At 34.0% G+C, this 72,089-nt stretch overlaps 1 protein-coding gene and 1 long non-coding RNA gene across 3 annotated transcripts; one reads left to right on the top strand and one right to left on the bottom strand.

Annotated features, from left to right (window-relative positions):
• The first annotated feature begins 23,624 nt into the window (after nucleotides 1-23,624).
• LOC139844097 (uncharacterized) lies at nucleotides 23,625-25,887 on the top strand. Of its 2 annotated transcripts, none has more exons than XR_011757821.1 (3): nucleotides 23,625-24,171; nucleotides 25,071-25,173; nucleotides 25,585-25,887. It is a non-coding gene; the product is annotated as an uncharacterized lncRNA (long non-coding RNA). The 2 variants fall into 2 exon arrangements; XR_011757820.1 differs by having other exon boundaries at nucleotides 25,556-25,887.
• Nucleotides 25,888-26,835: 948 nt separating this feature from the next.
• On the bottom strand, nucleotides 26,836-31,895 carry LOC139841794 (AP-2 complex subunit sigma). Its single transcript, XM_071831993.1, has 6 exons — nucleotides 31,777-31,895; nucleotides 31,560-31,658; nucleotides 31,414-31,464; nucleotides 28,411-28,584; nucleotides 27,562-27,621; nucleotides 26,836-27,113 (listed from the first exon to the last, which is right to left on the bottom strand). The coding sequence occupies exons 1-6, from the start codon at nucleotides 31,777-31,779 to the stop codon at nucleotides 27,072-27,074; spliced, it is 429 nt and encodes a 142-aa protein (XP_071688094.1). The 5' UTR covers nucleotides 31,780-31,895; the 3' UTR covers nucleotides 26,836-27,071.
• Nucleotides 31,896-72,089: the final 40,194 nt, after the last annotated feature.

Genomic DNA, 72,089 nt, shown 5'->3' with positions numbered 1-72,089 from the left:
ATGTAATGGTCGTGTGTAAACAGGATATTTTAGATTATCATTATTTGATAATCTACGTAAAGTTTTTTTAAAACCTTTATCTATGAAATAAAGGTTATGGTTTATTTTAAAAATGAATGCAGTCTTTGAAAAACGTCTCATATAGAGGTCAAAACCTCGCAACGAAATCAATTAATATGGAACGTTTTTAATCAATACGAACGGGACATTTCAGTTGGTATCCGAGCGTTGGTCTTAGAGAACCAGAATTTTGCATTAGTGTGTCTTATCGAGTTTGTTAAGATGCATTAGTGAGTCTGGACTTCGACCGTGTTTACTTGAAAAATGATTGCTTAACAAATTTTGTTGGAAACTATATATTTTTAACATGTGAATATTATGTGATATATTAATCTCTTAACGCGTTTGATATTATGTGATAGATGTCTACCTCTAGAACAATTCCCATTGACTCACCTAATAATAATGAAGAGTCAAATGTAAATTGGAATGATTCGTGGACTGATTCACAAGTTCCCGAAGAGGAACCGGAAGAAGAGTCGGAACCGGAAGAAGAATCGGAACCGGAAGAAGAATCGGAACCGGAAGAAGAATCGGAACCGGATGAAGAAATAGAACCGGTGGGGGAAATAATAAAACGGTTAAGTAAAAGAAAATCCTCAACCAACCGACCAAGGTTAATTATGGTCAATGGTGTTTCCGCCAAGGAAGCAAAATATTGGGAGGATTACCAATTCTCCGATGAATCGGATTCCGACGAGAATTCCGATGATGTTATAGAAATTACCCCAACTGGATTTAAAAAGGCAAAAGAAAATAATAAGGGAAAGGGCATAAAAATAGAGAAATCTAATTCCAACCCCGATGAACTTTATATGTATCGTCAACCCCCGAAGTCCTTAAGTTGTAACAATGACCCGGGAACCTCTAAACCACCAGGTTTTTCTAAACCAATGTGGATCACGATGGCTCGTATTAGAGGAACATCATATATCCCTAGAAACTTGGCAAAACGAACCAAAACCGAAGAAGAAGAAGAAACAAGCGAGTCCTAATAAGATAGTTGTATTCGTGTGGTGTAATATATGTAATATAGTGTGCTTATGCTTTATGATATATGTAAAAATTGCTTGTATTAATAAGTATTTTTTTTTATGAATCTAACTCTTGTCTATTTTACAGTATAAAAACACAAAATGGATAGACAACCCAATATTTTAAGAGACCTACCCGGAGACATGATTGATGAAATCTTGTCTAGAGTCGGTCAGAATTCTTCGGCATAACTATTTAAGGCGAGATCAGTTTGTAAGACATTCGAAGAACGTTCCAAGAATGCCTTGGTTTATAAAAGGCTTTCGTTCGAAAGATGGGGGATATCACATTGGGAAATCCATAAGTTACGATGTGTTTACTTTGACGCATATATTGCGGGGAACCCAAATGCTATTTTACGTGTGATGACCCGAAAATTTTTGACTTATTTAAACCAATTCTCTATACGATTTATTATTTTAACACGTTAAACAAAGTCTGTTAGATTGAGTCTCAAAATTTTAGAACTGTTACATATATACAATTACCTTTGACTACTCTCGACGATTCATGAACAATTATATGTATGTATATATATATGTACAAGTAAAAACGACTTTCCTACAGTAAAAATTACTTTGCTACAGTAAAACACAATTTGCTACAGTAAAACACTATTTGCTACAGTAAAACCGTATTTTGCTACAGTGCTACAGTAAAACACTTAGTGCTACAGTAAAACACTATTTGCTACAGTAACACACTATTTGCTACAGTAACACTATTTGATGTCGACGAACTAGCAAACAAAAACAGAAAAGGCGACCATGCGATCGCATGGCAAAAACACTGAAAACTCATGCGATCGCATGAGCTACAGTAAATCGAAAAGTACTATAAAAGGTCAGTTTTGCTCGACGAAATATTTCATAAATATATATGTACGTTATTTTATAATTATAATTATAATTATAATTTTAATTTTAAGTTTAATAATAATAAAGTATATTCGAGGGTATTTTTAATTCGGGTTTCAAACCGTTTTAAAATAAGGAAATATTGGGTATTGTTCGGGGTATTGTTCTTGAATCCAAGACCAACCATACAGTCGTCTACCATCATTACGTCTACGCAATTTGCCTACAATATTGAATCGCAATATTGAACTGTGAGTTATAGTCTCCCTTTTTAAATACTTTAAATATTTTTGGGCTGAGAATACATGCAATTTATTTTAAACGCGATAAGACACAAGTACATACTAAATTCTACACTGAGTTAAACTGAAAATCCCTTAGCTTTGGTAACTAGTAGCTGCCAGTACATAGGATATGGACTGGTGGGCGCGAATAATTGTATATGGATCCATAGGGCTTGACATCCCCGTCCGAGCTAGAGCGCTAGCCTTTCAACGGACGTATGTTATTTGAGTTTAAGACACGTTGGTTTGCGTGTATTAAAACGAATGGGGTAATTATCACTATAGCGTTAAGTTTAGTTACCAGGGTGCTCTGTTACGTAGAATCTATTGATAAACTTTTGATAAAATCTTGTGGTCTATCTTTATATATGTTTATGACTCGAGCAATTAAACCTATAACTCACCAACATCCGTGTTGACTTTTTAGCATGTTTTATTCTCAGGTCCTTAGAATGCTTCCACTGTGATGTGCTTGTTGCCTGCATGGAGTCTCTCATGCTTTGTACAAAGTTTATTGCATTCAAAATAAAACTGCACTGTGTAATAAATAATTGGACTGTGATGTCAACCTGTAAATTAAAGACTTATGTATTTTGAGGTTTTGCTTATACCTAAGCACTCGCCCACATGTTTATAACTTTCTATGTTTAGAAAGTCACTTATTTTAATGAATGCAATATTTTATCAAAACGTATCATATAGAGGTCAAAACCTCACTGTGGAATCAATGATTAACGTGCCGCGTCAATAGCGATTTTGACGGGTCGTTACAGTTGGTATCCGAGCTTGAGGTCATAGGGAACCAGAAATTACATTATTGTGTTTAACTGGTAATTGTTAGGATGCATTAGTGAGTCTGGACTATGACCATATCTGTTTTTCCTGATTTTTGCTTATTATTTGGTCAAAAACATTATATGTGATATATTTATATGCTAACGTAATTGTTGTTTCAATTATGTGATAGATGACTTCCTCTAATCCTATCATTTTGTACGACTCAGAATCGGACACTGAATCTATTCTATCCACAACTGAAAAGGGCGTTCCAATACCTATTAAAGAAGAAATTGTGTTAGCCGGGGAATCTCAACTCCCGGTAAACCCAGAGGAGGTTCCAGCTCCACCCAACTTTAGTTTTCCGGAGCCACAGTATCGTTGGCATGGACCCATGATCCCTGGAGTAAACGAGGATCGTCCATTTCTAAACAAATATGGACATTGGTCCAGATATACCGCCGACGGGCGGGTTGTGCCGATTACGCCTGGCAGATTTCGGTTCATGACCACCGGTACATATTCTTGCAGTTCGTCATCATATTCTCCTACACATGACTCAGACAGTTCGTCATCAGACGAGATCAGTAAGGAGGAGGATTTCGCTAATGAAATAAAAGAGATCACTAAGGAGAAATTCCAACTTGCTATAGATAATAAAAACAACCACAATAATAAAATGTCCTTAGTTATTAAAAAAGAACAGGACCATTCGATCTGTAACCACCCTTATTGTATAAAACCCACTGAGGTAACGGGTACCTCAAAACCCCAACTAAAAATAAAATACACTGCCAGAATGTCTGTCGGACCATGTGCACACAAACAATTGGCAGAGAGAACCAAATGGGAAGAAGTTTCTGATAGTTCTGAATGAACGACCTCGCAACCATAAATCTTCCATGCGCTATTTTATTACTTATGTGCGCTACTCTATCTTGTTATGTAAAATAAGCATATGTAAAATATCAGTATTGTATGGTATTGTATTATTTTGGTTTATTAATAATAAATGCATGGAATGATTATTTGTATTATTACTACTTCTTATTATTATTATTACATAATAATGTAGTAACTCGCTATAATTTTTCATAGTGGAATATTATTAGGATTTTAGTAGTTAATTCCTTGTACTAGCTATTATGTATGAACTTAACGGGTAGGTAATACCCTAGAAATAATTATAAAATGCTAATAAGAAGAAAAAGGCTTTTATAATAATCGGTTCATATTATTAATATGCTACGATTAACTATTGACAACTCATTTTACCTATAATATTCTATATGATTAAATTATATCTGTTGTGTTTATTGAAGAAACATGTCTCAAATGTCGGATGCTGAGTTTGAGCAACTAGTCGAGAAACGTGTGAATGAAAGAATTGCTGCAACCGAAGCAGCAAAAGCAACAGCCAAAGCAGCAGCCGTAAACACAAATTCACGAAACGGATGCTCATACAAAACTTTTCAAGGATGCAAACCACAGACGTTTAGTGGAACTGAGGGACCAGTCGGTCTAACCCGATGGTTTGAAAAGATGGAGTCCGTTTTCAAAATCAGTAATTGTGCGAACGAAGACAAGTCAAAGTATGCTTCGTGCACGTTGCAAGATGGTGCACTTACTTGGTGGAACAATTATGCTAAAGCAGAAGGAATAGATACGGCATATGATATCTCTTGGGAAGAACTGAAAAAGATGCTAATCGAGGAGTACTGTCCTCGAAACGAGATCAGAAAAATGGAATCTGAGTTACGTAATCTGAAGGTTATCGGCGCGAATCTCAATAACTATGAAAAGCGTTTCATGGAACTAGCCTTGTTGTGTCCCGAATTGGTGCCAAATGAGAAACGAAAGATAGAAATGTATATTGACGGTTTATCGATCAATATCAAAGGAAATGTTACATCGTCCAAACCGAATACGATGCAGGAAGCCATGACAATGGCACACCAACTCATGGACCAGATCACAGAGAGTTCGATTAAGGCACCAATTACCGAAGTCAAGACAACTGAAGGAAAGAGGAAATGGGAAGACTATAAGGGCAAAAGTACTCACCTGAAGAAACAAGAAACTTTTAAAGGTAAACAAGATGGGGCAACTGCAAGTCCAAACTATAAGGGACCCCATCCGTTCTGCAAAAGATGTTACACACATCATGCAGGTTATTGTCAAGTGGTCTGTGATAAGTGCAACAAGAAAGGACATGTGGCGAAAGATTGTTATGCCACCGTTTCTGAAGTAAAGACAAAACTGACCGATGTCAAGAAATGTTTTGGATGCGGGAAGTCTGGTCACTTTATAAATCAATGCCCTGATAAGGAGAAGAACAAAGAACCCGCACGTGGGAGGGCATTTAATGTTAGTGCCAGTAAAGCACGTGAGGATCCTAATCTTGTCACGGGTACGTTTACCGTTAATAATCAACTAGCTTCTATTATGTTTGATACGGGTGCTGATAGAAGTTATATGTGTAAAGACTTTAGTTTTAAACTAAAATGTGCATCATTACCTCTAGACGATAAATATACTATTGAATTAGCTAATGGTAAACTGATAAAATCCGATAAAATTTGCCATGGTTGCGAAATGAATCTCGCTGGTGAAACCTTCAAAATCGATTTGATACCCGTAGAATTAGGAAGTTTTGACGTAATCGTTGGCATGGACTGGATGTCCAAAACAAGAGCGGAAGTTGTTTGCCCTGAGAAAGCAATCCGCATCCCTCGTAAGGATGAAACGTCATTAATGATTTATGGGGAGAAGAGCAACTCAAAGCTGAACTTTATCAGCTGTATGAAGGCCCAGAAACTTATAAGAAAAGGTTGTTATGCTATTCTGGCACATGTAAAGAAGATCGATACTGAAGAAAGAAGCATTAATGACATGCCGGTTGTAAGAGAATATCCCGGAGTATTTCCAGAAGAATTACCGGGGCTACCTCCACACAGATGTTTAGAATTCCAGATTGATCTCATACCAGGAGCTGCACCTGTAGCCCGATCTCCATATAGACTTGCACCTTCAGAAATGCAAGAATTACAAGACCAGTTGCAAGAATTATCGGACCGTGGATTTATTCGTCCTAGTTTTTCACCTTGGGGTGCTCCTATTCTGTTCGTCATGAAGAAGGATGGATCTATGAGAATGTGCATAGATTACCGAGAATTAAACAAATTAACGATCAAGAATCGGTACCCATTACCGAGGATTGATGATTTGTTTGATCAATTGCAAGGATCAAGTGTTTATTCTAAGATTGATCTACGCTCCGGATATCATCAACTGAGAGTGAAGGAAGAAGATGTTCCTAAAACCGCGTTCAGAACCCGTTACGGTCACTATGAGTTTCTAGTCATGCCTTTTGGATTAACTAATGCTCCAGCAGTATTCATGGATCTAATGAATCGCATCTGTAGACCGTATTTAGACAAATTTGTCATTGTTTTTATCGACGACATATTGATTTACTCGAAGAACAAGGAAGAACATGAGCAACACTTAAGACTGGTACTGGAGATACTCAAGAAAGAAGAATTGTACGCAAAATTTTCGAAGTGTGATTTCTGGTTACAAGAAGTACAATTTTTGGGCCATGTTGTCAGTAAACATGGAATTAAAGTTGACCCCGCCAAGATCGAAGCCATTAGTAAATGGGAAACCCCGAAGACTCCAACACAAATTCGCCAATTCTTAGGTCTTGCTGGTTACTACCGAAGATTCATTCAAGATTTCTCTAGAATCGCCAAACCCTTAACTGCATTGACTCAAAAGGGAAAGAAGTATGATTGGTCCACAGAACAGGAATCCTCATTCCAGTTATTAAAGAAGAAGTTAACGTCTGCACCCATTTTGTCATTACCGGAAGGAAATGATGATTTCGTGATCTATTGTGATGCTTCACGCCAAGGTTTAGGATGTGTATTAATGCAACGCACAAAAGTCATCGCATATGCCTCACGACAACTAAAAATTCATGAAAAGAACTATACGACGCACGATTTAGAACTTGGAGCAGTAGTTTTTGCACTCAAAATATGGAGACACTATCTATATGGCACCAAGTGTACAGTGTACACCGACCATAAGAGTCTTCAGCATATTTTTTATCAAAAACAACTCAATATGAGGCAACGTCGCTGGGTAGAGTTGTTAAACGATTACGATTGTGAAATCCGTTACCACCCCGGAAAGGCTAATGTTGTAGCTGATGCCCTAAGTCGAAAAGAAAGAGTAAAACCTCTTAGGGTCCGAGCTTTGAATATTACAATTCGTACTGATCTCACAAAGCAAATTCAAGCAGCACAGTAAGAGGCTTTAAAAGAAGAAAACGAAAAAGGCGAAATAAGCAAAGGGTTAGAAAAACAACTTGAAGAAAAAGCCGATGGAACCCTGTATTTTGCTGGTAGGATATGGGTACCAAAACATGGTAACCTAAGGCAACTAGTACTGGATGAAGCACACAAAACGAGGTACTCAATTCACCCAGGAAACGGAAAAATGTACCACGATCTCAAGAAGTTTTATTGGTGGCCTAATATGAAAACAGAAATTGCTACTTATGTAAGCAAATGTTTAACGTGTGCAAAGGTCAAAGCTGAGCACCAAAAGCCATCAGGATTACTGCAACAACCAGAAATTCCGCAGTGGAAATGGGAAAGAATAACCATGGATTTCATTACGAAATTGCCAAGGACTACAAGTAGTCATGATACTATTTGGGTGATAGTTGATCGTCTAACTAAATCAGCTCACTTTCTACCAATAAAGGAGGCAGACAGTATGGAGAAATTAGCACGCCTATATTTGAAGGAAGTAGTTTCCAGGCATGGTGTACCTATCTCCATCATATCTGATCGTGACACCCGATTCACATCACGTTTCTGGCAGTCATTACAAAAAGCATTGGGAACTCGATTAGATATGAGCACCGCTTATCACCCACAGACAGATGGTCAAAGTGAAAGAACAATACAAACATTGGAAGACATGTTACGGGCATGCGTGACTGACTTCGGAACCAGTTGGGATCGACACTTACCGTTGGCAGAATTTTCATACAATAACAGCTATCATACGAACATCAACGCAGCGCCATTTGAAGCACTTTACGGTAGAAAGTGCAGATCTCCTATCTGTTGGAGTGAAGTAGGAGAAAGACAACTTACTGGACCAGAAATTATTCACGAAACCACCGAAAAGATCATTCAAATACAACAGCGATTGAAAACGGCCATGAGTCGCCAAAAGAGTTATGCTGATGTAAGAAGAAAACCGCTAGAATTTCAAGTGGGCGACAAAGTCATGTTGAAAGTGTCACCCTGGAAAGGCGTTGTACGATTCGGTAAATGAGGAAAGCTAAGTCCTAGGTACGTAGGACCCTTTGAAATCACCGAAAGAATTGGAGCAGTTGCTTATCGATTAAGGCTACCACAAGAACTTAGTAGTGTTCACGACACATTTCACGTGTCAAATTTGAAGAAATGTTTAGCTGAAGAGGATGTCGTAATTCCTCTTGACGAAATACGAATCAATGATAAACTCCATTTTATCGAAGAACCTGTTGAAATCATGGACCGTGAGGTCAAACAATTAAAACAAAGCAAAATACCGATAGTTAGGGTTCGTTGGAAAGCAAGACGAGGACCCGAGTTTACTTGGGAACGTGAAGATCAGATGAAGCAAAAGTATCCACATTTGTTCACTGATATCGCTCATGAAACAGGTACTACTCAAAATTTCGGGATGAAATTTTATTTAACGGGGAGGTACTGTGATGACCCGAAAATTTTTGACTTATTTAAACCAATTCTCTATACGATTTATTATTTTAACATGTTAAACAAAGTCTGTTAGATTGAGTCTCAAAATTTTAGAACTGTTACATATATACAATTACCTTTGACTACTCTCGACGATTCATGAACAATTATATGTATGTATATATATATATGTACAAGTAAAAACGACTTTCCTACAGTAAAAATTACTTTGCTACAGTAAAACACAATTTGCTACAGTAAAACACTATTTGCTACAGTGAAACCGTATTTTGCTACAGTAACACACTATTTGCTACAGTAACACTAATTGATGTCGACGAACTAGCAAACAAAAACAGAAAAGGCGGCCATGCGATCGCATGGCAAAAACACTGAAAACTCATGCGATCGCATGAGCTACAGTAAATCGAAAAGTACTATAAAAGGTCAGTTTTGCTCGACGAAATATTTCATAAATATATATGTACGTTATTTTATAATTATAATTATAATTATAATTTTAATTTTAAGTTTAATAATAATAAAGTATATTCGAGGGTATTTTTAATTCGGGTTTCAAACCGTTTTAAAATAAGGAAATATTGGGTATTGTTCGGGGTATTGTTCTTGAATCCAAGACCAACCATACAGTCGTCTACCATCATTACGTCTACGCAATTTGCCTACAATATTGAATCGCAATATTGAACTGTGAGTTATAGTCTCCCTTTTTAAATACTTTAAATATTTTTGGGCTGAGAATACATGCAATTTATTTTAAACGCGATAAGACACAAGTACATACTAAATTCTACACTGAGTTAAACCGAAAATCCCTTAGCTTTGGTAACTAGTAGCTGCCAGTACATAGGATATGGACTGGTGGGCGCGAATAATTGTATATGGATCCATAGGGCTTGACATCCCCGTCCGAGCTAGAGCGCTAGCCTTTCAACGGACGTATGTTATTTGAGTTTAAGACACGTTGGTTTGCGTGTATTAAAATGAATGGGGTAATTATCACTATAGCGTTAAGTTTAGTTACCAGGGTGCTCTGTTACGTAGAATCTATTGATAAACTTTTGATGAAATCTTGTGGTCTATCTTTATATATGTTTATGACTCGAGCAATTAAACCTATAACTCACCAACATCCGTGTTGACTTTTTAGCATGTTTTATTCTCAGGTCCTTAGAATGCTTCCGCTGTGATGTGCTTGTTGCCTGCATGGAGTCTCTCATGCTTTGTACAAAGTTTATTGCATTCAAAATAAAACTGCGCTGTGTAATAAATAATTGGACTGTGATGTCAACCTGTAAATTAAAGACTTATGTATTTTGGGGTTTTGCTTATACCTAAGCACTCGCCCACATGTTTATAACTTTCTATGTTTAGAAAGTCACTTATTTTAATGAATGCAATATTTTATCAAAACGTATCATATAGAGGTCAAAACCTCACTGTGGAATCAATGATTAACGTGCCGCGTCAATAGCGATTTTGACGGGTCGTTACATTACGCAATGGGTTAAGAAATTATTTTGACTCAATATATCCAAATATTGGACTTCGTGATTTAGAAAAAGCGGCTAACATGCAACATAAAGAAGCATGTTATGCTTACGGATTAGTAATGTTCGCTTCTCACCAAAGTGAGAACAAGAACATCGGGCTACAACTATTAAACAAAACGTTCCCACAAGTGACGGAGTCGGTAATTGGGGTAAGAAATGAGGTTTTTAGATTGTTACGGGACTGTTGGACATTACGTAACCCTCGTCCCTTTGACGACGTTACAACACGCTGTCTTATCAACGGCCATAACGGTTATGTTCCACAAGACCAAGGATGGGAAGTAATCCTAGTAAAACCAGAATGCATGACTTGTTTCTGGACGTATGAATTACGTGTCTTTATTGCCTTTGCTGAACGACTTGTGTACTAGCTAGAATTATCTTCACAACCATCTTGTATCAAATTTATTGTGTGCTATATTTCATGCTATACGTAAAATAAGCGGTATTGTAAGTTTGTAAAATATTGTGTAAAAGTTTGAACGCGAAATATTATTATAATCAGTTTTTCATATAGAATTGTAGTAGTTGAATTGTATATTAGCTACTAAGTATGAACTTAACGGGTAGGTACTACCCGAATTTAAACTTATAAAACGCTAATATGAAGAAAAAGCTTTTATAAATGAGTTCATATTATGCTACGAAATACTATTAACTACTCTTAATATTCTGTATGATTAACTTGTTCCATTTAACTATTTTGAAGGAAATGGCACCGACTACTCGACACACCGTGAATATGAATGAAGAGGAATTCCGTACTTTTCTAGCTTCAAACATAGCCGCAGTACAGGCTGCGCTACATACCAACAATAACCTTGGATCTAGCAGTACAGGAAATCGTGTAGGATGCACCTACAAAGAATTCACTGCCTGCAAACCTTTGGAATTTGATGGAACCGAAGGACCGATCGGATTGAAACGGTGGACCGAGAAGGTTGAATCGGTGTTTGCCATAAGTAAGTATACTGAAGAGGACAAAGTGAAGTACGCTACGCATACCTTCACAGGTTCTGCGTTAACATGGTGGAATACCTATCTAGAGCAAGTGGGACAAGATGATGCGTACGCACTACCGTGGTCAGCATTCAAGCACTTGATGAACGAGAAGTACCGTCCCAGAACCGAGGTCAATAAGCTCAAGACAGAACTTAGAGGGTTACGAACCCAAGGATTTGATATTAACACGTACGAAAGACGATTCACAGAATTGTGCCTATTGTGTCCGGGAGTATTCGAAGATGAGGAAGAGAAGATCGACGCGTTTGTGAAAGGATTACCGGAAAGAATCCAAGAAGATATAAGTTCACACGAGCCCGCCTCCATACAACAGGCATGTAGAATGGCTCACAAACTAGTGAACCAGATTGAAGAAAGAATTAAAGAACAGACTGCTGAAGAGGCCAATGTGAAGCAAGTCAAAAGAAAGTGGGAGGAAAACGGTGATAAGAATCACCAATACAACAACAACAGCAATTATAACAATAATCGCAACAACTATCCTAACAATCGCAATATCAATCGCAACTACAACAAACGGCCCAACAACAACAACAACAACAACAACAACAACAACAACAACAACAACAACAACAATAACAACAACAACAACAACAACAACAACCACCACAACAATCATCTTAACAACAATAATAACCGCAACAACAACAACAATCAGAAGCAGCTATGCCAAAGGTGTGAAAAGTATCACTCGGGGTTCTGCACCAAATTTTGCAACAAGTGTAAAAGAAATGGTCATAGCGCGGTGAAGTGTGATGTCTACAGACCAGGGGTTAACAGAACGAAAGGAACAAATGGTGTCGGAATGAGTAATGGCGGAGCAAGTAGTGTCGGAGCAAGTTATGCCAATGTAGTTTGTTATAAATGTGGAAAACCGGGCCACATTATTAGAAATTGCCCGAACCAGGAGAACACGAATGGACAAGGCCGCGGAAGAGTTTTCAATATTAATGCGGCAGAGGCACAGGAAGACCCGGAGCTTGTTACGGGTACGTTTCTTATTGACAATAAATCTGCTTACGTTTTATTTGATTCGGGTGCGGATAGAAGCTATATGAGTAGAGATTTTTGTGCTAAATTAAGTTGTCCATTGACGCCTTTGGATAGTAAATTTTTACTCGAATTAGTAAATGGTAAATTAATTTCAGCAGATAATATATGTCGGAATCGAGAAATTAAACTGGTTAGCGAAACATTTAAGATTGATTTGATACCAGTAGAGTTAGGGAGTTTTGATGTGATAATCGGTATGGACTGGTTGAAAGAAGTGAAAGCAGAGATCGTTTGTTACAAAAATGCAATTCGCATTATACGAGAAAAAGGAAAACCCTTAATGGTGTACGGAGAAAAGGGCAACACGAAGCTACATCTTATTAGTAATTTGAAGGCACAAAAACTAATAAGAAAAGGTTGCTATGCTGTTCTAGCACACGTCGAGAAAGTACAAACTGAAGAAAAGAGCATCAATGATTTCCCATTGCAAAAGAATTTCCCGATGTATTTCCGAAAGAATTACCGGGATTACCCCCACATCGATCCGTTGAATTTCAAATAGATCTTGTACCAGGAGCTGCACCAATAGCTCGTGCTCCTTACAGACTCGCACCCAGCGAGATGAAAGAACTACAAAGCCAATTACAAGAACTTTTAGAGCGTGGTTTCATTCGACCAAGCACATCACCATGGGGAGCTCCTGTTTTGTTTGTCAAGAAGAAAGATGGTACATTCAGGTTGTGTATCGACTACCGAGAGTTGAACAAACTTACCATCAAGAACCGCTACCCACTACCGAGAATCGATGACTTATTTGATCAACTACAAGGCTCGTCTGTTTATTCAAAGATTGACTTACGTTCCGGGTATCATCAAATGCGGGTGAAAGAAGATGATATTCCAAAGACTGCTTTCAGAACACGTTACGGTCATTACGAGTTTATGGTCATGCCGTTTGGTTTAACTAATGCACCAGCTGTGTTCATGGACCTTATGAACCGAGTGTGTGGACCATACCTTGACAAGTTTGTCATTGTTTTCATTGATGACATACTTATTTACTCAAAGAATGACCAAGAACACGGTGAACATTTGAGAAAGGTGTTAGAAGTATTGAGGAAGGAAGAATTGTACGCTAAGTTTTCAAAGTGTGCATTTTGGTTGGAAGAAGTTCAATTCCTCGGTCACATAGTGAACAAAGAAGGTATTAAGGTGGATCCGGCAAAGATAGAAACTGTTAAAAAGTGGGAAACCCCGAAAACTCCGAAACACATACGCCAGTTTTTAGGACTAGCTGGTTACTACAGAAGGTTCATCCAAGACTTTTCCAGAATAGCAAAACCCTTGACTGCATTAACGCATAAAGGGAAGAAATTTGAATGGAATGATGAACAAGAGAAAGCGTTTCAGTTATTGAAGAAAAAGCTAACTACGGCACCTATATTGTCATTGCCTGAAGGGAATGATGATTTTGTGATTTATTGTGAGGCATCAAAGCAAGGTCTCGGTTGTGTATTAATGCAACGAACGAAGGTGATTGCTTATGCGTCTAGACAATTGAAGATTCACGAACAAAATTATACGACGCATGATTTGGAATTAGGCGCGGTTGTTTTTGCATTAAAGACTTGGAGGCACTACTTATATGGGGTCAAAAGTATTATATATACCGACCACAAAAGTCTTCAACACATATTTAATCAGAAACAACTGAATATGAGGCAGCGTAGGTGGATTGAATTATTGAATGATTACGACTTTGAGATTCGTTACCACCCGGGGAAGGCAAATGTGGTAGCCGATGCCTTGAGCAGAAAGGACAGAGAACCCATTCGAGTAAAATCTATGAATATAATGATTCATAATAACATTACTACTCAAATAAAGGAGGCGCAACAAGGAGTTTTAAAAGAGGGAAATTTAAAGGATGAAATACCCAAAGGATCGGAGCAGCATCTTAATATTCGGGAAGACGGAACCCGGTATAGGGCTGAAAGGATTTGGGTACCAAAATTTGGAGATATGAGAGAAATGGTACTTAGAGAAGCTCATAAAACCAGATACTCAATACATCCGGGAATGGGGAAGATGTACAAGGATCTCAAGAAACATTTTTGGTGGCCGGGTATGAAAGCCGATGTTGCTAAATACGTAGGAGAATGTTTGACGTGTTCTAAGGTCAAAGCTGAGCATCAGAAACCATCAGGTCTACTTCAACAACCCGAAATCCCAGAATGGAAATGGGAAAACATTACCATGGATTTCATCACTAAATTGCCAAGGACTGCAAGTGGTTTTGATACTATTTGGGTAATAGTTGATCGTCTCACCAAATCAGCACACTTCCTGCCAATAAGAGAAGATGACAAGATGGAGAAGTTAGCACGACTGTATTTGAAGGAAGTCGTCTCCAGACATGGAATACCAATCTCTATTATCTCTGATAGGGATGGCAGATTTATTTCAAGATTCTGGCAGACATTACAGCAAGCATTAGGAACTCGTCTAGACATGAGTACTGCCTATCATCCACAAACTGATGGGCAGAGCGAAAGGACGATACAAACGCTTGAAGATATGCTACGAGCATGTGTTATTGATTTCGGAAACAGTTGGGATCGACATCTACCGTTAGCAGAATTTTCCTACAACAACAGCTACCATTCAAGCATTGAGATGGCGCCGTTTGAAGCACTTTATGGTAGAAAGTGCAGGTCTCCGATTTGTTGGAGTGAAGTGGGGGATAGACAGATTACGGGTCCGGAGATTATACAAGAAACTACCGAGAAGATCATCCAAATTCAACAACGGTTGAAAACCGCCCAAAGTCGACAAAAGAGCTACGCTGACATTAAAAGAAAAGATATAGAATTTGAAATTGGAGAGATGGTCATGCTTAAAGTTGCACCTTGAAAAGGCGTTGTTCGATTTGGTAAACGAGGGAAATTAAATCCAAGGTATATTGGACCATTCAAGATTATTGATCGTGTCGGACCAGTAGCTTACCGACTAGAGTTACCTCAACAACTCGCGGCTGTACATAACACTTTCCACGTCTTGAATTTGAAGAAATGTTTTGCTAAAGAAGATCTCACTATTCCGTTAGATGAAATCCAAATCAACGAAAAACTTCAATTCATCGAAGAACCCGTCGAAATAATGGATCGTGAGGTTAAAAGACTTAAGCAAAACAAGATACCAATTGTTAAGGTTCGATGGAATGCTCGTAGAGGACCCGAGTTCACCTGGGAGCGTGAAGATCAGATGAAGAAGAAATACCCGCATCTATTTCCAGAAGATTCGTCAACACCTTCAACAGATTAAAATTTCGGGACGAAATTTATTTAACGGGTAGGTACTGTAGTGACCCGAACTTTTCCATGTTTATATATATTAATTGAGATTGATATTTACATGATTAAATGTTTCCAACATGTTAAGCAATCAAACTTGTTAAGACTTGATTAATTGAAATATGTTTCATATAGACAATTGAACACCCAAGTTGACCGGTGATTCACGAACGTTAAAACTTGTAAAAACTATATGATGACATATATATGGATATATATATATAGTTAACATGATACTATGATAAGTAAATATATCATTAAGTATATTAACAATGAACTACATATGTAAAAACAAGACTACTAACTTAATGATTTTTAAACGAGACATATATGTAACGATTATCGTTGTAAAGACATTTAATGTATATATATCATATTAAGAGATATTCATACATGATAATATCATGATAATATAATAATTTAAAATCTCATTTGATATTATAAACATTGGGTTAACAACATTTAACAAGATCGTTAACCTAAAGGTTTCAAAACAACACTTACATGTAACGACTAACGATGACTTAACGACTCAGTTAAAATGTATATACATGTAGTGTTTTAATATGTATTTATACACTTTTGAAAGACTTCAATACACTTATCAAAATACTTCTACTTAACAAAAATGCTTACAATTACATCCTCGTTCAGTTTCATCAACAATTCTACTCGTATGAACCCGTATTCGTACTCGTACAATACACAGCTTTTAGATATATGTACTATTGGTATATACACTCCAATGATCAGATCTTAGCAGCCCATGTGATTCACCTAACACATGTGGGAACCATCATTTGGCAACTAGCATGAAATATCTCATAAAATTACAAAAATATGAGTAATCATTCATGACTTATTTACATGAAAACAAAATTACATATCCTTTATATCTAATCCATACACCAACGACCAAAAACACCTACAAACACTTTCATTCTTCAATTTTCTTCATCTAATTGATCTCTCTCAAGTTCTATCTTCAAGTTCTAAGTGTTCTTCATAAATTCCAAAAGTTCTAGTTTCATAAAATCAAGAATACTTTCAAGTTTGCTAGCTCACTTCCAATCTTGTAAGGTGATCATCCAACCTCAAGAAATCTTTGTTTCTTACAGTAGGTTATCATTCTAATACAAGGTAATAATCATATTCAAACTTTGGTTCAATTTCTATAACTATAACAATCTTATTTCAAGTGATGATCTTACTTGAACTTGTTTTCGTGTCATGATTCTGCTTCAAGAACTTCGAGCCATCCAAGGATCCATTGAAGCTAGATCCATTTTTCTCTTTTCCAGTAGGTTTATCCAAGGAACTTAAGGTAGTAATGATTTTCATAACATCATTCGATTCATACATATAAAGCTATCTTATTCGAAGGTTTAAACTTGTAATCACTAGAACATAGTTTAGTTAATTCTAAACTTGTTCGCAAACAAAAGTTAATCCTTCTAACTTGACTTTTAAAATCAACTAAACACATGTTCTATATCTATATGATATGCTAACTTAATGATTTAAAACCTGGAAACACGAAAAATACCGTAAAACCGGATTTACGCCGTCGTAGTAACACCGCGGGCTGTTTTGGGTTAGTTAATTAAAAACTATGATAAACTTTGATTTAAAAGTTGTTATTCTGAGAAAATGATTTTTATTATGAACATGAAACTATATCCAAAAATTATGGTTAAACTCAAAGTGGAAGTATGTTTTCTAAAATGGTCATCTAGACGTCGTTCTTTCGACTGAAATGACTACCTTTACAAAAATGACTTGTAACTTATTTTTCCGACCATAAACCTATACTTTTTCTGTTTAGATTCATAAAATAGAGTTCAATATGAAACCATAGCAATTTGATTCACTCAAAACGGATTTAAAATGAAGAAGTTATGGGTAAAACAAGATTGGATAATTTTTCTCATTTTAGCTACGTGAAAATTGGTAACAAATCTATTCCAACCATAACTTAATCAACTTGTATTGTATATTATGTAATCTTGAGATACCATAGACACGTATACAATGTTTCGACCTATCATGTCGACACATCTATATATATTTCGGAACAACCATAGACACTCTATATGTGAATGTTGGAGTTAGCTATACAGGGTTGAGGTTGATTCGAAAATATATATAGTTTGAGTTGTGATCAATACTGAGATACGTATACACTGGGTCGTGGATTGATTCAAGATAATATTTATCGATTTATTTCTGTACATCTAACTGTGGACAACTAGTTGTAGGTTATTAACGAGGACAGCTGACTTAATAAACTTAAAACATCAAAATATATTAAAAGTGTTGTAAATATATTTTGAACATACTTTGATATACATGTATATATTGTTATAGGTTCGTGAATCAACCAGTGGCCAAGTCTTACTTCCCGACGAAGTAAAAATCTGTGAAAGTGAGTTATAGTCCCACTTTTAAAATCTAATATTTTTGGGATGAGAATACATGCAGGTTTTATAAATGATTTACAAAATAGACACAAGTACGTGAAACTACATTCTATGGTTGAATTATCAAAATCGAATATGCCCCTTTTTATTAAGTCTGGTAATCTAAGAATTAGGGAACTGACACCCTAATTGACGCGAATCCTAAAGATAGATCTATTGGGCCTAACAAACCCCATCCAAAGTACCGGATGCTTTAGTACTTCGAAATTTATATCATATCCGAAGGGTGTCCCGGAATGATGGGGATATTCTTATATATGCATCTTGTTAATGTCGGTTACCAGGTGTTCACCATATGAATGATTTTTATCTCTATGTATGGGATGTGTATTGAAATATGAAATCTTGTGGTCTATTATTATGATTTGATATATATAGGTTAAACCTATAACTCGCCAACATTTTTGTTGACGTTTTAAGCATGTTTATTCTCAGGTGATTTCTAAGAGCTTCCGCTGTCGCATACTTAAATAAGGACGAGATTTGGAGTCCATGCTTGTATGATATTGTGTAAAAACTGCATTCAAGAAACTTATTTTGTTGTAACATATTTGTATTGTAAACCATTATGCAATGGTCGTGTGTAAACAGTATATTTTAGATTATCATTATTTGATAATCTACGTAAAGTTTTTTTAAAACCTTTATCTATGAAATAAAGGTTATGGTTTATTTTAAAAATGAATGCAGTCTTTGAAAAATGTCTCATATAGAGGTCAAAACCTCGCAACGAAATCAATTAATATGGAACGTTTTTAATCAATAAGAACGGGACATTTCAGTTGTCGGGTTTCGAGAGGTTGCGGGTTCGAGTTCGGGCAGTGACGTTTTTTTTTAGGAGCTTGTTATTCTTCAAAGGTTGTATTCTAAAAAATTATTATTATTATTATTATTATTATTATTATTATTATTATTATTATTATTATTATTATTATTACAACTAGTATTATTATTATTATTATTATTATCACTACAACTATATTATTATCATTATTATTATTACTATTATTAACATTAATATATTTATTAACAAGTATTATTAGTATTAAGAATTTTTTTTATCAAAATTAGTGTTTTTATTGTAAAAATAATACAACCTTTTATTTTTATTATTATTACTATTATTATTAAAAAATTTATATATTTTAGTATTACTATCATTTTTATTACCAATATTAACATTATTATTAGTATTATCATTATTATTATTATCATTATTATTATTATTATTATTATTATTATTATTATTATTATTATTATATATCATTATTAAATTTAATTATTAGTATTACTATCATTATTTTATATTATCATAATTATTAATTTAACAAATAAAAGATATTTATATAAAAATATAGTTATTACATATATTATAAGTATATCTAATTTACTATTTTAATATAAAAATAACGTATATAGATATATATAACATTTGAAATAATAAATACATTACTATTCTAAATAAGTAATATATTATATAATAAACTGAGTTGAAAACCATTATATGTTCATTATATGTGTTAATATATATATAAATGATATAGGTTCGTGAATCCAAGGCCAACCCTACACTTGTTCAATATCGTCATATGTATTTTTACTACAAAATACAGTATAGTGAGTTTCATTACTCCATTTTTTAAATGTTTTTGCAATATATATTTTTGGGACTGAGAATACATGCGCTTTTATAAATGTTTTACGAAATAGACACAAGTAATCGAAACTACATTATACGGTTGAATGATCGAAGCCGAATATGCCCATTTTGCTTGGTAGCCTAAGAATTAGTAAACCGACCTACTAATTGACGTGAATCATAAAGATAGATCTATTGGGCCTAACAAACCCCATCCGTTGTAGCGGATGCTTTAGTACTTCGATGTTGTTTTATCATGTTCGATGGATGTCCCGGAATGATAGGGGATATTCTTATATGCATCTTGTTAATGTCGGTTACCAGGTGTTCAATCCATATGAATGATTTTTAAACACTTGCGAGTCTATGATTATTGAATAAATGAAATCTTGTGGTCTATTAAAATTATGGAAATGATTGATTATGATAAACCTATGAACTCACTAACCTTTTGGTTGACACTTGAAAGCATGTTTATTCTCAGGTATGAAAGAAATCTTTCGCTGTGCATTTGCTCATTTTAGAGATATTACTTGGAGTCCTTCATGACATATTTCAAAAGACGTTGCATTCGAGTCGTTGAGTTCATCAAGATTATTATTAAGTCAATTATAGGTGAAATGGTATGCATGCCGTCAACTTTCGATGTAATGAAAGTTAGTCTTTTAAAAACGAATGCAATATCTGTAAAATGTATCATATAGAGGTCAAGTACCTCGCGATGTAACCAAATGTAATGTATTCGTCCAGATGGATTAGGACGGGGCACTACATCTCATAAAAGAATCAACCCTTCAATGTTACCAAAAGATGTCGAAAAAAATTATTTTTTACCAAAAAAATCAACTAACCCTTTTTTCCCCCTTTTCTTCCTCAACGATAAAGGAGACAACTTTCATAAAATGAACAACCCTTCAATTCTACCAAAAGATGTCGAAAAACATTCTTTTTTACAAAATATATCAACTAACTTAAAAAAAAAAAAAAAACGAACGCTAAAAGAAGCAACTTTCACAAAAGGAACAACCCTTCAATGTTAGATGTCAAAAAATTCTTTTTTACAAAATAGATCAAGACTTTTTTTTTTTTAACTCGCATTCAAAACGGAGCCCCCGACGCAAAACGAGGGTTCCACAACTAGTTTAAGCTATAGGCAAAAAAGTGGCTAGTAATTTAAGCATCTTTTAATATACTGAAATAACCAGCATCCTATTGTATCAAGGTTGACTTTTATTAAAAAATCAAGCCCACCATCATCATCTACTCCCGCTTGACACTTTGATGCCTAGCGAAGAGTTGTTTTTGTTTTCTTTAATTCTCATATTCCTTCTCTTTATAGCAGCAGCAGCTGCTGTCCTAACCCTTACATCATTATCCATCATTAAATATTTACTTTGATCCAACGGCTGACAAGAAGCCATGATTTCATAAGTCTCTCCATAAATCTTGTTAACACGTGGATCAATATGATTGAATAACCCAAATCTACTTCCACCGTTGGAACAGGACACTGCCACTAGATTGGGATCTACCATCCAATGTTGTTGTTGTGGTGCAAACATGGACAAGTGGAGGAACTTGAACGGCGATACAGATGAAGCGGGTGCAAAAATTTAATAAAATTTCCATTTTCAGCAGAAGTAAACACTAAAAAACACCTTATTTTTTGGTAAAGAAAAATATTTTTTAGTGTAAAATTTTTTATTCCATTAAATCTAGATGGGTCGGATACCCCCTTACGATAATACTATCTTCGGCCCCTGCATGGAACTATGCTGTTTATAACAACGTTGTTGATCAACATTTAGTTTCATAGATTTACTCCATAATTGGAAATCTTGTAATACATTTCTTGGATAATATATCTGAAATAGAATTAGAATTAATTCAATAAAAAAGGAGGGAGCAATGGAAATAGAGAATTTATAATTAAATAAAAATTTCAAATTATTTACCTGTTGTCTTTTTGCTTTTAACTCCATATTTTGAGATGTAAGCTCTTGATGACGGATTTTCATGGCTTTTATATTCTGCGTATTAACACAATTAATTAGACATAACAAGATTTCAAGAAAAATAAAATAAAATCAAAGTAAACTTAATAGGATTATTGCATACCTTTGCTAAAATCTCTCTTTCTTGTTGCATTTTATGGCATCTCTCCATTAAATCATCAGTTGCCTGTGAATAAATTGTGAGGAAACATTAAATTTTTAAGAATAAACAGTCTTGAATTTCAAAAAGATAGTAATAGTAATAATAATAATAATAATAATATAATAATAATAATAATAATAATAATAATAATAATAATAAAGAAATTCAAGACAAAAATACACAACTAATACTACAATAATAGATGATGCCTATAACAGCTGGAGCCTGTATTCTAATTACCCAAATGCTCAAAATCAAACAGAATAAATCGAATTAAATTAAATTAAATCAAAATCATATCAAACAAACAAAGAATGCCAAAAAAATATAAAAACAAATCAAGAATCCTTAAGATGTTAATCTTTGGAATATAATCAATAAAACCCATAAGTCAAATTTCAAACATTAAACCAAAATCACTATTATATTATTCATAAAAAGGGTAAAAAAATTGAAATATTACCTTTCTCTTTAATTTTTTCTTGATAGACAATCACTGTTTACATTTATCATCATCACCAACATCGCTTCCACTACCACTAGGCAAAAAACACAATGTGACAATCCGAAAATTTCCGACCAAATTTAAACTTTATCTTTATATTATTCCGACACGATAAGCAAAGTTTGTTAAGTTGAATCTCAAGGATTTTAAACTGTGTTCATACATTCATTTAACCTCGACCATATTCCGACGATTCACGAACCATTATATAAATGAATATGATTATATATATATATATATATATATATATATATATATATATATATATATATATATATATATATTATAACTTGAGAATATTAACAAAGTATTAAACGTATAATACTTTACATGAACGTATTTGTTTCAATATGTTTATCAGTAGAATTAGAATGAGAAAGGAAGATTTGTATGTGTATATAAAAATGAGAAGATAAAGGTGCATATATAGGAGAAATAATATTTAATCATTTTTTTTAAATTGCAAACGGCTATATCCGAGCTCCAATCAGTCGCTGTCACATGTACCTCCCACCCTCTCCCACCCGTTGCTTGATCCGTTGCTTGGCAACGCACGGCTCAAATTTTGGCCCATCTCACGCATCGATACACCAGAAACTTGCATTAGTTGCTTGCTACCTAAGCTGCAACGGTGTTGCCTTCATACCGGTACAATTGGTCTAAGTCTTTAAATTATCATTTAACATATAACTTTCACCAATACATAAGTTTATGCAAATAGGTTAATCAGACTTAGCTTGTGCAAACCTCAACATCAGGTTTCATGCGAAAAGCTGCTTGTACTCCAACTGGTATCACCATGCAGCTATACACAGCTTACAAAAGAGACATAATATATAGGGAAAATTATTTGAAAATGTATCGAACTTTCATCAAATTCCTATTGTATGCATCCAACTTTCAGATATTCTATTATATGCATTCAACTATTTAAATTATTCTATTGTATAGTTAACCTATTATAACATGTAAACATCCGGTCACCTCAGTTTTAAAATTACACCTTTGACCACTCAAGTTTGTCAAATATTACACCATTTATTTTTGCTAAAAATTTACTTCATTGGTCCTTTACATGTATCCTTTTTCTTTAATTTTTCACCTTCCTTAAACAAATTAAACAACTCATCAGCTGTTATCTTTATATCAAACCCAAAATCTCTACCAGTAAACACACTCAAAACTCTATCTTCAGCTTCTCAAATCAATACCATTCATAAGCTTACATCAAACCCAATAAAAACAATGATATAAAATTACCTAATTGTTACAAACACTAATCGAAATCAAACAAAATTATTGCTGTCAACAAGCATTATAGTTCCAAAAGCGAAAGAACCCTTTTTAGATCCAAAATTGAAAAGTTCCATTTTTAGATCCAAAATCGAAAAGTTCCATGTTAGATCCAAAATCGAAAAGTTCCTTGTTTAGATCGAAAATCGAAAGAAGGTTTGTAAGTGGGTCTTGATGTGGGTGTTACTATATATTAATTTTAACCATCTTCAGTTCCTTTTCCGGCAACCTGCAACTCCGGCGAGAGTAACGGTGGCGTATGGCAACAAGAGTAACGGTGGCGTACGGTGGCGGGAGTAACCAATCGAGTGATGGCGGTATGAACATGAAAACGGATCTGGTTTGTCCGCTATGTGTGTTTAGTATATGTAAGGTAATTAATCGATCTACTTGTAATGTCCTGATATATTTTAATGTTGGAATGCTTTTTTTATATTTTGTGTGTCATGTTTTTGGTGACGATTAGTACTGTAATTTTGTCAATTTATTGTATTGGTTGTAATTTGTGTTGATCAGTGTTTGTCAATTTTTGATTTTGGTTTAGAGTTTGTGATGAATAAAATGAATCTGAATTGTTCTTTAACAGATAAAGAAGACGAAGAAGTTAAGTTATAACGAAAAAATTTAACTGACATTAAGTTGAGGGACCAACCATGAGCTTTTTCTACATATTAACCGGATACCTGTTGTACAAGTTGCATAATGCATATAATAGATCAATTTAAATAGTTAAATACATACAATAGGATACCTGAAAATTGGATGCATACAATAAGAATTTGGTGAAAGTTCAATGTATTTTTAAACAATTTTCCCTAATATATGTCCTATCGACCGATCACACTCCAACCATGTCCAATAATGCCTGAAATTGAGGTGTACAAGCCTGACCGAAACCAATATTCAACATATTTCAATGCAACACAATCTATATTGAAAGTAACAAGTATTACAGCACTACTTGTAAGAATCTTGATATTTGTAACTGGTATACAGTAGGCTCCGTTTGACTCACGGAATCCAATGGAATTTCGGCGGAATTGGAATTGAATTTAGACACGACGCGCGTCTAGAACTCTAGATTCCATTCCAATTCCGCCGGAATCCCATTGGATTCCGTGAGCCAAACGGGGCCTTAAGCCTTAACGCTAATACCCCCAGATATTTTTAAAGAAAAAAGGATTATTTGACATTTCTGACCCATTCTACCGTATACTGATTGTAAGGTAGGTAAACTATTTACCTGATTTGCAGCCTGAATTGCATCTCCAGGTTTGAATATCCTTACAGTATGTAACCGGGAAAGCAGGCTTGATCAAAGCTGTTCATCTTTCTTGGTTTCCATCTGCAATCAAATCTGCAATTACGACAACAGGTAAACTTTACTGACTGTTAGAGGTGGCAAATTTAAACCTACTTACTTTAGGAGGTGTCAATTTTGCTTGTGTATAATCTCAAATGGGATTAAAGTTTTATAGCTAAAAGAAGAATGGGACAAATGGATCAAACTGGTCAAGCAAGTTCAATGTCACTTAAAGTCTATTCTTAACTCATTAAACCTCCAAAATCGTTTTTTCTCTAAACGCTTAAGATCCATAATGACTGAATATGATTTTAAATAAATTGATCAACCTTCTATTCTAAAGAATAACCAAAATTTAGATTAATTCATTTTTGCAGATCAATCTAATAACCTCTTTTGACCCATAGAATAGAATCAGTCAATCGACCCATTTCACCTTTTAACTTGTCTGCAGTTGTATAATCAAGAGACAAATTTGTGCAGACACCATGCCATACTGAGTATCAGGCAGTGCTGAGAGGAAAATATGGATTATGTTAGTGACTATGCTCATGTTTTGTTTTATTTTTTATTTTTTTGATTCTGTTAGTGCACTTTTCTTGAATATGGTATAGAGTTCTGTTAACAGTTAAAATGTAAATGTAGCATTACTTAAAATTTATCAAGTAGAAAACTACATTCAACCTTGAAATTCAGGCACATAGAGTTGAACATCCAAGCAACATACAAGTTAGTAGATACACACAATTCAGCTAAAAGTTGTTAACCTGTTTATAAAGTTATGAAAGAGACTATATACTAAATGTCAATTGGTGTCAAGCTCTTAAAACCATCAACTAATCTTTCCAACATGATGAGATTTGCCATGTCACTGAGATTAACAAGAAGGGTTTCAGGCCATGGATCAACAGCAATGAATTTGCCCGACTTGTCCATAACTTAAAGACCGCCAACACCTTCATCATTTTGATTCTTGAAGAATGGTGAGAAACCAGAATTTTTGTGTATTTGGACACCAGGGGAGCCAACACTTTCAGGCATGAAACTGTATTTGTTTATTCTGAATTGACATGGCCAATTTTTCAAATCCAATATTTTCACCTTTCACCCTTAAACTTTCAACTAATTTCTTTACGATCACTACAAAAAGCTCGTGTACTGCTTCAGCATATCTCATAATCTTTTTCCTGTTAAAAAACAAATCCATTATTGTTCGTATTGTATCTTGTTTCATACGTTTCTTTATCCGACGTCTATAATTTTTGCAATGTTGTGGTTTTTACTTCAAACATAATTTGTTATTGATTGTTTACGCTAATCTATAACAAATACACTGCTAAGTTATTAATGCGCATTTGAGTGTTGTAAGACTGTACACATGCAAGAACAACTTTTGATTAGCCTTGAATTATACAAGAACATGGGGATACCTTGAAGAATTTGAAAGATCAAGTCCTCCTTTGCTTTGTAGATTGAAGTAGATCAAGTAAAGCGGGGTTTAGCAACAGCGCGGCAACAACTTGTTGATGATTACTACGTTTTATGGGGTGTTTGGCTTTACATTTTGAAGAGATTATCTGATTAGTGCGTTACAAAACGTAAATTATCAACAAAAATGTTTGCCAAAAAGTGATTATCTGTGTTTTGCTACAGAGAGAACACAGTTTTGAAAAAGCAAGCTGACATGCTTTCTAAAACAACGTTTTGAAAATGGCAAAGCTATTTTGAGCAATGAGTGTTTGTATTCATCACTGTATACAACATTTTATTTACAATCATCAAAGGTAAAATGGTCTAATTAAATCAGTTACAATCAAGAAATGCAGAATGAAAAGATATTTATCGACTATGAATGATGGAAATAAAATAACTCATGACCAAAACGATGGTAACGATATGAGATTCAGATAAAAGACTAGAACGGAAGCCATGCTTGATTATCGAACAAATAAGCCATCAGAATCTGCATTTCACTCCAGTTTTTCCAATTCTCCCATCCTCTCAATGATTGCCTATAGATTGAAACAGCTTGTAGTATTAAAAACCTTATCATTACAGGAGACAAACATAAGAAGGTCAAGCGGGTTGGGAAATGGATTGGGCTGAGACAGGTTAACTTTTTAGTCTGGGTCAAATCAGTCCGGGTTGAAGCAGGTTGAACTGCAAACATCTGTTTTCCAATTTTTGACTTTGAAATACAAACAACTAATGGATTTCCTGTAACTACAAAAACAATATTATTGCAATGATAACCTAAATTTTTAAATCAATGATTTAGGAGGTCATGAGCAATGAAGGGATTTAGCTACATTTTTCATTGGCTAACTTAAGATAGAAAACATCCCAACTCGGCCAATTAACTGGTAAATATATAATGGGGAAAAATTGCAATTTAATAGTGCGTAGAAGAGAGTAATAATAATTATAATTATTTAATATAGAAGAAAGAACAGCAAATACCTTCTTGCTTGTTTCTTGGAACTCTCCAGCAAGAATGAACTCGTCTAATATCAGGTAAACCTTCTCATAAAATAAACCAGGTATAAGCTATAGAAATCAAACTGGAAAACATACAACAAAAGCAACAACACATATAAAGCTAAAAGTACCGATCTACGACCCCCATGGTACAAATTTATTCCCTAAAGTTTGTAAAAGGATACTATTGGGCTTACTACCAGGACAGCCTACACTCAATATGCCTCAAAATTAACTTGGGATGACGATGACCTTAGGTTCAATCACTGTTGTAAAAGTCGGCCGACAGGTCGGTTTAGGGACTAACCCGTCCCGTTTAGCCAAAAAAAGACGGTCTACGCCAAAAATTCAGGTCAAAGTCGGGCTGAGTTGGACCGAGTCGGTCAAAGTTGGTCAAATTTTTTATATTTTTTAAAATCAGATTTTGTGCCCTATATCTATGTTAATGTTTGACATATTTATGTTTATTACGTATATACATTCAAGCTTTTTATTACCAAAGGTCAGGTCAACGCCCGACTCGCCTTCGTCCCTCCGAGGTCCCGACCGACTAATCCCCAACTCGCGACTTTTACAACCCTAGGTTCAATGATATCATTTTGGATACTCTCATAATATTATGTAAAACCAAAGGTTTTCACTTTCCAATATAGTACGCATGTGGTCAACTTGGCAATTTTCATAAGATAAAGGGGGCATAATTATGCATGTCAATACGAGAACGGATAGTTTTCATTAAAATACAAACATATGTCAATAAATAAGCACCGAACCTTTTCCAATTTAAACAGGAAATAAAGAATAAAAAAATCTGCAGCAGGAACTCTGTACCTTATGAAAGTTGAAAACCAAATCTAGTTCGCATACATTACTGAAGAAGTGATCAAGTATTTCAACAAATAAGTGGATGCCCTCCAAATATGCTAGCTCATTATCGGTTATATCAACACAAAGTGAGAAAAATAGTCCAGCATATCGCCTGTAGATAACTTTGTGTGTACGGAACTGCAATCAGAAACAGATAGTCAAACTGAAATCCATAACACCTTGTGTAACCATAACAAATATGATGTCACAAAAACTTTCCGCTCATAACAAATACAAGGTCATAATCAAACTAACTACAGTTTCAAGTCTCTAGTTTTCTTGAGTCCTTTCGCAGCAACAATATCATACGGTACATATGCAGATACATAAATGTAGTCCTATACTATATTCCTACAATCTAAATGGTCAAATAATACATAAATTGATGAACGCGGGTGGGTATGCAACTACAGGAGATGAATACGTGGGTGGTTTAGTCCCCCTGGATGATCCCAAACTGATATCCAATATATATATATATATATATATATATATATATATATATATATATATATATATATATATATATATATATATAGGGGCAGGATCAATGGGGAAGTAACCAATCGGGGGGAAGCAATTTTTTTTTTTTTTCCGTTTTTTTTGGAATTTTTTTTTCCAGGCATCAAGATCACACAAAAATATGAACATTTAGAAGAGACATTTCGTGATGAATGTTATTATTTAGGCGGGAAAACGATCGACAAAAATAACATTCAAGATAATATTGTTCGTGAAGAATATGAACGTTTTTTTTTCCATGTTTTGTGAAGTAAAATTTAGCCCGATTTAGAGTTTAGGGTTTGGTGTTTTGGGAATAAACCCAAAACACCAAACCCTAAACCCTAAACTCTAAACCGTTCGTGTTAAAAACTCAATCTAAATCCTAAATCTAAACCCTAAATTTCTAAACCCTAATATCTAAACCCCAATAGCTAAAACCTCAACATACGCTCGAAAAACACGATAATTGTTATATATTACTTCTTCGAGCGTTTTCCCGCCAAAATAAAAACATTTATCACAAAGTGTCTCTACTAAATGTTCATATTTTCATCCCATCTATAATGTTCGTGAACAAAGTTTTTTCAATAAACGAAAAAAAAAAAAAAAAAAGTTTTTGCTTCCCCTCGATTGGTTACTTCCCTCTTGATCCTACCACTATATATATATATATATATATATATATATATATATATATATATATATATATATATATATATATATATATATATATATATATATATATATATAGATTTAATCAAGAGGGAAGTACTTTTTTGGGGGGAAGTAATTTTTTTTCATTTTTTGAAAAAACTTTGTTCACGAACATTATAGATTAGATGAAAATATGAACATTTAAAAAAGACACTTTGTGATGAATGTCATTATTTTGGCGGAAAAACGCTCGAAGAAAAAAATAAAAACATTCAATGCACTGAATATTTTGCTGCTGAGTTTTTTTAAAGGGTTAGATTTTAGGGTTTAGAAATTAGGGTTTATAAATTAGGGGTTATAAATTAGGGTTTAGCCATTAGGGTTTAGAAATTACGGTTTTGGGTTTAGAAATTAGGGTTTAGGGTTTAGATTGAATATTTTAACACGAACGGTTTAGAGTTTAGGGTTTAAGGTTTAGGGTTTTGGGTTGAGGGTTTACGGAGTAAACCCGAAAACCCTAAACCCTAAACTCTAAATCGGGCTAAATTCGAAAAAAAACACTTCACACAAGATGAAAACAAAACGATGTAAATAAACTCAGCAGCAAAACATTCAATGCATTAAATGTTTTTATTTTTTTCTTCGAGCGTTTTCCCGCCAAAATAATGACATTCATCATAAAGTGTCTTTTTTAAATGTTCATATTTTCATCTAATCTATAATGTTCGTGAACAAAGTTTTTTCAAAAAACGAAAAAAAAAAAAAATAATTTGCTTCCCCCTTCCCCTAAAAAAGTGCTTCCCTCTTGATTATGACCGTGTGTATATATATATATATATATATATATATATATATATATATATATATATATATAGGAGCAGGATCAATGGGGAAGTAACCAATTGAGGGAAGCGGGGGAAGCAAATTTTTTTTTTTTTTTTTTTTGGACTTTTTTTTCCGGCATCAAGATCACACGAAAATATGAACATTTAGAAGAGACACTTCGTGATGAATGTTATTATTTAGGAGGGAAAACGATCGACAAAAATAACATTCAAGATAATATTGTTCGTGAAGAATATGAACGTTTTTTTTCTTCATGTTTTGTGAAATAAAATTTAGCCCGATTTAGAGTTTAGGGTTTAGGGTTTGGTGTTTTGGGTTTATTCCATAAACCCAAAACACCAAACCCTAAACCCTAAACTCTAAACCGTTCGTGTTAAAAACTCAATCTAAATCCTAAATCTAAACCCTAAATCTAAACCCTAAACCCTAATATCTAAACCCTATAAACCCTAATATCTAAACCCAAATACCAAAACCCCAATAGCTAAAACCTCAACATACGCTCGAAAAACACGATAATTGTTATATATTACTTCTTCGAGCGTTTTCCCGCCAAAATAAAAACATTTATCACAAAGTGTCTCTACTAAATGTTCATATTTTCATCCCATCTATAATGTTCGTGAACAAAGTTTTTTCAAAAAACAAAAAAAAAAAAAGTTTTTGCTTCCCCCCGCTTCCCCCCGATTGGTAATTTCCCTCTTGATCATACATACATACATACACTGATGACACCCAAACTATGAAATATTTCTAATATACAAGTTAAAAGATGATGATAGGTAAAAGGTAAAAGGTAGAAGGTTTTCCCTGTTCGGGCTACCCGGGAGGGCGAGTAATCCAACCTCATACTATAATGTACGCAGCCCAACAAGACCCATCCCTGGGCACCACTAAATATTCGTTCTAGACGGGATTCGAACCCGAGACCTCTTAAAAGATGATGATAGAAGGATCAATTACCTCAACAAAGTTAGTAAATTTAGGATCTCTGTTTACAACCAACCGATGAACCTAAACATACACACACAATTATACATTAGAATCACAAAAAACTTAGAATAAAAAAAATTTTACAAACAAAAAAAAAAGTAAGAATTAATTCACACCTCGTATTCAACCTTATGCTTTTCAGATTCTTCGAGAGGGATGTAGTACTTAGCTAAACGAGTCTTCCCTTGCCTGTTTTGTAGCAAAATGAATCGGATCTATACAATTTTAAATCAAAATTAAATTATATCAATAATAAATTAAACTTTATTGAAAATGATTTGAATTAGGGTTTTAGATACAGTATGTTGATCCAACAAGAGTGTGAAATATTACCATTTTCGTGCGAGTTAAGCAATACGAAGGAAAAGGATCGACGAGCTGTTTCTAATGATTCTGCAAAATAATTGAAAGAGGTTTGAAGGTTTGAAGTTTTTGACCAATTTTGACTTTACAATGGATCCGCCTCTGAAAGCTTGACTACAACGTTGAAATATTTTCGAAAAAGCCCTTGATGTTTGGTAGTTGTTCAATACAAAGTCATTTTCAATAAAATGTTTTAGGTGTTTGTTTCGTTGGTGTGTTCTTTGTTGTATCGTTTGGTTTCGTTAAGTCTCGATTTTAGTTATCGGTTAGGTTGCTTGTTTTAGCTTTTCGTTTCGAGGTTTGTCAATTTTCGTTTATATCTCTCAATTTTTAGGCCGCTTTCATTTTTCGTGAAAGTGTCGTTATAAAGTTTTTATTATTTTGGCCCACAATAAAAAGTAAAAAGAAGAAAAAAAACAATACTTAATTTCGGGTATCTGAAGTATGAAATGTGAAATGTATAATTAATTTCATGTCTCTAAAGTATGAAATTTGAGATGTATAAAACTATTTTTACTGGGGGTAAAGAGATTCGTTATTTAACTCTAGGTAGGAAAAATGTTCTATTACCTCAGGCGAGACATAAAACTTCGAGTATGCAATTCATTACTTTCATATTTTATTGTACGTTCCATGCTCATGATATGTGTCGTTGTGTATTATGGATCATTTTTTAAAAATAGGGTATGATTTTTTGATTTTTGGCGAAAAAAGCAGTATATTAAATTACAATCAACAAAATGGCGATTGTCCGAAACGATTACAGGACGTGAAGTAAGGAAAGGTGACAACATATACCATTGCCTGACAATTGAATAATGCACTCTAAACATGTTACTCGGCCGCTAAGCATTCTAAACACTTGTTTAGAATAGGGTTTGATGTCAAACACTTGTTTATGATCATTATAGTTAATTGAACTTGGTGGTTTAAAAAACGTGGTTTGAAAAGTGTGACGATCGTTCCAAATTCATATGGATGAACACGTCATTCATCGATTTCATGGCGAGGTATTTGACCTCTATATGATACGTTTTGTAAACATTGCATTCTTTTGAAAAAGCACACCATAAATGAATATTAAATCAAAGGTTTTCAACATCTGATGATTTCTACATATAGACAATCACCGTAAATAATAGTTTACAATAGTACTTCCATTGACAATGCAGTCAAAATAAGATACATGGTGATGATTTGGTGAATGCAACGTTTCCTTGATAAATATGTCATGTAAGACTCCATGCACATAGCTTGTCTAACATATAAGCAAACAGCGGAAGACTTCTAGGGAACCTGAGAATAAACATGCTAACAAGTGTCAACACAAAGGTTGGTGAGTTCATAGTTTTAATGTTTTGCATAATCTGTACATAAAGGTGGATCACAAGATTTCAGTTGTTTCTTCCAGAAACGTTTATCAAATGATTCTACGTAACAGAGCACCCTGGTGAAAGGATCCGAAACTAATCAACCGGACGTTGTCCATATTGATTACAAACGAATTACAATAGTTGATAACATTGCGAGGTACTTGACCTCTATATGATACATTTTACAAACGTTGCATTTATTTCTCAAGAACAATCTAATGTTACATCAGAAATTGACATGTTCGCCTAACATTTCATAATATCCAGATGACCTAAATTGCCATTTACTTAATAATAATCTCTATAGCACTTCAATGACTCGAATGCAACGTCCTTGAATCATGACTTAAATGGTCCCGAGTAGTATCCTTAATTTGAGCTAATGCACAGCGGAAGACTTAATTCATACCTGAGAATAACATGCTTTAAAACGTCAACATAAAGTTGGTGAGATATATAGGTTTGATGCTAGCAGCGTTATAACAACCATGGACCACAAGATTTCATATGTAAACATTTTAATAAAAATATTCTAAGTGGTTGAGCACTTGATAACCATACTTAACATTCAATCACGTCGCATATTCCCTTTATTATGAAATCTTACTACACCGTACCAAGTGTAGTCACGAAACGAAGTACTGTGCAACCGTTGAATACTGGTCGTCCAATCCGGTTGGGGTTGTCAGGCCCGATAGATCTATCAACAGGATTCGCGTTTACAATACCGCTGTAAATAATAGTTACCAAGCTACAGGGAAGTATGCCAGTGGTACAACTCAACGTAGAATATATTTTTCAGTTACTTGTGTCCATAACGTAAAACATAAAATACATGTATTCTCATCCCGAAATACTTAGAGTTTAAAAGTGGGACTATATACTCACCATACTGTATTTTGTAGTAAAAATACATATAACGCCATTGGCAAATTATAAGGTTGGCCTCGGATTCACGAACCTATATTAATTATATATTTATTAACACATATAATGGCAATCAAATAATTACATATATTAATTATATAATATCTATTTATTTAGTGTTGTAGTTTATATAAAATTTGTTTCATATTCTATCTATCTATTATATTTTTATTTTGTATAATTATATATTAATATATATTTATAGGTAATATAAATATGTATAAATTTTTATTTGTTAAATAATAATAATAACAATGAAAATGATAATTTTAATAAAAATGATGGTTTTAAAAATATTAGAATTTTAATAAAATAATATTATTAATAATAATAACAATAATGATAAATAAATAAAAAAAATGATTATACCCTTTTATAAGCTTCCTAAAAAGAATTGCCCGCGACGGGACTCGAACCCGCGACCTCTCAGTAACCCAACACCATCACTTAACCATCCACGCTAATCTGCTATTCTGATTTTAATCCAACCCATATAAATATAACCCGCTGTAATCTCGTCATGTATCATTATCTTTCGTAAAACACAGAATTTGGCAGTTATTGTTATTGATATTAACGGCCCAAAAAGAAGCCCAAGCCAAATAGTCCATAAAATTTCTTAGTTGTACCCACCAAACTAATCCACTAATGTAACCTTAAAAAAAAATTCGGTTCAAATAAAACTAGCTCAAAAGTGACTAAAGACATCCATTTTTTTATTTGTTGGGTGAAAGGACACATGGGAAATAAAAGCACATGGAAACTAGCTGTCAATATTTCTTTCCCTTTTTTTTATACGACCAACAATAGCAATGAACATGGGACCCGCTAGTTTATCTTCTACAAAATTGCAAGACTGCCATCAACTAGTTCATGTTCTTTCTTCTCCATAACCATCCGTACGTTAACCATACAACTTCAAAAATTTGAGATCCCACCTAGTTATGATTCGACTTAAGATTCATACCCATGACACACTCAACGGTTGTTAAACTTCCTTGGTGAATACTTAACGAACGGTTGCTGTAGCAACACACATCGACAAAGAAAAGAAAAAAAAAAATTAAATGGCGGTTTGCTATTAAAACAGCCGCAACAATAGAGTTGTTCATGTGCTCGATCAAAACAGTGACTTTGTGTGGCAGTCATCGTAGGTTTAATGGGTGAGGAAAGGGTGAAGGTGATGGTCGTTGGTCGTGATGTTGGGTGGCTCGTTGGTGGTAGCCGACTGTGGTGGTGATGAGTGGCGGATAGAGGTGGTGATAGGATGGCAGTTGTATGGTTCGTGAAGTTAACGAAATAGATTTTAATAATGGTGATAGTGATGGTACGGTGGTAGTTGTCGAGTGTGGAGGAAAATGGCTCATGTAGGGTGGTGGCGGTTTTTGGTGGACGAGGGTGGTTGCCGGTGGTTTGGGTTCACGACCCCAACAGTAGGAAGTTAATAAAATGTGGTTTGGTGGTTTTAAAGTGGTAATATGGGTGATCAAAGGTGGTTCGACGTGGTGAAGGATAGATGGTGGTGGTAGTCTAATGTTTTTGATGGTTGCCGGAGATTAAGGTTGAAGAGATGGTGGCGATGATTGTGCTCACGATTAAGATGATAACGAAGAATGAAAATATGCTCGTGTATATATATATATATATATATAGATATAAAGAAATTAGATGGTAAGTATTAATTAATATTTAATATTAATAATAAATAATAATATAATATGTAATAGTAATATGTTATAAAGTCTTCAATCAATTAAACGTGGCTTAATCAAGATGAAATAGTAAAGTAGTAGGTACATTGGAATTTTCTGCCGATGATATAACACTGATGGCTATATCGTGTCTATTGCTAAACAGTTCATGTATAAAAGTGTTTCTAAAAATTCCAAATTTTTAGATTAAATATAATTATGTATTCCACTCATTAATTATTTGAAACCTGATCAAAAAGGTTCTGTAATTATTTATTTTGTGTACCAATTAATATGTACGGAGTACAAAAATTTAAACTAAAAGGGTTAAAAAAAAATATTTTTATCGAGCCCATACTTTCTTTAATCAATATGCGGACCAACTTTTATTTAAACCCTCATAGATATATATATATATATATATAGGTCTATATTAAAATCAACGAAACGTAAATCAGGAGTTGCAGATGTTTATAATTTAGATTCGAAATCATTTTTATTCAGTATACACTTTATATATATAAGAATATTTTTAAATAACATATTTTTACTACGTAAATAAATATATTAATTAAATATTTTAAACAGTTAAATTTAATATATCAATATATATATATATATTCAAGTAATATTCATATATATATATATATATATATATATATATATATATATATATATATATATATATATACACACATATCTATTTATAATTATTTGTTCGTGAATCGTCAGGCATGGTCAAAGGGTAACTGATTATCCAAATATAGATTTCAAACTTTCTAGACTCAACATTAAATATTTTGCTTATCGTGTCGAAAATATATAAAGATTAAGGTTTAAATTTGGTCGGAAATTTCCGGGTCGTTACAGTACCCACCCGTTAAAGAAATTTCGTCCCCGAAATTTGATCAAGATCTTCATGACTAACAATAAAAATGTTTTTATGACGAGTATGAATTGATAACTAGAGTTTTATCACCATTTAGCAATAGTGGTATAACAATTCGATTATGTGAAGCGTACGAGTGAAGCTGTCACAAGAGATTGAGATAGAGATTTTACTTTTGACGTAGTCACAGTGAATTTCCAGAATTTAAGGGATTTAAAAGAAAATCTTGAGAATCTAAAAGATTTGATTCTTCGTCGAATAAGGAAATTATGATCTTCTTTGATTTAATGCGCCAATCTGTTTTGATTTCTCTGTCGGATATTTCACTATAAATCCACCTCCTTCTCTCCCTTATTTCCATACCTCACATCTTCTATTCTTTCTTCCTCAATTCATACCTTAAAATATTCCTTGAAATGCTCCATCCCGTTCTGATCCTTGATATACTCTTAATTTTCACATCTGTCATTCTTCTTTTCATCTACCACCAACATAATCTATTTACTTCTACTATACTCTTGTGTTTATAGTGTTTCTAGTTCTCCCGTGTCTCTATATTGCTATCTGCATCGATATACACGGTTTGTAAATTCTGGGTGGTTATTGGGTTCTATATCCTTCATTATTTTTTGGAACTTCATGCTTTCGTTTTCTCCTTCCGACTTCGAGTTAAGCGAGTAATGATCCAAAATTCGTAGGTATAAGATTCGGAATGAACATAGCTAATACTCTTAGAAAGAAATGGTAATGGCACGGTTTTGATTTGTCAAATTACCAGAATATCCTGGAAAAGATAGAATTTATCAAAATGATATATTCCTAATATGTTTGGAGATTGGATAGAATGTAAGAGCCGTGTAACATGGCACATGATGATGGTACTGTGAATCATCACATTCCATTAGAAACTCAACATGACTTACTGTAATATAATGAAGTTGATCAAGTTTCATTATATTATATTAATTCATGCATCAGTTCCCAACACTGCTTCAGAACATTCCTATTTCAAACTCAAAGATTTCAGAATTTAGAAACTAACACAGTTTCTTTTATATTGTAACGCAGATATTACGGAATGATAAATGATTTCAGATAAGGATAGTTGTGAAAATGTCTCCAACAATATGGAGAATATGTATAACGGAAGATATGAAGATATCTTATAATATCTAAGATAAGATGTTGATGAAGAATATCATATGAAAAGGTTTAGAACAAGGAGTAGGGTTCTTACTAACGATTTCAGCAGGCACTGAATCGTTTGGATTCTTTGAAAACAGGTTCAGTTCTTGTGATTTATCTACAGCCTTTTTCATACTTTGCTCAATCCATTTTCCAATTCCAATCGTTCTCTTTTCTTAGCTTTACCACCATACCATTCTTTATCATCAATCTTTTGATTGTTAAAGTCATTTACAGTTTTTGCTGCTTCATCGGCATTTCAAGAACTATTTCATAGTCCATGATGTTTTTCAGAAACTTCACATTCGAAATATGTATTTCTTAGGGATAGACGTTTTCGGTATAACTGGAAGAATTTCTACGAGATTTTCAAAATATTGATTGTGGATTTCGCCAAAGAGATAACGAGTTGCTGGTACGTCTACTGATGATGTTGTGAAATATAAAATGTTCTCCGGTAACAACAGCAAAAGGACAAGGTATAAATATCGAGATTATAATAGGAGTACTCTCACTGAGAAGTCGAAGTGGAGCTGTGACAAAATTAGCTTCCTGAAAAGAAATTGTAGGGTTGTTTTTGCTAATAAATGGCAAAGAATTCAACACGATATGTGTTAAACTATGAATTTGAATTCGAGAGTTTTTCAGGTGCATAAATCTTTTCTTCCGTAGATGAAGTGTGGTTGGTTCATCTTTTCGATCGAGGTGTTTTCAAGAATCATAAAAAGTTGTGAATGCGAGTTGTAATCGTCAAGATACGAATGAAGTTTAAGATAGAATCAAGTGGCAAACTTGAAGTTTAGTTTAATTTCATATGTTATAATCAATATTTTAATTCATTTTACTTGTCCATAGTTAGCAGTCTATTAGTCCGATTGTTCAATGGTCCAATAGTTCAACTGTTCAATATATTCATATATAATTTAATATACATAATTAATACGTATCGTGACACGTGTACCGGTCTCAGTGTCAATCACGACTCAAAGTATATATATATTTTGGAATCAACTCCGACCCTGTATAGCCAACTCCCACCTTCACATATAGAGTGTCTATGGTTGTTCCAAAATATATATAGATGGGTCAATATGATAAATCGAAACCTTGCATACGTGTCCCGTTATTTAAAATGCGTAAAATAAATAAATATATATCATGACCCATTATACAACGTGTTGTCTCAGAATTAATCCGACGTATTGTTGTACATGTGTCCCGACGGTATGTAAAGTGCAGAAATAAAATTGCGAGAATGTAAATTGCAATAAAATAAATGTTAGCCGGGAACAGTTAGCTAGGAACAGTTAGCGTGGATTCCTAACAATATTTCAATTTAGTTAATTCGTCTGTTTCTAACAAATTTTATTTTGTCCAATGTTTTCTTCTTTATGCCACTTGTTGGATTCTGATAGGTCAAAATCCGAATATGAAATTTGAATGAAAATGGTTATTCTGGGGTGAGTGGATACGAATATCGGTGGTTGTAAGTAAGATAATAGATAACCGTTGAATCAGATTCAAGAATGTACAATATAACTTATTAATGTGAATTCTAAATATTCCTCGGGTACTACCCACCCGTTAAAATATTTTCATCATTAATAGTTTGTACGAAGGAATTTTTAATTACTATCTTTATGAAAATATACTTGCATATATATTTTCTTCAGAGATAATCATAGATTTAATAAGTCAATAAGATATTAAACTCATTTGATTTATCGTTAATTCTAGATTACATAATCTCTAAGACTTTAGAAATTACATAATCGTCATACGATACGTAAAGCGAAGATAATCGATGTAGAACGATATATAGAACGAAGATCATACTCGAAGTACAGATATTGAGTCGTGTGATGTTGATATTCGAGATACAGATTGTGATGTTGAGATTTAAGGCGCGGTTGTGTTTGGGGTGATAAAGGTACTGTCGGCGTTGACGATGGTAGTACGGATTATGCTGCTGGTGCTGCTGTTGGTGTTTGTAACCTTCGCACCATATTCTCCAAAACCACTACCCGAGCACGGAGTTCGTTGACTTCTTCTATTATACCGGGATGATTGACGGTTGGAACGAGCGAATGAACAAGATTTGAAATATGGGATAGTATGTAATCATGACGAGATACTCTAGAAATGAGCGAGAAAATGGTGTTTCGAATAGGTTCGCCGGTAAGTGCTTCAGGTTCATCGTTAAGAGGACAATTTGGTGGATGGAATGGATCACCTTCTTCTTGCCTCCAGAAATTTAGTATATTACGAACCCATCCCCAATTCATCCAGAATAGATGATGGGAAATTGGTTGATCCATTCCGGTAACGCTGTTCTCGGAGCTCGAATGGAAATCCATATCGGCGAAGCTATCGAAGTCGGAGGAATTTGAGCTGGATGAAGAATCCATCTTGTATGGTCGGAGAAATGAATTTTTGGTTTGGAATAGATTATAGGAGTTGGGTTTGGTACTCTTCAATACATAATTTACATATGTATATATAATATCAAAATCCCATGAATTACGGAGAATCTTTGAAATACGTCAGGCAATGTCTATAGTAACAGATACGCTAGGATATGAATTTTGTCTATACATTATCGATGCACTAAATGCAGTAAGACGTGTCTAGACTTAAGAATGATAAGCAGGCAGTTCCCTAAGGATGATAAGCAGATGATTTCCGACTAGGATTGATAAGCAAAACTTTTGACAGGCAGACACGGTCAAAGTCCAGACTCACTTAATGTATCCTAACAACTACTAGTTAGACACACTAATGCAAGGCCTGGTTCGCTAAGACCAACGCTCTGATACCAACTGAAAGGATCCGAAACTAATCAACCGGACGTTGTCCATATTGATTACAAACGAATTACAATAGTTGATAACATTGCGAGGTACTTGACCTCTATATGATACATTTTACAAACGTTGCATTTATTTCTCAAGAACAATCTAATGTTACATCAGAAATTGACATGTTCGCCTAACATTTCATAATATCCAGATGACCTAAATTGCCATTTACTTAATAATAATCTCTATAGCACTTCAATGACTCGAATGCAACGTCCTTGAATCATGACTTAAATGGTCCCGAGTAGTATCCTTAATTTGAGCTAATGCACAGCGGAAGACTTAATTCATACCTGAGAATAACATGCTTTAAAACGTCAACATAAAGTTGGTGAGATATATAGGTTTGATGCTAGCAGCGTTATAACAACCATGGACCACAAGATTTCATATGTAAACATTTTAATAAAAATATTCTAAGTGGTTGAGCACTTGATAACCATACTTAACATTCAATCACGTCGCATATTCCCTTTATTATGAAATCTTACTACACCGTACCAAGTGTAGTCACGAAACGAAGTACTGTGCAACCGTTGAATACTGGTCGTCCAGTCCGGTTGGGATTGTCAGGCCCGATAGATCTATCAACAGGATTCACGTTTACAATACCGCTGTAAATAATAGTTACCAAGCTACAGGGAAGTATGCCAGTGGTACAACTCAACGTAGAATATATTTTTCAGTTACTTGTGTCCATAACGTAAAACATAAAATACATGTATTCTCATCCCGAAATACTTAGAGTTTAAAAGTGGGACTATATACTCACCATACTGTATTTTGTAGTAAAAATACATATAACGCCATTGGCAAATTATAAGGTTGGCCTCGGATTCACGAACCTATATTAATTATATATTTATTAACACATATAATGGCAATCAAATAATTACATATATTAATTATATAATATCTATTTATTTAGTGTTGTAGTTTATATAAAATTTATTTCATATTCTGTCTATCTATTATATTTTTATTTTGTATAATTATATATTAATATATATTTATAGGTAATATAAATATGTATAAATTTTTATTTGTTAAATAATAATAATAACAATGAAAATGATAATTTTAATAAAAATGATGGTTTTAAAAATATTAGAATTTTAATAAAATAATATTATTAATAATAATAACAATAATGATAAATAAATAAAAAAAATGATTATACCCTTTTATAAGCTTCCTAAAAAGAATTGCCCGCGACGGGACTCGAACCCGCGACCTCTCAGTAACCCAACACCATCACTTAACCATCCACGCTAATCTGCTATTCTGATTTTAATCCAACCCATATAAATATAACCCGCTGTAATCTCGTCATGTATCATTATCTTTCGTAAAACACAGAATTTGGCAGTTATTGTTATTGATATTAACGGCCCAAAAAGAAGCCCAAGCCAAATAGTCCATAAAATTTCTTAGTTGTACCCACCAAACTAATCCACTAATGTAACCTTAAAAAAAATTCGGTTCAAATAAAACTAGCTCAAAAGTGACTAAAGACATCCATTTTTTTATTTGTTGGGTGAAAGGACACAGGGGAAATAAAAGCACATGGAAACTAGCTGTCAATATTTCTTTCCCTTTTTTTTATACGACCAACAATAGCAATGAACATGGGACCCGCTAGTTTATCTTCTACAAAATTGCAAGACTGCCATCAACTAGTTCATGTTCTTTCTTCTCCATAACCATCCGTACGTTAACCATACAACTTCAAAAATTTGAGATCCCACCTAGTTATGATTCGACTTAAGATTCATACCCATGACACACTCAACGGTTGTTAAACTTCCTTGGTGAATACTTAACGAACGGTTGCTGTAGCAACACACATCGACAAAGAAAAGAAAAAAAAAATTAAATGGCGGTTTGCTATTAAAACAGCCGCAACAATAGAGTTGTTCATGTGCTAGATCAAAACAGTGACTTTGTGTGGCAGTCGTCGTAGGTTTAATGGGTGAGGAAAGGGTGAAGGTGATGGTCATTGGTCGTGATGTTGGGTGGCTCGTTGGTGGTAGCCGACTGTGGTGGTGATGAGTGGCGGATAGAGGTGGTGATAGGATGGCAGTTGTATGGTTCGTGAAGTTAACGAAATAGATTTTAATAATGGTGATAGTGATGGTATGGTGGTAGTTGTCGAGTGTGGAGGAAAATGGCTCATGTAGGGTGGTGGCGGTTTTTGGTGGACGAGGGTGGTTGCCGGTGGTTTGGGTTCACGACCCCAACAGTAGGAAGTTAATAAAATGTGGTTTGGTGGTTTTAAAGTGGTAATATGGGTGATCAAAGGTGGTTCGACGTGGTGAAGGATAGATGGTGGTGGTAGTCTAATGTTTTTGATGGTTGCCGGAGATTAAGGTTGAAGAGATGGTGGCGATGATTGTGCTCACGATTAAGATGATAACGAAGAATGAAAATATGCTCGTGTATATATATATATATATAGATATAAAGAAATTAGATGGTAAGTATTAATTAATATTTAATATTAATAATAAATAATAATATAATATGTAATAGTAATATGTTATAAAGTCTTCAATCAATTAAACGTGGCTTAATCAAGATGAAATAGTAAAGTAGTAGGTACATTGGAATTTTCTGCCGACGATATAACACTGATGGCTATATCGTGTCTATTGCTAAATAGTTCATGTATAAAAGTGTTTCTAAAAATTCCAAATTTTTAGATTAAATATAATTATGTATTCCACTCATTAATTATTTGAAACATGATCAAAAAGGTTCTGTAATTATTTATTTTGTGTACCAATTAATATGTACGGAGTACAAAAATTTAAACTAAAAGGGTTAAAAAAAAATATTTTTATCGAGCCCATACTTTCTTTAATCAATATGCGGACCAACTTTTATTTAAACCCTCATAGATATATATATATATATATAGGTCTATATTAAAATCAACGAAACGTAAATCAGGAGTTGCAGATGTTTATAATTTAGATTCGAAATCATTTTTATTCAGTATACACTTTATATATATAAGAATATTTTTAAATAACATATTTTTACTACGTAAATAAATATATTAATTAAATATTTTAAACAGTTAAATTTAATATATCAATATATATATATATATATATATATATATATTCAAGTAAAATTCATATATATATATATATATATATATATATATATATATATATATATATAATATATATATATATATATATATATATACACACACATATCTATTTATAATTATTTGTTCGTGAATCGTCAGGCATGGTCAAAGGGTAACTGATTATCCAAATATAGATTTCAAACTTTCTAGACTCAACATTAAAGATTTTGCTTATCGTGTCGGAAATATATAAAGATTAAGGTTTAAATTTGGTCGGAAATTTCCGGGTCGTTACACCTGGTAACTAAACTTAATGTATATATAATTTGTACCCTTTGTATAATCATCTTAATAATACACGCAAACCAAAGTGTACGCTTCTCAAATAGCATACGTCCGTTAAAAGGCTAGTGCTCTAGCTCGGACGGGGATATCAAGCCCTATGGATCCATATACTGTTATTCGCGCCCACCAGTCCATATCCTATGTACTGGCAGCTACTAGTTACCAAAGCTAATGGATTTTCGGTTCAAACTCTGTGTAGAATTAAGTATGTACTTGTATCCATTGCGTTTAAAATAAATTGCATGTATTCTCAGCCCAAAAATATATATTGCAAAAGCAATTAAAAAGGGAGCAATGAAACTCACCTTAGCAGCACATAAGGTCATTTACCAAAAAGTGACCAAAACTCGGAATGCAAAATTAACGGTAGATCTCAACCTATAGAACATATGTTGATCAATACATGTCTAATAAGCTAGGTTGGGTCATAGTGTATCACAATCCTAATGCTCGAAATTGACATACAAAAGTTATCAAAAGTCATTTCAAAAAGTTAACCTGACCCAATATGATCTTTTAAAATCTACACTATAGTTTGAATGATCATGGTAATCGAAAATAGTTTAACATTTCACATGGTTTCCCAATTCTTGAATAATTAGACTATAGTTTTATAAAGCTTTAAAATATGATAAAACAGTCAATTTTGACAATTGTTCAACAAATCGAGACGTGCCTTATATAGAAATTCATTTACTCGATTAGTAATATTTGAAAATCCAAATTATCAATCTTATAAACAAGTTGTTTAAATATCAATTGCAGATTCAAAAGCAATTTCAATTAATGTTAATCATAATTCAGTTGTCCATATCTTTTAATTCGTTCATCGAAATTACGCGATCTCTAAATGAAAAGTTATTGATTTTTCGCCAGCTTTTCAAAAACATGTATATCATATACCTTTTACCAGTAGTATATGTATTTAATTAGTGATTCATTATAAACTGTTTAACGACGAAATTTAGTATACAAGCATGCATAAACATATATACTCGAGCACTAGACATGGATACACTATTAATTTATAAAAGATAAAATATAAATGCTTACGTATCAATATTGTGATTCAATATTTCAGAAAAGTACGTAGACGCAAAGAAGATGATAAACACTAGTTTGACTTACGAGCAATACCCTCGAACAATACCCATAACCTCCTTAGTAGTAACCCATAGTTTCCTTAGCTCTATCCCGCTTGAAAACCCATTTTGAAAGTGACACGCTCATGACCTCGTCGTAGTATTTTAAGTGATATAATTAATAATAATAATAATACTATTAATAATAATAATAATAATAATAATAATAATAATAATAATAATAATAATAATAATAATAATAATAATAATAATAATTTAAATAAATAAATAACTTATGGAGTAATATATGTGTAAATAAACTCGAGCAGAAACTGGCCTTTTATAGGCAACTTTTTGGAATCTGATGCCCATGCGATCGCATGGGTTTTTAGTGTATTTTCCATGCGATCGCATGGCCGCCTAATCCAGCTCAAAACGACATATTATTATATAATATATATAATATATATAATTTAAATAATTAATTATATATTATATTAAATTCATGTGCATAGTTGACTTGTAATTTTCGTTCCGATGACTCATACGTTGTCACTCGACTTATGTCCCGGTTCCGATTTCTCGAACGCATTTTCGTACGCTTAGAAAACTCGCAATTTACGTTTTGTGACTCGTACCTTTGTCAAAATAGAGTCTTAAATTATCAATAAACTATATCATTCAAAGTGTATCTTAAACTTTCGAGTGTTTTGGTCATTTACTTCTATAAATCATTATCTCGCTATTTGTTAATATATATATAATAACAAATCGTTTTATGATTAAGTTAATATATATTTTCAACATTCATAAACACGTTTTAAATATACGTCGCAAGTTATTCACATAATTAATATTCCAACTTATCATATATATTCAAATAAATATTTAAACCAATAAGTTTAATGTACGGTATCAAACAATTAATACATTGTTACGTTTTCAAGTTATAGTATATATATGTATCTATATACATATAATTGTTCGTGAATCGTCAAGAACAACCGAAAGGTATTTGAATATATGAAAGTAGTTCAAAAATTTTGAGATTCAGTTTTACAGACTTTGCTTATCGTGTCGAAAATGTTAATCATACAAAGATTAAGTTTAAATTTGGTCAGAAATTTCCGGGTCATCACAGTACCTACCCGTTAAAGAAATTTCGTCCCGAAATTTGAGTGAGGTCATCATTGAAATGTCCCGTTCTTATTGATTAAAAACGTTCCATATTAATTGATTTCGTTGCGAGGTTTTGACCTCTATATGAGACGTTTTTCAAAGACTGCATTCATTTTTAAAACAAACCATAACCTTTATTTCATAAATAAAGGTTTAAAAAGCTTTACGTAGATTATCAAATAATGATAATCTAAAATATCCTGTTTACACACGACCATTACATAATGGTTTACAATACAAATATGTTACATCGAAATCAGTTTCTTGAATGCAGTTTTTACACAATATCATACAAACATGGACTCCAAATCTTGTCCTTATTTTAGTATGCAACAGCGGAAGCTCTTAGTATTCACCTGAGAATAAACATGCTTTAAATGTCAACAAAAATGTTGGTGAGTTATAGGTTTAACCTATATATATCAAATCGTAACAATAGACCACAAGATTTCATATTTCAATACACATCCCATACATAGAGATAAAAATTATTCATATGGTGAACACCTGGTAACCGACATTAACAAGATGCATATATAAGAATATCCCCATCATTCCAGGACACCCTTCGGATATGAAATAAATTTCGAAGTACTAAAGCATCCGGTACTTTGGATGGGGTTTATTAGGCCCAATGGATCTATCTTTAGGATTCGCGTCAATTAGGGTGTCTGTTCCCTAATTCTTAGATTACCAGACTTAATAAAAAGGGGCATATTCGATTTCGATAATTCAACCATAGAATGTAGTTTCACGTACTTGTGTCTATTTTGTAAATCATTTATAAAACCTGCATGTATTCTCATCCCAAAAATATTAGATTTTAAAAGTGGGACTATAACTCACTTTCACAGATTTTTACTTCGTCGGGAAGTAAGACTTGGCCACTGGTTGATTCACGAACCTATAACAATACATACATATATATCAAAGTATGTTCAAAATATATTTACAACACTTTTAATATATTTTGATGTTTTAAGTTTATTAAGGCAGCTGTCCTCGTTAGTAACGTACAACTAGTTGTCCACAGTTAGATGTACAGAAATAAACCGATAAATATTATCTTGAATCAATCCACGACCCAGTGTATACGTATCTCAGTATTGATCACAACTCAAACTATATATATTTTGAAATCAACCTCAACCCTGTATAGCTAACTCCAACATTCACATATATAGTGTCTATGGTTGTTCCGAAATATATATAGATGTGTCGACATGATAGGTCGAAACATTGTATACATGTCTATGGTATCTCAAGATTACATAATATACAATACAAGTTGATTAAATTCTGGTTGGAATAGATTTGTTACCAATTTTCACGTAGCTAAAATGAGAAAAATTATCCAATCTTGTTTTACCCATAACTTCTTCATTTTAAATCCGTTTTGAGTGAATCAAATTACTATGGTTTCATATTGAACTCTATTTTATGAATCTAAACAGAAAATTATAGGTTTATAGTCGGAAAAATAAGTTACAAGTCGTTTTTGTAAAGGTAGTCATTTCAGTCAAAAGAACGACGTCTAGATGACCATTTTAGAAAACATACTTCCACTTTGAGTTTAACCATAATTTTTGGATATAGTTTCATGTTCATAATAAAAATAATTTTCCCAAAATAACAACTTTTAAATCAAAGTTTATCATAGTTTTTAATTAACTAACCCAAAACAGCCCGCGGTGTTACTACGACGGCGTAAATCCGGTTTTACGGTGTTTTTCGTGTTTCCAGGTTTTAAATCATTAAGTTAACATATCATATAGATATACAACATGTGTTTAGTTGATTTTAAAAGTCAAGTTAGAAGGATTAACTTTTATTTGCGAACAAGTTTAGAATTAACTAAAATATGTTTTAGTGATTACAAGTTTAAACCTTCGAATAAGATAGCTTTATATGTATGAATTGAATGATGTTATGAACATCATTACTACCTCAAGTTCCTTGGATAAACCTACTGGAAATGAGAAAAATAGATCTAGCTTCAAAGGATCCTTGGATGGCTTGAAAGTTCTTGAAGCAGAATCATGACACGAAAACAATTTCAAGTAAGATTTTCACTCGAAATAAGATTGTTATAGTTATAGAAATTGAATTAAAGTTTGAAAATGATTATTACCTTGTATTATAAAGATAACCTACTGTAAGTAACAAAGGTTTCTTGATCTTGGATGATTACTTGGAATGAATTTAGAAAACTTGGAAGTAAACTTGCAATCTTGGAAGTATTCTTGATTTTATGAAACTATAACTTTTGGAATTTATGAAGAACACTTAGAACTTGAAGATAGAACTTGAGAGAGATCAATTAGATGAAGAAAATTGAAGAATAAAAGTGTTTGTAGGTGTTTTCGGTCATTGGTGTATGGATTATATATAAAGGATATGTAATTTTGTTTTCATGTAAATAAGTCATGAATGATTACTCATATTTTTGTAATTTTATGAGATATTTCATGCTAGTTGCCAAATGATGGTTCCCACATGTGTTAGGTGACTCACATGGGCTTCTAAGAGCTGATCATTGGAGTGTATATACCAATAGTACATACATCTAAAAGCTGTGTATTGTACGAGTACGAATACGGGTGCATACGAGTAGAATTGTTGATGAAACTGAACGAGGATGTAATTGTAAGCATTTTTGTTAAGTAGAAGTATTTTGATAAGTGTCTTGAAGTCTTTCAAAAGTGTATGAATACATATTAAAACACTACATGTATATACATTTTAACTGAGTCGTTAAGTCATCGTTAGTCGTTACATGTAAATGTTGTTTTGAAACCTTTAGGTTAACGATCTTGTTGAATGTTGTTAACCCATTGTTTATTATAAAAAATGAGATGTTAAATTGTTATATTATCATGATATTATGATATATAATATATCTTAGTATGATATATATACAGTTAAATGTCGTTACAACGATAATCGTTACATATATGTCTCGTTTCGAAATCATTAAGTTAGTAGTCTTATTTTTACATATGTATTTCATTGTTAATACACTTAATAATATATTTACTTATCATTTAACATAATTAACCAAGTGTATCAATATCTTAATATGATTCATATGTACCTAGTAAGACGTTGTTATAACGATAATCGTTATATATATCTTTTTCGAGTTTCTTAAATTAATAGTCTCATTTTTATGTATATAACTCATTGTTAAAATACCTAATGAGATACATACTTATAATAAAATCATTTTAACTATATATATAACCATATATATGTCATCGTATAGTTTTTACAAGTTTTAACATTCGCGAATCACCGGTCAACTTGGGTGGTCAATTGTCTATATGAAACCTATTTCAATTAATCAAGTCTTAACAAGTTTGATTGCTTAACATGTTGGAAACACTTAATCATGTAAATAAAAATTTCATTTAATATATATATAAACATGGAAAAGTTCGGGTCACTACAGTACCTACCCGTTAAATAAATTTCGTCCCGAAATTTTAAGCAGTTGGAGATGTTAACGTATCTTCTGGAAATAAATGCGGGTATTTCTTATTCATCTGATTTTCACGCTCCCAGGTGAACTCGGGTCCTCTACGAGCATTCCATCGAACCTTAACAATCGGTATCTTGTTTTGTTTAAGTCTCTTAACCTCACGATCCATTATTTCGACGGGTTCTTCAATGAATTGAAGTTTTTCATTGATTTGGATTTCGTCCAATGGAATAGTGAGATCTTCTTAAGCAAAACATTTCTTCAAATTTGAGACGTGGAAAGTGTTATGTACAGCCGCGAGTTGTTGAGGTAGCTCCAGTTGGTAAGCTACTGGTCCGACACGATCTATAATCTTGAATGGTCCAATGTACCTTGGATTTAGTTTCCCCCGTTTACCAAATCGAACAACGCCTTTCCAAGGTGAAACCTTAAGCATGACCATTTCTCCAATTTCAAACTCTATATCTTTTCTTTTACTGTCCGCGTAGCTCTTTTGTCGACTCTGGGCGGTTTTCAATCTTTGTTGAATTTGGATGATTTTCTCGGTAGTTTCTTGTATTATCTCCGGACCCGTAATCTATCTATCCCCCACTTCACTCCAACAAATCGGAGACCTGCACTTTCTACCATAAAGTGCTTCAAACGGCGCCATCTCAATGCTTGAATGGTAGCTGTTGTTGCAGGAAAATTCTGCTAACGATAGATGTCGATCCCAACTGTTTCTGAAATCAATAACACAAGCTTGTAGCATGTCTTCAAGCGTTTGTATCGTCCTTTCGCTCTGCCTATCAGTTTGTGGATGATAGGCAGTACTCATGTCTAGACGAGTTCCCAATGCTTGCTGTAATGTCTGCCAGAATCTTGAAATAAATCTGCCATCCCTATCAGAGATAATAGAGATTGGTATTCCATGTCTGGAGACGACTTCCTTCAAATACAGTCGTGCTAACTTCTCCATCTTGTCATCTTCTCTTATTGGCAGGAAGTATGCTGACTTGGTGAGACGATCAACTATTACCCAAATAGTATCATAACCACTTGCAGTCCTTGGCAATTTAGTAATGAAATCCATGGTAATGTTTTCCCATTTCCATTCCGGGATTTCAGGTTGTTGTAGTAGACCTGATGGTTTCTGATGTTCAGCTTTGACCTTAGAACACGTCAAACATTCTCCTACATATTTAGCAATATCGGCTTTCATACCTGGCCACCAAAAATGTTTCTTAAGATCCTTGTACATCTTCCCCGTTCCAGGATGTATTGAGTATCTGGTTTTATGAGCTTCTCTAAGTACCATTTCTCTCATATCTCCAAATTTTGGTACCCAAATTCTTTCAGCCCTTTACCGGGTTCCGTCTTCCCGAATATTAAGATGCTTCTCCGATCCTTTGAGTATTTCATCCTTTAAATTTCCCTCTTTTAAAACTCCTTGTTGCGCCTCCTTTATTTGAGTAGTAAGGTTAGTGTGAATCATTATATTCATAGATTTTACTCGAATGGGTTCTCTGTCCTTTCTGCTCAAGGCGTCGGCTACCACATTTGCCTTCCCCGGGTGGTAACGAATCTCAAAGTCGTAATCATTCAACAATTCAATCCACCTACGCTGCCTCATATTCAGTTGTTTCTGATTAAATATGTGTTGAAGACTTTTGTGGTCGGTATATATAATACTTTTGACCCCATATAAGTAGTGCCTCCAAGTCTTTAATGCAAAAAACAACCGCGCCTAATTCCAAATCATGCGTCGTATAATTTTGCTCGTGAATCTTCAATTGTCTAGACGCATAAGCAATCACCTTCGTCTTTGCATTAATACACAACCGAGACCTTGCTTTGATGCGTCACAATAAATCACAAAATCATCATTCCCTTCAGGCAATGACAATATAGGTGCCGTAGTTAGCTTTTTCTTTAATAACTGAAACGCCTTCTCTTGTTCATCCTTCCATTCAAATTTCTTCCCTTTATGCGTTAATGCAGTCAAGAGTTTTGCTATTTTGGAGAAATCTTGGATGAATCTTCTGTAGTAACCAGCCAATCCTAAAAATTGACGTATATGCTTTGGATTTTTTGGGGTTTCCCACTTTTCAACGGTTTCGATCTTTGCCGGGTCCACCTGGATACCTTCTTTGTTCACTATGTGACCGAGGAATTGAACTTCTTCCAACCAAAATTCACACTTTGAAATGTGATGACTCGGAAAATTTCGACTAATTTAAACCAATTCTCTATACGATTTATTATTTTGGCACGTTAAACAAAGTCTGTTAGATTGAGTCTCAAAATTTTAGAACTGTTCATATATACAATTACCTTTGACTACTCTCGACGATTCATGAACAATTATATGTATGTATATATGTATATGTACAAGTAAAAAACGACTTTCCTACAGTAAAACACTATTTGCTACAGTGAAATCATACTTTGCTACAGTGCTACAGTAAAATTGACTTTGCTACAGTGAATTGCTACAGTAAAATTGACTTGCTACAGTGAATTGCTACAGTAGCACTATTTGATGTCGACAAACTAGAAACAAAACGCCGTGCGATCGCATGGCAAAAACACTGAAAACTCATGCGATCGCATGAGCTACAGTAAATGAAAAAGTATTATAAATACGCCAGTTTGTTCGACGAGTTACTCACCCCAATTTCTTTTCTTCCTTCTGTAAACGATAAGATATTTATAATTTTAATATTATAATTTAAGTTTAATAATAATAAGGTATTTACGAGGGTATTTTAATTCGGGTTTCAAACCGTTTCAAGCTAAGGTAATATTGGGTATTGTTCGGGGTATTGTTCTAGAATCCAAGGCCAACCATACAGTCGTCTACCATCATTACGTCTACGCTATTTCCCTACAATATTGAATCACAATATTGAACTGTGAGTTATAGTCTCCCTTTTTAAATACTTTAAATATTTTTGGGCTGAGAATACATGCAATTTATTTTAAACGCGATAAGACACAAGTACATACTAAATTCTACACTGAGTTAAACCGAAAATCCCTTAGCTTTGGTAACTAGTAGCTGCCAGTACATAGGATATGGACTGGTGGGCGCGAATAATTGTATATGGATCCATAGGGCTTGACATCCCCGTCCGAGCTAGAGCGCTAGCCTTTTAACGGACGTATGTTATTTGAGTTTAAGACACGTTGGTTTGCGTGTATTAAAACGAATGGGGTAATTATCACTATAGCGTTAAGTTTAGTTGCCAGGGTGCTCTGTTACGTAGAATCTATTAACTTTTGATGAAATCTTGTGGTCTATCTTTATATATGTTTATGACTCGAGCAATTAAACCTATAACTCACCAACATTCGTGTTGACTTTTTAGCATGTTTTATTCTCAGGTTCTTAGAATGCTTCCGCTGTGATGTGCTTGTTGCCTGCATGGAGTCTCTCATGCTTTGTACAAAGTTTATTGCATTCAAAATAAAACTGCGTTGTGTAATAAATAATTGGACTGTGATGTCAACCTGTAAATTAAAGACTTATGTATTTCGGGGTTTTGCTTATACCTAAGCACTTGCCCACATGTTTATAACTTTCTATGTTTAGAAAGTTACTTATTTTAATGAATGCAATATTTTATCAAAACGTATCATATAGAGGTCAAAACCTCACTGTGGAATCAATGATTAACGTGCCGCGTCAATAGCGATTTTGACGGGTCGTTACAGTTGGTATCCGAGCTTGAGGTCATAGGGAACCAGAAATTACATTAGTGTGTTTAACTGGTAATTGTTAGGATGCATTAGTGAGTCTGGACTATGACCATATCTGTTTTTACTGATTTTTACTTATCATTTGGTCAAAAACATTATATGTGATATATTTATATGCTAACGTAATTGTTGTTTCAATTATGTGATAGATGACTTCTTCTAATCCTATCATTTTGTACGACTCGGAATCGGACACTGAATCTATTCTATCCACAACTAAAAAGGGCGTTCCAATACCTATTAAAGAAGAAATTGTGTTAGCCGGGCAATCTCAACTCCCGGTAAACCCAGAGGAGGTTCCAGCTCCACCCAGCTTTAGTTTTCCAGAGCCACAGTATCGTTGGCATGGACCCATGATCCCTGGAGTAAACGAGGATCGTCCATTTCTAAACAAATATGGACATTGGTCCAGATATACCGCCGACGGGTGGGTTGTGCCGATTACGCCTGGCAGATTTCGGTTCATGACCACCGGTACATATTCTTGCAGTTCGTCATCATATTCTCCTACACATGACTCAGACAGTTCGTCATCAGACGAAATCAGTAAGGAGGAGGATTTCGCTAATAAAATAAAAGAGATCACTAAGGAGAAATTCCAACTTGCTATAGATAATAAAAACAACCACAATAATAAAATGTCCTTAATTATTAAAAAAGAACAGGACCATTCGATCCGTAACCACCCTTATTGTATTAAACCCACTGAGGTAACGGGTACCTCAAAACCCCAACTAAAAATAAAATACACTGCCAGAATGTCTGTCGGACCATGTGCACACAAACAATTGGCAGAGAGAACCAAATGGGAAGAAGTTTCTGATAGTTCTGAATGAACGACCTCGCAACCATAAATCTTCCATGCGCTATTTTATTACTTATGTGTGCTACTCTATCTTGTTATGTAAAATAAGCATATGTAAAATATCAGTATTGTATGGTATTGTATTATTTTGGTTTATTAATAATAAATGCATGGAATGATTATTTGTATTATTACTACTTCTTACTATTATTATTATTACATAATAATGTAGTAACTCGCTATAATTTTTCATAGTGGAATATTATTAGGATTTTAGTAGTTAATTCCTTGTACTAGCTATTATGTATGAACTTAACGGGTAGGTAATACCCTAGAAATAATTATAAAATGCTAATAAGAAGAAAAGGCTTTTATAATAATCGGTTCATATTATTAATATGCTACGATTAACTATTGACAACTCATTTTACCTATAATATTCTATATGATTAAATTATATCTGTTGTGTTTATTGAAGAAACATGTCTCAAATGTCGGATGCTGAGTTTGAGCAACTAGTCGAGAAACGTGTGAATGAAAGAATTGCTGCAACCGAAGCAGCAAAAGCAACAGCCGAAGCAGCAGCTAAAGCAGCAGCCGTAAACACAAATTCACGAAACGGATGCTCATACAAAACTTTTCAAGGATGCAAACCACAGACGTTTAGTGGAACTGAGGGACCAGTCGGTCTAACCCGATGGTTTGAAAAGATGGAGTCCGTTTTCAAAATCAGTAATTGTGCGAACGGAGATAAGTCAAAGTATGCTTCGTGCACATTGCAAGATGGTGCACTTACTTGGTGGAACAATTATGCTAAAGCAGAAGGAATAGATACGGCATATGATATCTCTTGGGAAGAACTGAAAAAGATGCTAATCGAGGAGTACTGTCCTCGAAACGAGATCAGAAAAATGGAATCTGAGTTACGTAATCTGAAGGTTATCGGCGCGAATCTCAATAACTATGAAAAGCGTTTCATGGAACTAGCCTTGTTGTGTCCCGAATTGGTGCCAAATGAGAAACGAAAGATAGAAATGTATATTGACGGTTTATCGATCAATATCAAAGGAAATGTTACATCGTCCAAACCGAATACGATGCAGGAAGCCATGACAATGGCACACCAACTCATGGACCAGATCACAGAGAGTTCGATTAAGGCACCAATTACCGAAGTCAAGACAACTGAAGGAAAGAGGAAATGGGAAGACTATAAGGGCAAAAGTACTCACCTGAAGAAACAAGAAACTTTTAAAGGTAAACAAGATGGGGCAACTGCAAGTCCAAACTATAAGGGACCCCATCCGTTCTGCAAAAGATGTTACACACATCATGCAGGTTATTGTCAAGTGGTCTGTGATAAGTGCAACAAGAAAGGACATGTGGCGAAAGATTGTTATGCCACCGTTTCTGAAGTAAAGACAAAACTGACCGATGTCAAGAAATGTTTTGGATGCGGGAAGTCTGGTCACTTTATAAATCAATGCCCTGATAAGGAGAAGAACAAAGAACCCGCACGTGGGAGGGCATTTAATGTTAGTGCCAGTAAAGCACGTGAGGATCCTAATCTTGTCACGGGTACGTTTACCGTTAATAATCAACTAGCTTCTATTATGTTTGATACGGGTGCTGATAGAAGTTATATGTGTAAAGACTTTAGTTTTAAACTAAAATGTGCATCATTACCTCTAGACGATAAATATACTATTGAATTAGCTAATGGTAAACTGATAAAAGCCGATAAAATTTGCCATGGTTGCGAAATGAACCTCGCTGGTGAAACCTTCAAAATCGATTTGATACCCGTAGAATTAGGAAGTTTTGACGTAATCGTTGGCATGGACTGGATGTCCAAAACAAGAGCGGAAGTTGTTTGCGCTGAGAAAGCAATCCGCATCCCTCGTAAGGATGAAACGTCATTAATGATTTATGGGGAGAAGAGCAACTCAAAGCTGAACTTTATCAGCTGTATGAAGGCCCAGAAACTTATAAGAAAAGGTTGTTATGCTATTCTGGCACACATAAAGAAGATCGATACTGAAGAAAGAAGCATTAATGACATGCCGGTTGTAAGAGAATATCCCGGAGTATTTTCAGAAGAATTACCGGGGCTACCTCCACATAGATGTGTAGAATTCCAGATTGATCTCATACCAGGAGCTGCACCTGTAGCCCGATCTCCATATAGACTTGCACCTTCAGAAATGCAAGAATTACAAGACCAGTTGCAAGAATTATCGGACCGTGGATTTATTCGTCCTAGTTTTTCACCTTGGGGTGCTCCTATTCTGTTCGTCAAGAAGAAGGATGGATCTATGAGAATGTGCATAGATTACCGAGAATTAAACAAATTAACGATCAAGAATCGGTACCCATTACCGAGGATTGATGATTTGTTTGATCAATTGCAAGGATCAAGTGTTTATTCTAAGATTGATCTACGCTCCGGATATCATCAACTGAGAGTGAAGGAAGAAGATGTTCCTAAAACCGCGTTCAGAACCCGTTACGGTCACTATGAGTTCCTAGTCATGCCTTTTGGATTAACTAATGCTCCAGCAGTATTCATGGATCTAATGAATCGCATCTGTAGACCGTATTTAGACAAATTTGTTATTGTTTTTATCGACGACATATTGATTTACTCAAAGAACAAGGAAGAACATGAGCAACACTTAAGACTGGTACTAGAGATACTCAAGAAAGAAGAATTGTACGCAAAATTTTCGAAGTGTGATTTCTGGTTACAAGAAGTACAATTTTTGGGCCATGTTGTCAGTAAACATGGAATTAAAGTTGACCCCGCCAAGATCGAAGCCATTAGTAAATGGGAAATCCCGAAGACTCCAACACAAATTCGCCAATTCTTAGGTCTTGCTGGTTACTACCGAAGATTCATTCAAGATTTCTCTAGAATCGCCAAACCCTTAACTGCATTGACTCAAAAGGGAAAGAAGTATGATTGGTCCACAGAACAGGAATCCTCATTCCAGTTATTAAAGAAGAAGTTAACGTCTGCACCCATTTTGTCATTACCGGAAGGAAATGATGATTTCGTGATCTATTGTGATGCTTCACGCCAAGGTTTAGGATGTGTATTAATGCAACGCACAAAAGTCATCGCATATGCCTCACGACAACTAAAAATTCATGAAAAGAACTATACGACGCATGATTTAGAACTTGGAGCAGTAGTTTTTGCACTCAAAATATGGAGACACTATCTATATGGCACCAAGTGTACAGTGTACACTGACCATAAGAGTCTTCAGCATATTTTTGATCAAAAACAACTCAATATGAGGCAACGTCGCTGGGTAGAGTTGTTAAACGATTACGATTGTGAAATCCGTTACCACCCCGGAAAGGCTAATGTTGTAGCTGATGCCTTAAGTCGAAAAGAAAGAGTAAAACCTCTTAGGGTTCGAGCTTTGAATATTACAATTCGTACTGATCTCACAAAGCAAATTCAAGCAGCACAGTTAGAAGCTTTAAAAGAAGAAAACGAAAAAGGCGAAATGAGCAAAGGGTTAGAAAAACAACTTGAAGTAAAATCCGATGGAACCCTGTATTTTGCTGGTAGGATATGGGTACCAAAACATGGTAACCTAAGGCAACTAGTACTGGATGAAGCACACAAAACGAGGTACTCAATTCACCCAGGAAATGGGAAAATGTACCACGATCTCAAGAAGTTTTATTGGTGGCCTAATATGAAGACAGAAATTGCTACTTATGTAAGCAAATGTTTGACGTGTGCAAAGGTCAAAGCTGAGCACCAAAAGCCGTCAGGATTACTACAACAACCAGAAATTCCGCAGTGGAAATGGGAAAGAATAACCATGGATTTCATTACGAAATTGCCAAGGACTGCAAGTAGTCATGATACTATTTGGGTGATAGTTGATCGTCTAACTAAATCAGCTCACTTCCTACCAATAAAGGAGACAGACAGTATGGAGAAATTAGCACGCCTATATTTGAAGGAAGTAGTTTCCAGGCATGGTGTACCTATCTCCATCATATCTGATCGTGACACCCGATTCACATCACGTTTTTGGCAATCATTACAAAAAGCATTGGGAACTCGATTAGATATGAGCACCGCTTATCACCCACGGACAGATGGTCAAAGTGAAAGAACAATACAAACATTGGAAGACATGTTACGGGCATGCGTGATTGAATTTGGAACCAGTTGGGATCGACACTTACCGTTGGCAGAATTTTCATACAATAACAGCTATCATACGAGCATCAACGCAGCACCATTTGAAGCACTTTACGGTAGAAAGTGCAGATCTCCTATCTGTTGGAGTGAAGTAGGAGAAAGACAACTTACTGGACCAGAAATTATTCACGAAACCACCGAAAAGATCATTCAAATACAACAGCGATTGAAAACGGCCATGAGTCGCCAAAAGAGTTATGCTGATGTAAGAAGAAAACCGCTAGAATTTCAAGTGGGCGACAAAGTCATGTTGAAAGTGTCACCCTGGAAAGGCGTTGTACGATTCGGTAAATGAGGAAAGCTAAGTCCTAGGTACGTAGGACCCTTTGAAATCACCGAAAGAATTGGAGCAGTTGCTTATCGATTAAAGCTACCGCAAGAACTTAGTAGTGTTCACGACACATTTCACGTGTCAAATTTGAAGAAATGTTTAGCTGAAGAGGATGTCGTAATTCCTCTTGACGAAATACGAATTAATGATAAACTCCATTTTGTCGAAGAACCTGTTGAAATCATGGACCGTGAGGTCAAACAATTAAAACAAAGCAAAATACCGATAGTTAGAGTTCGTTGGAACGCAAGACGAGGACCCGAGTTTACTTGGGAACGTGAAGATCAAATGAAGCAAAAGTATCCACATTTGTTCACTGATATCGCTCATGAAACAGGTACTACTCAAAAAAATTTCGGGATGAATTTTTCTTTAACGGGGAGGTACTGTGATGACCCGGAAAATTTCGACTAATTTAAACCAATTCTCTATACGATTTATTATTTTGGCACGTTAAACAAAGTCTGTTAGATTGAGTCTCAAAATTTTAGAACTGTTCATATATACAATTACCTTTGACTACTCTCGACGATTCATGAACAATTATATGTATGTATATATGTATATGTACAAGTAAAAACGACTTTCCTACAGTAAAACACTATTTGCTACAGTGAAATCGTACTTTGCTACAGTGCTACAGTAAAATTGACTTTGCTACAGTGAATTGCTACAGTGAAATTGACTTGCTACAGTGAATTGCTACAGTAGCACTATTTGATGTCGACAAACTAGAAACAAAACGCCATGCGATCGCATGGCAAAAACACTGAAAACTCATGCGATCGCATGAGCTACAGTAAATGAAAAAGTATTATAAATACGCCAGTTTGTTCGACGAGTTACTCACCCCAATTTCTTTTCTTCCTTCTGTAAACGATAAGATATTTATAATTTTAATATTATAATTTAAGTTTAATAATAATAAGGTATTTACGAGGGTATTTTAATTCGGGTTTCAAACCGTTTCAAGCTAAGGTAATATTGGGTATTGTTCGGGGTATTGTTCTAGAATCCAAGGCCAACCATACAGTCGTCTACCATCATTACGTCTACGCTATTTCCCTACAATATTGAATCACAATATTGAACTGTGAGTTATAGTCTCCCTTTTTAAATACTTTAAATATTTTTGGGCTGAGAATACATGCAATTTATTTTAAACGCGATAAGACACAAGTACATACTAAATTCTACACTGAGTTAAACCGAAAATCCCTTAGCTTTGGTAACTAGTAGCTGCCAGTACATAGGATATGGACTGGTGGGCGCGAATAATTGTATATGGATCCATAGGGCTTGACATCCCCGTCCGAGCTAGAGCGCTAGCCTTTTAACGGACGTATGTTATTTGAGTTTAAGACACGTTGGTTTGCGTGTATTAAAACGAATGGGGTAATTATCACTATAGCGTTAAGTTTAGTTGCCAGGGTGCTCTGTTACGTAGAATCTATTAACTTTTGATGAAATCTTGTGGTCTATCTTTATATATGTTTATGACTCGAGCAATTAAACCTATAACTCACCAACATTCGTGTTGACTTTTTAGCATGTTTTATTCTCAGGTTCTTAGAATGCTTCCGCTGTGATGTGCTTGTTGCCTGCATGGAGTCTCTCATGCTTTGTACAAAGTTTATTGCATTCAAAATAAAACTGCGTTGTGTAATAAATAATTGGACTGTGATGTCAACCTGTAAATTAAAGACTTATGTATTTCGGGGTTTTGCTTATACCTAAGCACTTGCCCACATGTTTATAACTTTCTATGTTTAGAAAGTTACTTATTTTAATGAATGCAATATTTTATCAAAACGTATCATATAGAGGTCAAAACCTCACTGTGGAATCAATGATTAACGTGCCGCGTCAATAGCGATTTTGACGGGTCGTTACATGAAAACTTAGCGTACAGTTTTTCTTTCCTCAATACTTCTAGCACATTTCTCAAATGTTCTTCGTGCTCTTGATCATTCTTTGAGTAAATAAGTATGTCATCGATGAAAACAATGACAAACTTGTCAAGATATGGCCCACACACTCGGTTCATGAAATGTCCCGTTCTTATTGATTAAAAACGTTCCATATTAATTGATTTCGTTGCGAGGTTTTGACCTCTATATGAGACGTTTTTCAAAGACTGCATTCATTTTTAAAATAAACCATAACCTTTATTTCATAGATAAAGGTTTTAAAAAGCTTTACGTAGATTATCAAATAATGATAATCTAAAATATCCTGTTTACACACGACCATTACATAATGGTTTACAATACAAATATGTTACAACAAAATAAGTTTCTTGAATGCAGTTTTTACACAATATCATACAAGCATGGACTCCAAATCTCGTCCTTATTTAAGTATGCGACAGCGGAAGCTCTTAATAATCACCTGAGAATAAACATGCTTAAAACGTCAACAAAAATGTTGGTGAGTTATAGGTTTAACCTATATATATCAAATCATAATAATAGACCACAAGATTTCATATTTCAATACACATCCCATACATAGAGATAAAAATCATTCATATGGTGAACACCTGGTAACCGACATTAACAAGATGCATATATAAGAATATCCCCATCATTCCGGGACACCCTTCGGATATGATATAAATTTTGAAGTACTAAAGCATCCGGTACTTTGGATGGGGTTTGTTAGGCCCAATAGATCTATCTTTAGGATTCGCGTCAATTAGGGTGTCTGTTCCCTAATTCTTAGATTACCAGACTTAATAAAAAGGGGCATATTGGATTTCGATAATTCAACCATAGAATGTAGTTTCACGTACTTGTGTCTATTTTGTAAATCATTTATAAAACCTGCATGTATTCTCATCCCAAAAATATTAGATTTTAAAAGTGGGACTATAACTCACTTTCACAGATTTTTACTTCGTCGGGAAGTAAGACTTGGCCACTGGTTGATTCACGAACCTATAACAATATATACATATATATCAAAGTATGTTCAAAATATATTTACAACACTTTTAATATATTTAGATGTTTTAAGTTTATTAAGTCAGCTGTCCTCGTTAGTAACCTACAACTAGTTGTCCACAGTTAGATGTACAGAAATAAATCGATAAATATTATCTTGAATCAATCCACGACCCAGTGTATACGTATCTCAGTATTGATCACAACTCAAACTATATATATTTTGGAATCAACCTCAACCCTGTATAGCTAACTCCAACATTCACATATAGAGTGTCTATGGTTGTTCCGAAATATATATAGATGTGTCGACATGATAGGTCGAAACATTGTATACGTGTCTATGGTATCTCAAGATTACATAATATACAATACAAGTTGATTAAGTTATGGTTGGAATAGATTTGTTACCAATTTTCACGTAGCTAAAATGAGAAAAATTATCCAATCTTGTTGTACCCATAACTCCTTCATTTTAAATCCGTTTTGAGTGAATCAAATTGCTATGGTTTCATATTGAACTCTATTTTATGAATTTAAACAGAAAAAGTATAGGTTTATAGTCAGAAAAATAAGTTACAAGTCATTTTTGTAAAGGTAGTCATTTCAGTCGAAAGAACGACGTCTAGATGACCATTTTAGAAAACATACTTCCACTTTGAGTTTAACCATAATTTTTGGATATAGTTTCATGTTCATAATAAAAATCATTTTCCCAGAATAACAACTTTAAAATCAAAGTTTATCATGGTTTTTAATTAACTAACCCAAAACAGCCCGCGGTGTTACTACGACGGCGTAAATCAGGTTTTACGGTGTTTTTCGTGTTTCCAGGCTTTAAATCATTAAGTTATCATATCATATAGATATAGAACATGTGTTTAGTTGATTTTAAAAGTCAAGTTAGAAGGATTAACTTTTATTTGCGAACAAGTTTAGAATTAACTAAACTATGTTCTAGTGATTACAAGTTTAAACCTTCGAATAAGATAGCTTTATATGTATGAATCGAATGATGTTATGAACATCATTACTACCTCAAGTTCCTTGGATAAACCTACTGTAAATTACAAAAATAGATCTAGCTTCAAAGGATCCTTGGATGGCTTGAAAGTTCTTGAAGCAGAATCAAGACACGAAACCAATTTCAAGTAAGATTTCCACTCGAAATAAGATTGTTATAGTTATAGAAATTGAATTAAAGTTTGAATATGATTATTACCTTGTATTAGAAATATAACCTACTGTAAGTAACAAAGGTTTCTTGATCTTGGATGATTACTTGGAATGGATTTAGAAAACTTGGAAGTAAACTTGCAATCTTGGAAGTATTCTTGATTTTATGAAACTAGAACTTTTGGAATTTATGAAGAACACTTAGAACTTGAAGATAGAACTTGAAAGAGATCAATTAGATGAAGAAAATTGAAGAATGAAAGTGTTTGTAGGTGTTTTTGGTCGTTGATGTATGGATTAGATATAAAGGATATGTAATTTTGTTTTCATGTAAATAAGTCATGAATGATTACTCATATTTTTGTAATTTTATGAGATATTTCATGCTAGTTGCCAAATTATGGTTCCCACATGTGTTAGGTGACTCAAATAGGCTGGTAAGAGCTGATCATTAGAGTGTATATACCAATAGTACATACATCTAAAAGCTGTGTATTGTACGAGTACGAATACGGGTGCATACGAGTAGAATTGTTGATGAAACTGAACGAGGATGTAATTGTAAGCATTTTTGTTAAGTAGAAGTATTTTGATAAGTGTCTTGAAGTCTTTCAAAAGTGTATGAATACATATTAAAACACTACATGTATATACATTTTAACTGAGTCGTTAAGTCATCGTTAGTCGTTACATGTAAATGTTGTTTTGAAACCTTTAGGTTAACGATCTTGTTGAATGTTGTTAACCCATTGTTTATTATAACAAATGAGATGTTAAATTGTTATATTATCATGATATTATGATATATAATATATCTTAGTATGATATATATACAGTTAAATGCCGTTACAACGATAATCGTTACATATATGTCTCGTTTCGAAATCATTAAGTTAGTAGTCTTATTTTTACATATGTATTTCATTGTTAATACCCTTAATAATATATTTACTTATCATTTAACATAATTAACCAAGTGTATCAATATCTTAATATGATTCATATGTACCTAGTAAGACGTTGTTATAACGATAATCGTTATATATATCGTTTTCGAGTTTCTTAAATTAATAGTCTCATTTTTATGTATATAACTCATTGTTAAAATACCTAATGAGATACATACTTATAATAAAATCATGTTAACTATATATATAACCATATATATGTCATCGTATAGGTTTTACAAGTTTTAACGTTCGTGAATCACCGGTCAACTTGGGTGGTCAATTGTCTATATGAAACCTATTTCAATTAATCAAGTCTTAACAAGTTTGATTGCTTAACATGTTGGAAACACTTAATCATGTAAATAACAATTTCATTTAATATATATATATAAACATGGAAAAGTTCGGGTCACTACAGTTCATAAGATCCATGAACACAGCTGGTGCGTTAGTCAATCCAAACGGCATAACCATAAACTCGTAATGACCATAACGCGTCCTAAAAGCAGTTTTTGGAATATCATCCTCCTTTACTCGCATTTGATGATATCTAGAACATAAATTGATCTTCGAATAAACCGACGAGCCTTGTAGTTGATCAAATAAGTCGTCAATTCTCGGCAGTGGATAACGGTTTTTGATGGTAAGTTTTTTCAACTCTCTGTAGTCAATACACAACTTAAATGTACCATCCTTCTTCTTGACAAACAAAACAGGAGCTCCCCATGGTGATGTGCTTGGTCGAATGAAACCACGTTCTAATAGTTCTTGCAGTTGGCTTTGCAGTTCTTTCATCTCGCTGGGTGCGAGTCTATAAGGAGCACGAGCTATTGGTGCAGCTCCTGGTACAAGATCTATTTGAAATTCAACAGATCGATGTGGAGGTAGTCCCGGTAATTCTTTCGGAAATACATCGGGAAATTCTTTTGCGACGGGAACATCATTGATGCTCTTTTCTTCAGTTTGTACTTTTTCGACGTGTGCTAGAACAGCATAGCAACCTTTTCTTATTAGTTTTTGTGCCTTCAAATTACTAATAAGATGTAGCTTCATGTTGCCCTTTTCTCCGTACACCATTAAGGGTTCTCCTTCTTCTCGTACAATGCGAATTGCATTTTTATAACATACGATCTCTGCTTTCACCTTCTTCAGCCAGTCCATGCCAACTATTACATCAAAACTCCCTAACTCTACTGGTATCAAATCAATCTTAAATATTTCGCTACCCAGTTTAATTTCTCGATTCCGGCATATATTATCTGCTGAAATTAATTTACCGTTTGCTAATTCGAGTAAAAATTTACTATCCAATGGCGTCAATGGACAACTTAATTTAGCACAAAAATCTCTACTCATATAGCTTCTATCCGCACCCGAATCAAATAAAACGTAAGCAGATTTATTGTCAATAAGAAACGTACCCGTAACAAGCTCCGGGTCTTCCTGTGCCTCTGCCGCATTAATATTGAAAACTCTTCCGCGGCCTTGTCTATTCGTGTTCTCCTGGTTCGGGAAATTTCTAATAATGTGGCCCAGTTTTCCACATTTATAACAAACTACATTGGCATAACTTGCTCCGACACTACTTGCTCCGCCATTACTCGTTCCGACACCATTTGTTCCTTTCGTTTTGTTAACTCCTGGTCCGTAGACCTCACACTTCGCCGCGCTATGACCATTTCTTTTACACTTGTTGCAAAATTTGGTGCAGAACCGAGTGATACTTTTCACACCTTTGGCATAGCTGCTTCTGATTGTTGTTGTTGTTGTTGTTGCGGTTGTTATTGTTGTTGGGATGATTGTTGTAGTTGCTGTTGTTGTTGTTGTTGTTGTTGTTGTTGTTGTTGTTGTTGTTGTTGTTGTTGGGCCATTTGTTGTAGTTGCGATTGATATTGCGATTGTTGGGATAATTGTTGCGATTATTATTGTAATTGTTGTTGTTGTTGTATTGGTGATTCTTATCACCGTTTTCCTCCCACTTTCTTTTGACTTGCTTCACATTGGCCTCTTCAGCCGTCTGTTCTTTAATTCTTTCCTCAATCTGGTTCACTAGTTTGTGAGCCATTCTACATGCCTGTTGTATGGAGGCGGGCTCGTGTGAACTTATATCTTCTTGGATTCTTTCCGGTAATCCTTTCACAAACGCGTCGATCTTCTCTTCCTCATCTTCGAACGCTCCCGGACACAATAGGCACAATTCTGTGAATCGTCTTTCGTACGTGGTAATATCAAATCCTTGGGTTCGTAACCCTCTAAGTTCTGTCTTGAGCTTATTGACCTCGGTTCTGGGACGGTACTTCTCGTTCATCAAGTGCTTGAATGCTGACCACGGTAGTGCGTACGCATCATCTTGTCCCACTTGCTCTAGATAAGTATTCCACCATGTTAACGCAGAACCTGTGAAGGTATGCATAGCGTACTTCACTTTGTCCTCTTCAGTACACTTACTTATGGCAAACACCGATTCGACCTTCTTGGTCCACCGTTTCAATCCGATCGGTACTTCGGTTCCATCAAATTCCAAAGGTTTGCAGGCAGTGAATTCTTTGTAGGTGCATCCTTCACGATTTCCTGTACTGCTAGATCCAAGGTTATTGTTGGTGTGTAGCGCAGCCTGTACTGCGGCTATGTTTGAAGCTAGAAAAGTACGGAATTCCTCTTCATTCATATTCACGGTGTGTCGAGTAGTCGGTGCCATTTCCTTCGAAATAGTCAAATGGAACAAGTTAATCATACAGAATATTAAGAGTAGTTAATAGTATTTCGTAGCATAATATGAACTCATTTATAAAAGCTTTTTCTTCATATTAGCGTTTTATAAGTTTAAATTCGGGTAGTACCTACCCGTTAAGTTTATACTTAGTAGCTAATATACAGTTCAACTACTACAATTCTATGTGAAAAACTGATTATAATAATATTTCGCGTTCAAAATTTTATACAATATTTTACAAACTTACAATACCGCTTATTTTACATAAAGCATGAAATATAGCACACAATAACTTTGATACAAGATATTTGTGAAGATAATTCTAGCTTGTACACAAGTCGTTCAGCAAAGACAATAAAGACACGTAATTCATACGTCCAGAAACAAGTCATGCATTCTGGTTTTACAAGGACTACTTCCCATCCTTGGTCTTGTGGAACATAACCGTTATGGCCGTTGATAAGACAGCATGTTGTAACATCGTCAAAGGGACGAGGGTTACGTAATGACCAACAGTCTCGTAATAACCTAAAAACCTCATTTCTTACCCCAATTACCGACTCCGTCACTTGTGAGAACGTTTTGTTTAATAGTTGTAGTCCGATGTTCTTATTCTCATTTTGGTGAGAAGCGAACATTACTAATCCGTAAGCATAACATGCTTCTTTATGTTGCATGTTAGCCGCTTTTTCTAAATCACGAAGTCCAATATTCGGATATATTGAGTCAAAATAATTTCTTAACCCATTGCGTAAAATATCATTTGGGTTCCCCGCAATATATGCGTCAAAGTAAACACATCGTAACTTATGGATTTCCCAATGTGATATCCCCCATCTTTCGAACGAAAGTCTCTTATAAACCAAGACATTCTTGGAACGTTCTTCGAATGTCTTACAAACTGATTTTGCCGTAAATAGTTGTGCCGAAGAATTCTGACCGACTCTAGACAAGATTTCATCAATCATGTCTCCGGGTAGGTCTCTTAAAATATTGGGTTGTCTATCCATTTTGTGTTTTTATACTGTAAAATAGACAAGAGTTAGATTCATAAAAAAAATACTTATTAATACAAGCAATTTTTACATATATCATAAAGCATAAGCACACTATATTACATATATTACACCACACGAATACAACTATCTTATTCCGACTCGCTCGTTTCTTCTTCTTCGGTTTTGGTTCGTTTTGCCAAGTTTCTAGGGATATATGATGTTCCCCTAATACGAGCTGTCGTTTTCCACAACGGTTTAGAAAAACCTGGTGGTTTAGAGGTTCCCGGGTCATTGTTACAAATTAAGGGCTTCGGGGATTGACGATACATATAAAGTTCATCGGGGTTGGAATTAGATTTCTCTATTTTTATACCTTTTCCCTTATTATTTTCTTTTGCCTTTTTAAATTCAGTTGGGGTAATTTCTATAACATCATCGGAATTCTCGTCGGAATCCGATTCATCGGAGAATTGGTAATCCTCCCAATATTTTGCTTCCTTGGCGGAAACACCATTGACCATAATTAACCTTGGTCGATTGGTTGAGGATTTTTTTTTACTTAACCGTTTTATTATTTCCCCCACCGATTCTATTTCCTCCTCCGGTTCCTCCTCTTCCGGTTCTGATTCTTCTTCCGGTTCTGATTCTTCTTCCGGTTCTTCTTCGGGAACTTGTGAATCAGTCCAATATATATTCGACTCTTCGTTATTATTAGGTGAGTCAATGGGATTTGTGCTAGAGGTAGACATCTATCACACAATATCAAAAACGTTAAGAGATTAATATATACATGTTAATAATATATAGTTTCCAACAAAAATGTTAAGCAATCATTTTTAAAGAAAACACGGTCGAAGTCCAGACTCACTAATGCATCCTAACAAACTCGATAAGACACACTAATGCAAATTTTCTGGTTCTCTAAGACCAACGCTCGGATACCAACTGAAATGTCCCGTTCTTATTGATTAAAAACGTTCCATATTAATTGATTTCGTTGCGAGGTTTTGACCTCTATATGAGACGTTTTTCAAAGACTGCATTCATTTTTAAAACCAACCATAACCTTTATTTCATAAATAAAGGTTTAAAAAGCTTTACGTAGATTATCAAATAATGATAATCTAAAATATCCTGTTTACACACGACCATTATATAATGGTTTACAATACAAATATGTTACATCGAAATCAGTTTCTTGAATGCAGTTTTTACACAATATCATACAAACATGGACTCCAAATATTGTCCTTATTTTAGTATGCAACAGCAGAAGCTCTTAGTATTCACCTGATAATAAACATGCTTTAAATGTCAACAAAAATGTTGGTGAGTTATAGGTTTAACCTATATATATCAAATCGTAACAATAGACCACAAGATTTCATATTTCAATACACATCCCATACATAGAGATAAAAATCATTCATATGGTGAACACCTGGTAACCAACATTAACAAGATGCGTATATAAGAATATCCCCATCATTCCGGGACACCCTTCGGATATGATATAAATTTCGAAGTACTAAAGCATCCGGTACTTTGGATGGGGTTTGTTAGGCCCAATAGATCTATCTTTAGGATTCGCGTCAATTAGGGTGTCTGTTCCCTAATTCTTAGATTACCAGACTTAATAAAAAGGGGCATATTCGATTTCGATAATTCAACCATAGAATGTAGTTTCACGTACTTGTGTCTATTTTGTAAATCATTTATAAAACCTGCATGTATTCTCATCCCAAAAATATTAGATTTTAAAAGTGGGACTATAACTCACTTTCACAGATTTTTACTTCGTCGGAAAGTAAGACTTGGCCACTGGTTGATTCACGAACCTATAACAATATATACATATATATCAAAGTATGTTCAAAATATATTTACAACACTTTTAATATATTTTGATGTTTTAAGTTTATTAAGTCAGCTGTCCTCGTTAGTAACGTACAACAAGTTGTCCACAGTTAGATGTACAGAAATAAATAGATAAATATTATCTTGAATCAATCCACGACCCAGTGTATACGTATCTCAGTATTGATCACAACTCAAACTATATATATTTTGGAATCAACCTCAACCCTGTATAGCTAACTCCAACATTCACATATAGAGTGTCTATGGTTGTTCTGAAATATATATAGATGTGTCGAAATGATAGGTCGAAATATTGTATACGTGTCTATGGTATCTCAAGATTACATAATATATAATACAAGTTGATTAAGTTATGGTTGGAATAGATTTGTTACCAATTTTCACGTAGCTAAAATGAGAAAAATTATCCAATCTTGTTGTACCCATAACTTCTTCATTTTAAATCCGTTTTGAGTGAATCAAATTGCTATGGTTTCATATTGAACTCTATTTTATGAATCTAAACAGAAAAGTATAGGTTTATAGTCGGAAAAATAAGTTACAAGTCATTTTTGTAAAGGTAGTCATTTCAGTCGAAAGAACGACGTCTAGATGACCATTTTAGAAAACATACTTCCACTTTGAGTTTAACCATAATTTTTGGATATAGTTTCATGTTAATAATAGAAATCATTTTCCCAAAATAACAACTTTTAAATCAAAGTTTATCATAGTTTTTAATTAACTAACCCAAAACAGCCCGCGGTGTTAGTACGACGGCGAAATCCGGTTTTACGGTGTTTTTCGTGTTTCCAGGTTTTAAATCATTAAGTTAGCATATCATATAGATATACAACATGTGTTTAGTTGATTTTAAAATTCAAGTTAGAAGGATTAACTTTTATTTGCGAACAAGTTTAGAATTAACTAAACTATGTTCTAGTGATTACAAGTTTAAACCTTCGAATAAGATAGCTTTATATGTATGAATCGAATGATGTTATGAACATCATTACTACCTCAAGTTCCTTGGATAAACCTACTGGAAATGATAAAAATAGATCTAGCTTCAAAGGATCCTTGGATGGCTTGAAAGTTCTTGAAGCAGTATCATGACACGAAAACAATTTCAAGTAAGATTTTCACTCGAAATAAGATTGTTATAGTTATAGAAATTGAATTAAAGTTTGAATATGATTATTACCTTGTATTAGAAAGATAACCTACTGTAAGTAACAAAGGTTTCTTGATCTTGGATGATTACTTGGAATGGATTTAGAAAACTTGGAAGTAAACTTGCAATCTTGGAAGTATTCTTGATTTTATGAAACTAGAACTTTTGGAATTTATGAAGAACACTTAGAACTTGAAGATAGAACTTGAGAGAGATCAATTAGATGAAGAAAATTGAAGAATGAAAGTGTTTGTAGGTGTTTTTGGTCGTTGGTGTATGGATTAGATATAAAGGATATGTAATTTTGTTTTCATGTAAATAAGTCATGAATGATTACTCATATTTTTGTAATTTTATGAGATATTTCATGCTAGTTGCCAAATGATGGTTCCCACATGTGTTAGGTGACTCACATGGTCTGCTAAGAGCTGATCATTGGAGTGTATATACCAATAGTACATACATCTAAAAGCTGTGTATTGTACGAGTACGAATACGGGTGCATACGAGTAGAATTGTTGATGAAACTGAACGAGGATGTAATTGTAAGCATTTTTGTTAAGTAGAAGTATTTTGATAAGTGTATTGAAGTCTTTCAAAAGTGTATGAATACATATTAAAACACTACATGTATATACATTTTAACTGAGTCGTTAAGTCATCGTTAGTCGTTACATGTAAATGTTGTTTTGAAACCTTTAGGTTAACGATCTTGTTGAATGTTGTTAACCCATTATTTATTATAACAAATGAGATGTTAAATTGTTATATTATCATGATATTATGATATATAATATATCTTAGTATGATATATATACAGTTAAATGTCGTTACAACGATAATCGTTACATATATGTCTCGTTTCGAAATCATTAAGTTAGTAGTCTTATTTTTACATATGTATTTCATTGTTAATACACTTAATAATATATTTACTTATCATTTAACATAATTAACCAAGTGTATCAATATCTTAATATGATTCATATGTACCTAGTAAGACGTTGTTATAACGATAATCGTTATATATATCGTTTTCGAGTTTCTTAAATTAATAGTCTCATTTTTATGTATATAACTCATTGTTAAAATACCTAATGAGATACATACTTATAATAAAATCATGTTAACTATATATATAACCATATATATGTCATCGTATATTTTTTACAAGTTTTAACGTTCGTGAATCACCGGTCAACTTGGGTGGTCAATTGTCTATATGAAACCTATTTCAATTAATCAAGTC

Source organism: Rutidosis leptorrhynchoides, chromosome 4 (assembly GCF_046630445.1).
Source record: "Rutidosis leptorrhynchoides isolate AG116_Rl617_1_P2 chromosome 4, CSIRO_AGI_Rlap_v1, whole genome shotgun sequence".
Taxonomy (NCBI): domain Eukaryota; kingdom Viridiplantae; phylum Streptophyta; class Magnoliopsida; order Asterales; family Asteraceae; genus Rutidosis; species Rutidosis leptorrhynchoides.
Note: the sequence above shows the minus strand (reverse complement) of the source record. Positions and strands in the feature narration are given on the sequence as shown.

Bases quoted from the DNA above. Each gene is read 5' to 3' on its own strand.
- LOC139841794 (XM_071831993.1), bottom strand. The intron at 31,465-31,559 runs GTGTGAATTAAT...GTGTATGTTTAG, and splicing joins AGCATAAGGTTGAATACGAG to GTTCATCGGTTGGTTGTAAA. The intron at 28,585-31,413 runs GTAATTGATCCT...TTCTGATTGCAG, and splicing joins AATTTACTAACTTTGTTGAG to TTCCGTACACACAAAGTTAT.